The following is a 72,089-nucleotide window of genomic DNA, read 5'->3' as shown; positions in this document are numbered from 1 at the left end:
CCTTATTTTGACCCACCGAGTCATGTGAGGTCTTATTTTTTGCGGGACGATTTGACGTTTTTATTGGTACCATTTTCGGGCACGTGAAATTTTTTGATCGCTTTTTATTCCGATTTTTGGGACGCAGAATGAACAAAAACCAGCGTTTCATGAATTTCTTTTGGGGGGGGTGCGTTTACACCGTTCCGCGTGCAGTAAAATTGATAAAGCGGTTTTATTCTTCGGGTCAGTACGGTTACAGCGATACCTCATTTAGGTCTTTTTTTATGTTTTTGTCGGTTTTATGCAATGAAAACTATTTTATATAAAAAATAATTATTTTTGCATCGCTTTATTCTGCGAGTTATAACTTTTTTATTTTTTCGCTGATGATGCTGTGTGGTGGCTTGTTTTTTGTGGGACAAGATGACGTTTTCAGCGGTACCATGGATATTTATATGCGTCTTTTTGATCGCGCGTTATTGCACTTTTTGTTTGGCGGTATGATAATAAATCATTATTTTTTGCTTCGTTTTTTATTTTTATTTTTTAAGGGGTTCGCTAAAGGGGTTAACTAATGGGACAGTTTTATAGGGCAGGTCGTTACGGACGCGGCGATACCTAATATGTGTACTTTTATTGTTTTTTTTTTTTATTATTTTCAAAAAATGAATTTATTGGGGAATATTTTTTTTTTTTTTTACTAATTTATTTGGCGATTTTTTTAAATTTATTTTTACACTTTTTTTTAATTTTTTTTTTACTTTATTACATAGTCCCAGGTGGGACATCACTGTCCTGTGACAGATCGCTGATCTGTCACATCACAGATCACTGTGACAGATCAGCAATCTGTCACAGGCAGTGCACAAGGCTTCCTCATGCCTGCGCTTTGCAGGCACTGAGGAAGCCAGCTTCCCCAGGCCCCCGAAGGCCCCCGTCGCCATCTTGGATTCGGGGGCCTGGAGGAAAGGAGCCCCCCGCAGCAGCGCTGCACATTGCGCTGCCGTGGGGGGCTCAGGGAAGCACGGAGGGAGCCCCCTCCCTGCCGATGCTTCCCTTTAACCCCCGGTACACCGCGATCATGTTTGATCGCGGTGTGCAAGGGGTTAACGTGTCGGGGGCGGTCCGTGACCGCCCCTGACACGTAGTGCCGGGTGTCAGCTGTGATAATCAGCTGACACCCGGCCGCGATCAGCGGCGCTCACCACGTGGGCGCCGCTGATCGCGGTAGACGTACTATCCCGTCCCCGGTCATACGGGCCCAGGTACCGTGGACGGGATAGTACGTCTCATGTCAGGAAGGGGTTAAACCACAACGCGTTTTGACGGAGGATCCGTCTTGACCTTCAACCTGATGAAGACGGATCCTCCGTCAAAACGCGTTTCCGTTTCCTTTTTCTCAATGCTCCTATCCTCCATTGGAGGTTTTCAGCTGGAGCTGCGGTGGAGACCTGACATCTTTGTCTGCCCCTGGGTTGCTTCCTAAGCGCTCCTCTATGACCGCTTATCACTGACTCTTACTCACAATCAATAGCAATAGCATCATTAAGAAAGCTAGGAGAGCCCACCAAATCAGCATCTGTGTGATGTAATTGCAGGCTGCTAGTCATGGAAATCAGAGGTCAAATAATGACCCATGGATCTGCCAGATATGGTATCTTGTTAGACCATGCCAGGAAATGGTCTAAAAGGCTCCTGTCAGTGTCACACTGACAGATACAGTGGGGAAAATAAGTATTTGATACAGAGCAAGAATCTTTAAAAAAATCCAGAAAATTACATGGTGTGATTTTTCATTTCATTAATTTTCATTTTATTGCATGAAATACTGTAATTATTTGATACAATAGATAAACATAACTTAATATTTGGTACAGGAGCCTTTGCTTGCAATTACATAGATTAAACATTTCCTATATTTCTTGACGAAGTTTGCATACACTGCACCAAGGATATTGGCCCACTTTTCCATACAGATATTCTCCAGATCTTTCAGGTTTTGGGGCTGTCCCCAGGTAACATTGAGTTTCAGCTACCGCTAAAGATGTTTTGTTGGGTTCAGGTCTGGAGACTGGCAAGGTCACTCCAGGACCTTGAAATGCTTCTTACTGAGCCACTCCTTAGTTGTCGTGGCTTTGCAGAAAAGCATCACCAAAGTATGATATTTCCCTCATCATGCTTCACAGTTGAGACGGTGTTCTTGGGCTTGTACTTTTCCTTCTATTTCCTCCAAACATGGCGAGTGGAGTTTATACCAAAAAGTTCTATTTTGACCACAAGACTTCTCCTATGCCTCCTCTGGATCATTCAGATGGCTATTGGCAAAACTACAAGTTGGCCTGGTGTGAGCAGGGGGACCTAACGTGCATTGCAGGATTTTAATCCATGACTGTGTAGTGTGTTTCTAACTGTAATGTTTGATACTGTGGTCCCAGCTCTCTTCAGGTAATTGACTAGGTCCTCCCATGAAGTTCAGAGCTGATTCCTGACCTTTCTCAAAATCATCCTGACCGAATGAGATGAGATCTTGCATGGAGCCCCAGATTGAGGAAGAATGATAGTCATCTTGTGTTTCTTCATTTTTCTAATAATCGTGCCAACAGTTGTTGCCTTATCACCAAGCTGCTTGCCTATTGTCCTGTAGCCCATCCCAGCCTTGTCCAGGGCTACAATTTTGTCCCTGGTGTCCTTTGACAGCTCTTTGGTCTTGGCCATGATGGAGAGGTTGGAGTGTAATTGATTGAGTGTGTGGGTGGACAGGTGTCTTATATACAGGGAACGAGTTCAAACAGGTGCAATTAATACAGGAATGAGTGCAGAGTAGGGAGACTTCTTAAAGAAAACTAACAGGTCTGTGAGAGCTAGAATTCTTGCTGGTTGGTAGGTGATGAAATACTTATTTCATGCAATAAAATTCAATTTGATTATTTAAAAATCATACAATATGATTTTCAGTTTTTTTTATATTCTGTCTCTCACAGGTGAAGTGTACCCATGATAAAAACTACCGACCTCTCCATTCTTTGTAGATGGGAAAATTTGCAAAATCATCGGTGTATCAGATACTTATTTTCCCCACGTGGAATGCATTGTAGTACATGTGTATTGCAAGCATTATACCAGTGATCAGAGTAATAACATTTAGAGTTACTTGGAAGGACTAAGTAAAAAGGTAAAAAAAAATAATCAAACAAATTGTAAAAATATAAAGAAGTCACAAAATAAAGAACCCCCTAAATATCATAATCATTTAATTATAATAAATATGTATGTTTATGTAAAAACAATAATAAACAAAAAATGTACCGTATATACTCGAGTATAAGCCGACCTGAGTATAAGCCGACCCCCCTAATTTTGCCACAAAAAGCTGGGAAAACTTATTGACTCGAGTATAAGCCTAGGGTGGAAAATGCAGCAGCTACTGGTGAATTTAAAAAATAAAAATAGATACCAATAAAAGTAAAATTAATTGAGACATCAGTAGGTTAAATGTTTTTGAATATCCATATTGAATCAGGAGCCCCACATAATGCTCCATACAGTTCATGATAGCCCCATAAGATGCTCCATACAAAATACACCCCATATAATGCACAAAGGTTAATAATGGCCCCATAAGATGCTCCATAGAATAATATGCCCCATATGCTGCTCCATAAAGGTTATGGCCCCATAAGATGTTCCATAGATTATGCTCCATAGATTATGCCCCATATGCTGCCCCCATAAGATGCTCCATAGATTATGCCCCCATATGCTGCCCCCATAAGATGCTCCATAGATTATGCCCCCATATGCTGTCCCCATAAGATGCTCCATAGATTATGCCCCTATATGCTGCCCCATAAGATGCTCTATAGATTATGCCCCAATATGCTTCCCCCATAAGATGCTCCATAGATTTTACCCCCATATGCTGCCCCCATAAGATGCTCCATAGATTTTACCCCCATATGCTGCCCCCATAAGATGCCCCATAGATTTTACCCCCATATGCTGCCCCCATAAGATGCTCCATAGATTATGCCCCCATGTGCTGCCGCTGCTCCTGCATTTAAAAATAAAAAAGATTACATACTCACCTCTCCGTCACTGGGGGCCAGGTGCCGGTGTTACTGCTGGCACCTGAGATATTCACCTGTCCGGGGTCCATCGCTGATTGCTGCTGTCTGGCATGTCATTTGTTAGTGACGCTCAGACTGCAGGGGGCACGGCGTGCACTATCCACGTCACCGTCCCCTCTGCTGTCTGAACACCACTGATAGATGATGTACCAGACAGCAGCAAGCAACGATGGAATGGGGACAGGTGAATATCGCTATACTTACCCGTCCTGGCGCGGTCTCTGCAGCCTCGTTCTCCCATGGTTTCCCTTCCTGCCTTCAGCAGTCACGTGGTACCGCTCATTACGCTCATAAATATGCGCATATTCATGAATGTAATGAGCGGTACCATGTGACCGCTGAAGGAAGGAAGGGAGACCGCAGAGAAGCTGGGGGCTGCAGAGACCGCACCAGGACAGGTAAGTATGACCTGACACCCCCTTCCCCTTCCAACCCCCTGGTGTATATGATTCGAATATAAGCCGAGAGGGGGACTTTCAGCCCAAAAAAATGGGCTGAAAATCTCAGCTTATATTCGAGTATATATGGTACACATATTTGGCTTTGCCGCATCCAGAACTACCCGATCTATAAAATTGTCACACTATTTAACCCCTTCAGTGAACACCATAAAAAAGTGGTAAAACAGTATGCTTTTTCATCAGTTTGACAAAAAATGGAATAAAACGCAATAAAAAAGATGGACATAAATAAAAATGGTATTGCTCAAAATGTGATCTTGTCCTGCAAAAAACAAGCTGCCATACAGCTCCAGCAACAGAGAAATAACAAACTATAACTCTCTGAAAATGGTGGTGAAAAATAGTTTTTCTCTAAGATAGTTTTTATTGTGTAAAAGCAGCAAAATTTTTTTTAAAAATAATGTAAGTGTGGTGTAGCTGTAATTGTACTAACCCGAAGAATAAAGCTGCCTTACCACTTTTACCACATGGTGAACAGCATACAAGAAAAAAACAAAAATAAACATTTCCTGAATTGCTGGATTTTGTTCATTCTCCATCCCAAAAATCAGAATAGAAAGCGATCAAAAAATGTTATGAGCACAAAAATGATATGAATAAAAATGTAAACTCATCCCAAAAAAATAAGTCCTCACATGACTCTCTTGGCAGAGATATAGAAAAATATGGAGATGTAAAAACTTTAAAAAAAAACAAAACATTTTTTAGTGTGTGATAGTAGTCCAAGATAAAAAAAAACTATATAAATCTGATATTGCAGTAATCACACCAACCTAAAGAATAAAGCTGTTTAATCACTTATACCGCACGAGGAACAGCGTAAAAAATAAATAAAACCAATTCTTAACCTGCTGTTGATTTGTTTATTCTGTCTCCCAAAGATCGCAGTAAGGTTTGGCTCACATTTAATGTAATCTCTGAAATATGTGATTCAGAAGTAAACAAGGTAGAAGATTCCCTATAATGAGGCAGATGGAGGCCGTGTAGCCGCCTATGATCCGTCTATTTAAGCTTGCATAAAAGAGTGGTCAGCCACAGTTTTGTGCACTTCTGGAAATAAGGACAAAGCTGAACAGAGGCCAGACGGAGTACAGAGTAACTCTGCTGCCTCATTATAGTGAATGGATCCCTAAGGGGTTTCATCTGAATTGCATGTCATTCAGAGATTTAGATGGAAATCCCAAAGCAAGTGCACAGGATAATGATCCCAAATGTTATGTAAAATGTTCACAATAAAAGCTTCAACTCACTCCACAAAAAACAAATCCCCACTCAGGTCCGTCATCTGTCAATGGAAATATAGTGGGTTTCCATGTTACTGGCAGTACAAAAGCTCAGGAAAAGTGATATGGCGCCTAGCTCCAAAAAAGAAATCCAGTGAATTCTGCACTTCTAAATCCAAATGCCCCCCCTGCCATTCTGAGCCCCAATATACCTAAACCACATTTAGCATTCACAAATTTGGCTTTTTTGTAGCGATGAGAGTCCACTTATTTAACTGGATCCATGTCTCCAGAAGCATGAGCTGGGCTCAATGTATGGGCACTATCATAAAAGGGCACTTCAATGTACTGGTCACTACAATAGCAGATTTGCAAATTTCACTCGGCAACATCCATTGAGAACACACATGGAGTCAAAATCATCACTGCACCTGTAGATAATTCCCAGAGGGGTGTAATTTACAAAATGGGGTTCTTATATCTTTTCTTCTGGTTAATCTAAAATATGTACGTTTGCAAAAAATATAGGGGACAATTGCAAGAAAGTTTGAAACTGCAAGAGTGCATAATTACACCATGCCAAATGTGTTTGATGCCTGTTACCATGGAAATGCATATTCTGCATAAGAGCTGTAGACACAAAACGACTGGACACGTTTAACTAACATATATTGTAAAATTTCTTCCTTTTACATTTCAGGTTTTTTTGGACAATAAAAAGTTTGTTGCCAACGTGCACGCAACCTTTAAAGAAACAAAACTTTTGACTCTACAATTTTGACTTTTCATCTAATGTAAAATTGATGGATATTTTCCAGAGAGACTTCCGCTAGACTCAGTTCCTACCCTAATGATTATTCCCTGTCAAACATATCTGCTAAATAGGTGCTAAATGAAAAGGCTGCTGGTTTAAAAAAAAAAAAATGCACAGTGAATTTAAAATGTCTAATAAGATACTGAAAATTACCTCCAGCTTTCACATGTCAGATGCTGTAAAAATAAAGCCTAGAACTGAAATGCAGCACAGTCATAATTAACACTGTGATGTGTTCTCAGATAATCAAATATTACGCTCAGAGGAGTCTATTGAACAAGATTATTGCAAGTGATAGTTCACTAATCATAATGTGACAGCTATTTTTTTATGTCATTGATCCAGGCTGCCTTTGACTATTTGTCAATGTCACTTAGTCTACAGTATTTAATAGGTTTGAGATTTGCCCCCACATAGAGACAGCTCTTGTACGACTCCAATTTATGTCACCCTTTGCTCATAGGGATCATCTTTACAAAACCAGGATTAAAATTGGGATAAATACATCCTGATGGATCTACGATCAGATCCAAGACAGCTCTCTGGTATTTCTCATCTGTAAATTGGTCAATATAGACATTGGGGACAGAATGCGACAAATGTATTATAATAATTTCAGCAAGTCAGATGTAAAAATAGATCATTCATAACCTAATTGCTTGGTTATCTCGACTGTAGTGGGAAAAATGTGCTAAAAAAAGCTTACAGGTCTGCTAAATATTTAAAAAGAATCTGTGTAACGGGGTCTACCAAGCTGGGGTACCTCTTTCAATACCACCCGGTGTTTTTTGGGTTACATGGGCACATATAAAAGATCACTGCTTCTCCATGTATTTCCAGTCTGACAACACTTTACTTGCAGGACACAGAATATATCACACAGATACAGAGGGCAGGCCAATAGAAAAGCGGCAGGCCAGACATGCATTACAAAAGCCGCAGGTGGCCGGAGCCTGCCGATGTTTACTGCGGAAATTACAAAGATGGGGGGAGGGCGGACAAAAGGGGAATGCTGATGCATTAGGGACATGCATCTCACATAGAACCTATTATCCATACATATAACTGCACAACATATTCTGGGTGCTAAGTGGTTCTGTAACACGTAACACGGCTCCCCTTTTCAGCGACGCGATCGGCAAACACAGTCTGATCCTCAACGGATCGGTTTGGGGATGACCGAAGTTTATGGGGTTGGTACAAGTTCCGTTTGTCGACTTAGTCCATCAGCGTTACCATTTTGTTTGCCGGGTCTGTGGTGGATGGTGAAGTCCAGAGGTTGTAGGGATAAACTCCACCGCAGCAATCTGGCGTTGTCTCCGGAGACCCGATTAAGCCAGACTAGGGGATTATGGTCCGTTAGAAGGGAAAACTGTCGTCCATACAAATATGGTTGCAACTTCTTGACTGCCCATACTACCGCCAGGCACTCCTTCTCCATGGCCGCATAGCTTACTTCATGGGGCAGTAGTTTCCGACTCAGGTAAGCTACCGGGTGTTCTTGGCCGTCCGGCCCGACTTGACTCAGTACTGCCCCCAATCCAAACATAGAAGCATCTGTATGAACAAGGAAACGTTTAGTTGGATCGGGTGCGGCCAATACAGGGGTATTGGTGAGGGCGTCCTTTAGTTGGCGGAAGGCTTCCTCACACTCTGAGGTCCAGGTTACCTGGCGGGGTTGGTTCTTACGGGTCAAATCAGTGAGGGGCTTGGCTACGCTGCTGTAATTGGGAACGAATTTCCTGTAATACCCCGCTGTCCCTAGAAACGCCATGGCCTGGTTTTTAGTGCGTGGGATGGGCCATTTGGCTATGGCCTCATTCTTGGCTGGTTCTAGTCGCTGTTTCTCACTTCCCACCCAATGCCCTAAATACTGAACCTCTGCTTTGCCCACGTGACACTTGTTTGGGTTCAGGGTGATTCCGGCCTGGTGGATCCTTTGGAAGGTCGCCGGGGCATTCTTCATCCCGAATGGCATAACTCGAAACTGGAATAAGCCGAACGGGGTGACAAATGCCGACTTGGGAATAGCATCAGGACTAAGGGGAATCTGCCAGTAGCCTTTGCATAGATCGATGGTGGTCAAATACTTTGCCCCGCCAGCCGGTCTAACAACCCATCCACATGCGGCATGGGGTAGGCATCCGTCACTGTTTTCTCATTGAGCTTACGATAGTCTACACAAAACAGTGTAGGTCCCATCCTTCTTGGGCACTAACACTACGGGGGATGCCCAGGGACTATCTGACTCTTCAATGACCCCTAAATGCAACATCTCTTGTATCTCTTGTCGCATCCCCTCTCGTACAGACTCAGGGACGCGGAAGGGGTTTTGTCGCAGGGGGGCCTGATCCTGGGTCTCAACCTTGTGTTGTGCCAGGTGAGTGTACCCCGGTCTCTCTGAAAACATCCTCTGTCACAGCCTCAACAACGCCTCCACCTGCTGTCTCTCCCGGGGGCCTAGGTCTTCACCCAAGTGTACCTGGTCCCATGTTTTAGACTGAGTCCTTTCCCCTAAGACATTCGGCAAGGGAAGTCCGGCTAATTCCTCTGCTTCAGGTGCACAGATGGCCTCTAACTCTTCAGGGCGCTAACGGTAGGGCTTCAGCATATTCACATGGAACATGCGGATAACCCTGGGGTCGTCACAATCTGCGACATTATAGGTTGTGTCGGCTATTTTCCCCACTACCTGGTAGGGCCCCTGCCATGCAGCTTGAAACTTATTCTGCTTAGTGGGCTCTAACACCAGGACCATCTGTCCTATTTCCAAAGTGCGCTCTCTGGCCCTCCGATCGTACCATATGCGCTGGCGCCGCTGGGTCGCCTGCATGTTCTCACGTACAGCCTGAGTCAGCTCCTGTAGGCGGTCCCGGAATTCCAGCACAGAGGGTACAATAGGTACCCCTTCTATGAGGCCCTCTCCTTCCCAGTGTTCCAGCACTAAGTCTAGGGGTCCCCTTACCCGTCTCCCGTATACCAGCTCGAACGGGGAGAACCCCATGGATTCTTGGGGCACCTCCCGATAGGCAAACAGGAGGTGTGGCAAGAATTTTGCCCAGTCCCTGTAGGTCCTGGTAAAAGTCCCAATTGTCATGGTCCAGTCCGGAGTTTATCTTCTGCTGTCTTCACTCCGGACTGGTCATGCGGGGGTTAATCTCCTCAGCCTCGTTCAGGAGCTAGCTGGGCTATTTCAATCCCTCACAGCCTGCTGACCAGTGTTAGTGATAGCTCAAGCTTGTAGTTTAGAGCCGCTGACCCTTGTACCCTGGTGATCCTCCTGCCTGGACTGATATTCATGTGTATGACCCGGACTGATTTCTGACCCCGTCTCTTGGTATTCCTTTCTGCTGTTACGTTCCCTCTCTGGCATCTGACTCCCTGGTTTGTACCCCGACCACGTATTTCGTCTCACGTTTTGGACCCTGTGCTCATGTTCTGGCTTTCTGACTCTCGGCTTTGGTATTTTGACTACGTGTATTGCTGCTCCTTCTGGTACGTCTGCTCCTGTTAGTTTCTGACTCGGTTCGTCTGACTATTCTCTCTCGTTACCTGTGGCACCTGTGCTGTTGCTCAGGGTTGCTGCTCTTAGTGTATAACCTCTCTTCCCTCACCAGCTCCCCCTGGTGGAGGTTTCACTACATTATCACTAACCTCACATTTAAACGGGATTTTGCTTTTTTTTTTTTCTCTGGCCATGGATCTGCTGCATAACTTGGCAGATCAAGTGTCCAGTTTGACACAGATGGCGCAGGACTTTTCTGTGAATCATCAGTCCCTTGTCATGTCTCAGACCCACTTACAGAAAGAACTGACTGAGACTATTAAGACCATGCAGGGAAACACCTCTCATATTGTTTGTCCACCAGGTGACTCTGTAGATGTTATTTTGCACTCTCCTGAACCCTCAGTTAAACTTCCTGACACATTTTCTGGCGAAAAAGATAAATTTCATATATTCAAGGAGAGTTGTAAATTATGGTTTTCTCTTAGACCCCGATCGTCTGGGGATGAGACTCAGCAGGTGGGGATTGTTATCTCCTTACTTAGGGAGGGTCCCCAATCCTGGGCTTTTTCATTGCCCCCTACTGCCCCTGAACGGATGTCGGTAGATAGGTTCTTTGAGGCCCTAGGACTTATCTATGACGAACCGGACCGTGTTAGGGTGGCAGAGGACACTATTTTGGGTCTGGGGCAAGGGAAGCACTCAGCCGAATGGTACAGCTCCGAATTCCGTCGATGGTCCACTGAGGTGTCCTGGGACGACTCTGCACTGAGATGTCTGTTCAGGAAGGGACTGTCGGATTACTTGAATGACGCTCTGGCTCTCCATCCACCTCCCAGTTCATTGGAGGAGGCTATGACTCAGGCTATCCGTGTGGATCGGAGACTGCGGGAGAGAGGTGTTACTCAGCGAGGGGTTCCGTTTTTCCCTGCTAACCCTGATGTTTTGCTTCCATCTGAACCTATGGAGGTGGGAGCCACCAACCCCCAGGAGAAAGAGAGGAGACGGCGACGTGATGGAAAATTGTGTTTTTACTGCGGAGATCCCGGACATTGGAAAAAAGACTGCCCCTCCTGTCCTCCGACTAACAAGCGGCTGAGTCTGGGTGATAATCATGGAGGTCACCCAGACTCTCAGGTACCTTTTTCTTCCTTTTCAAGAGTACTGCTAAAGGTGGAACTTGGTGTTGAGAACGGCTTTTTCCATACTTCGGCTTTTGTAGACTGTGGGTCATCTCTGAGCCTGATTGACTCTAAGCTGGTTGCTCGCTGTAGATTAGGGACAGTTAGGTTGGAGACTCCCTTAAAAATTGTGGCTATTGATTCTACACCTCTCACTAAGGATGGTCTCCATTTCAGTTCTAAAGAATTTACCCTCAGGGTGGGGGCCCTACACCAGGAGCGCATGTCATGCTTTGTTTTGGATAACCTCCCTGCTGGCCTGGTGGTAGGGTTTCCCTGGTTGCAATGGCATAACCCAGTTATTGACTGGGGGTCCCGGGATATTGTTAAATGGGGACCTGGGTGTTCTGAAAATTGTCTTGCTACTGTGTCTATGTCATCCGTCAACCTGGAGGGTATTCTGGAGTACCTAAAGGGTTTTAAGGATGTGTTCTCCAAAAAAGAGGCTGAGGTTCTACCACCACACCGCCCATTCGATTGTGCCGTGGATCTTGTTCCCGGTGCCAAATTGCCCAAAGCCCGGCTGTACAATCTCTCCGGCCCTGAGCGGGCTGCTATGAAGGAGTATATCTCTGAGAGCCTCCGTAAAGGGCATATACGGCCATCTGTCTCTCCCGTGGCAGCGGGGTTCTTTTTTGTAAAAAAGAAGGATGGTGGTTTACGCCCATGCCTCGATTTTCGAGAACTGAATAAAATAACCATAAGAAACGCTTATCCTCTCCCACTGATACCTGATTTGTATAATCAATTGTCGGGGGCCAGGTGGTTCTCTAAGTTGGACCTCAGGGGAGCATACAATCTCATCCGTATGCGGGAGGGGGATGAATGGAAAACTGCGTTTCTCACCTCTGAGGGTCTGTTTGAAAATTTGGTTATGCCCTTCGGTTTGACTACCGCACCAGCAGTATTCCAGAATTTCATTAACCATGTTTTTTCTGATTTTATTGGACGTTTTTTAGTTGTTTATCTTGACGATATACTTATATATTCTTCTGATAGACAAAGTCATATGGGTCATCTTCCTGCGGTTCTCCAGAGGCTCAGGGAGAACTCACTCTTTGCCAAATTGGAGAAGTGTTCATTTTTTACTCAAGAAGTGTCCTTTCTATGGGTCATCCTGTCCGCTGAGGGGTTTCGTATGGACCCTAGGAAGGTACAGGCCATTGTGGATTGGGTGCAACCCAGAGATCTCAAGGGTCTTCAGCGATTTCTGGGTTTCGCAAATTATTACAGAAAATTCATCAAGGGGTTCTCTCAAGTGGTCAAACCCCTCACTGATCTCACCCAAAAGGGAGCGGATCTTAAAAACTGGTCAGCTCCAGCTGTGGCGGCGTTTTCTTTGTTAAAAGAACGTTTCATGACTGCTCCGGTACTGGTGCAACCTGACTTGTCTAAACCATTCATCGTAGAAGTGGATGCCTCTGAGGTGGGAGTGGGGGCTGTGTTGTCCAAGGGGCCCACCACATTAACTAACTTAAGACCCTGTGCCTTCTTTTCTAAAAAATTTTCCTCTGCTGAAAGGAATTATGATGTGGGTAACCGAGAGTTGTTGGCCATTAAATTGGCTTTTGAAGAAAGGAGGCATTTTTTGGAGGGGGCTGTCCATCGTATCACTGTCATTACAGATCACAAGAATCTGTCTTACATCGAATCCGCCAAATGTCTGACTCCGAGACAGGCAAGGTGGTCACTTTTTTTTTCCCGATTTCAGTTTTCCATCACTTTCAGACCAGGTTCCAAGAATGTGAAGGCGGATGCCTTGTCTCGCAGCCTAGATCCGGTATCGCCTCCGGAGCCTCCTTCCTCCATTCTTCAGCGCGGGGTGGTGGTGGCCTTGGTGTCCCAGAGATTGGAGCAGGAGATTCGTGAGGCCCAATCTCTAGCTCCCCCATCCATACCTGAAAATAAGCTCTTTGTGCCTGTCCAGTATCGGTTAAGGGTGCTTCAGGAGTTCCACGACTCGGCTCTGAGTGGGCATCCAGGAATCTCGGCCACTCGTAAAGCCATCACTAGGCTGTTCTGGTGGCCCTCGTTGACTTCTGACGTCACTGGTTTTGTGTCCTCCTGTGAAACTTGTGCCCGCGCTAAAGCCTCCCACAACCGGCCGGCCGGGGAATTGGTGCCACTGCCAATTCCGGATAGACCGTGGACTCACCTGTCCATGGATTTTATCACCGATCTCCCACCCTCTAATGGCAAAACCGTGATCTGGGTAGTTGTGGATAGGTTCAGTAAACAAGCACATTTTGTACCCTTAACGGGCCTTCCTAATGCTGAGACTCTATCTAAGCTATTCATTGAGCATGTGATTCGGTTGCATGGTGTGCCTGTCAGTGTGGTGTCTGATAGAGGGGTGCAATTCGTGTCAAAATTCTGGAGAGCTTTTTGTAAAAGGCTGGGCATCAGTCTGACCTTTTCATCGGCCTACCATGCCGAGACCAATGGTCAGACTGAAAGGACCAATCAGTCTTTAGAGCAGATCCTGCGGTGTCTTGTCACATCCAGACAGGATGATTGGTGCTCTATGATACCTATGGCGGAATTCGCCTTTAATAATCATGTCAATCAGTCTACTGGTACTTCTCCTTTCTTCTGCAACTATGGGTTTCAGCCTCATTTTGGTGAATTCTCCAGACTAGATTCGGAGTGTCCAGGGGCTGATTCAGCCTTTTTGCGGTTGGAGGAGGTTTGGAGGGAAGTTCAGAGAAACATTGGGGAGGCTCAGGGCAAATATAAGTTTTTTTGCAGATAAACGACGCTCGGTGGGGCCGACTTATCAGGTGGGGATAAGGTATGGTTATCCACCAAAAAACATAAGGCTGAGAATTCCCTCTGCTAAGTTGGGTCCCAAGTTTATTGGTCCGTATGAGATTTTAGAGGTGATTAATCCTGTGGTCTTTCGCCTGCGGTTGCCTCCGTCATTACGGATTCCTAATGTGTTCCATAAAGTGCTTCTGAAGCCATCGGTGCCTTCCTCTGATGAGTCTCCCTCGCACCCGCCGCCTGTTATGGTAGATGGGCAGACCGAGTATGAGGTGAAACAGGTGGTGGATTCTCGTATGCTCCGTCGTTCACTTCAGTACTTGGTCCATTGGAAAGGATACGGTCCTGAGGATCGGTCATGGGTGCCGGCGCGTTCGGTCCATGCGGATCGGTTGTTCCGGGCCTTTCACGCTCGTCATCCAGGGAAGCCTGGGGGTCCAGTGGCCCCCCATTGAGAGGGGGGTACTGTCATGGTCCAGTCCGGAGTTTATCTTCTGCTGTCTTCACTCCGGACTGGTCATGCGGGGGTTAATCTCCTCAGCCTCATTCTGGAGCTAGCTGGGCTATTTCAATCCCTCACAGCCTGCTGACCAGTGTTAGTGATATCTCAAGCTTGCAGTTTAGAGACGCTGACCCTTGTACCCTGGTGATCCTCCTGCCTTGGACTGATATTCACGTGTATGACCCGGACTGATTTCTGACCCCGTCTCTTGGTATTCCTTTCTGCTGTTACGTTCCCTCTCTGGCATCTGACTCCCTGGCTTGTACCCCGACCACGTAATTCGTCTCACGTTTTGGACCCTGTGCTCATGTTCTGGCTTTCTGACTCTCGGCTTTGGTATTTTGACTACGTGTATTGCTGCTCCTTCTGGTACGTCTGCTCCTGTTAGTTTCTGACTCGGTTCGTCTGACTATTCTCTCTCGTTACCTGTGGCACCTGTGCTGTAGCTCAGGGTTGCTGCTCTTAGTGTATAACTTCTCTTCCCTCACCAGCTCCCCCTGGTGGAGGTTTCACTACACCAATGAGCTGTTTTAATGTCCCGTTAAAGCATTCACACAACCCATTGGTTTGCGGGTGGTATGGGGCGCATCTAATGGACTTTACGCCGAACAGTTTCCACAGTTGGTTGGTCACCTCTGCTGTAAACTGGGTACCCTGGTCCAAGATAATCTCCCGGGGAAATCCAACCCGTGAGAAAACCTGGAGCAGGGCGGCCGCCACCGTCTCTGCCAGTATGTTAGGTAACGCAACCGCCTCTGGATACCGTGTGGCATAATCTACCACTGTCAATATATAGTTTTTCCCGGACGGACTGGGTTTGGCTAACGGCCCTGTCAGATCGACCGCAACTCGGCTAAATGGTTCCTCCACAATGGGGAGGGGGCGTAATTTGGCCTTGCATCGATCCCCCCTCCTTGCCAATGCGCTGACAACTGTCACAGGTCTGGCAGTACTGACGAACATCATAGGTTACCCCCGGCCAAAAGAAGTTTTGTGTCAGACGATGCCTGGTGCGACTGACACCGAAGTGCCCGGCCAAGGGTATATCATGAGAGATTCGCAGTAGCTCCTGCCTATACTTCTTGGGAACTACCAGCTGTTGTTTTATAGTGGGGCTCGTCCCTGTGTGGTGCTGCTCTGTGATCCGGTGGAGGAGTCCCTGCTTCCATACAAACTGTTCCCCTTCCAGTACTCCTCTCCCCTCCTGTGCCTTCCCACGATATCCCTCTAATGAAGGATCCTCAAGTAACTCCCTATTAAATTCATCTGGGGTGGCCCAAGAAATGTGTCTGGCTATGGGAATATGTGCAGGGCTGGGATGTCTTACCTGGGCCTCCTCTGAGGGTGATTCCGCCTCCGCAGCTCGAGCTTGTCTCCGGGTGGTCACAGGATAGGTCTCAGCCAGAGGGGCCACCGAGAATGCAGACAACATGGGCCCCAAGTCATTTCCCAGCAAGACGTCTGCAGGCAAATCCTCCATCAAGCCGACCTCAACAAGGCCATCCCCGACTCCCCAGTTCAGGTATATCCTGGCAGTGGGCAGTCGATGTATAGCTCCCCCTGCTACACGGACTGCCACTGTCCGGTCCGTCTTCTCTTGGTCCCGGACGAGATGAGTCTTCACAAGGGTCAAAGTTGCCCCGGAATCTCTTAGTCCCTGCATACGTTTCCCATTAACCCACACGACCTGTCGATGCTGTTGTCGATTATCTGCCCGGGCTGCCTGCACGGGGTCTACTTCATGCAGCACTTCCTCCATCTCTTCCACCCCTTGGTTAGTCATAGCCCCCAATGTTGGGTCAGCTTCGCCTTGGTAGCAGTGTACAGCAGCCCGGCTGAAGGTAGCTGTTCCCGCCTTTGGCCACTAGGTATGCGGAGTCCAGTTGGGGCATTGTCTTTGCAGGTGGCCCAGCTGACGACAGGTGTGGCATCGCGCCCCAGGGGGACTGTGGTAGGTCGGGTTTCTAGCTGGTCCCCCTACAATCTTCGGTGGTTTGGGGCCCTCCAGGTCCATGGGCGGGCCCCTAGTGACCACCTTTGATCCGGAGAACTGTGGCCTCCTGGCATCATGATGTTCATCGGCCAGACGAGCGGCTTCCTCAAGAGTCGTTGGCCACTTGTCCCGAAGCCATTCCTGTGTCTCGGGGTTTAGTCCATTAAAGAATTGTTCTAACCGGAAGAGCTGGAGGACGTCCTCCTTAGTGGATGCTTGGCTCCCTTGTACCCACTGTAGCAGTGACTGCCGTAATTTACAGGCCCATTCAGCGTGGGTATCGGTTACGCATTTTATATGTCCGCGGAACTTTTGGTGATAGGCCTCTGGTGTCAGCGCATACCGGGCCAAGATCACTTCTTTGATCCGCTCATAGTCCATACAGTCCTCATCAGGTACCGTGCGATAGGCGTCCGCTGCCCGGCCTGTCAGCTTGCTGGCCAGAATCTGAACCCGTTCCTCCGGCTTCACTTGATGAAGGGCACACTGCCGCTCAAAGTCCTGCAGAAAGCCATCAATGTCTTCCTCTGTCTCCCCCAACTGTCGGAAGGCATTATACTGGATCTTTTTGTGGCTTACTGTTGAAGGTACCTGGTCGAAGGCAAGAGCTCCCCCTGCTCGCTGGCTCTCCTCTCTCCGCTCTGCCATCTCCATCTTGGCCAGCTCCACTTTGGTCCGCTCTGCCATTTCCATCTTGGCTAGCTCTATCCTGGTCCGCTCGGCCATCTTTTCCTTCAGATCAGTACGCACATCAGCCATCACCTCTCGTATGATCTCTACTGCAGGGTTTAGGCCATAGAATGCCAGTCTGTTCTTTACCTCCCTCTGGAATTCGGTCTCCTCCACGTTCACATTGGGGGGCGCTGCACTGTCGTGTTCCATGATGGCGGCTATCAAATCCGCTTTTTTTTTGTTGCTGGCCATCAACCCTCGGGTTTCCACCAGATCTTTTAATGTAGTCCTCTTTAACTTCTGGTAGTTATTTTCCATTCATTCCTTTCCTCCTGTAGAAGGGGTATCAAATCCCGCTGTCTGCCAACAGTGTAACTGGGTCTACCAAGCTGGGGTACCTCTTTCAATACCACCCCGTGTTTTCGGAGGTCCGCTCTGCGTTGGCTGGAGTCTGAATGAATGACGCTGGCTGGAATCCCTGGGTTACATGGGCGCATATAAAAGATCACTGCTTCTCCATGTATTTCCAGTCTGACAACACTTTACTCCCAGGACACAGAATATATCACACAGATACAGAGGGCAGGCCAATAGAAAAGCAGCAGGCCAGACATGCATTACAAAAGCCGCAGGTGGCCGGAGCCTGCCGATGTTTACTGTGGAAATTACAAATATGGGGGGAGGGCGGACAAAAGGGGAATGCTGATGCATTAGGGACATGCATCTCACATAGAACCTATTATCCATACATGTAACTGCACAACATATTATGGGTGCTAAGTGGTTCTGTAACACGTAACAATCTGTCACCAGATATTTCCCAAAAAAATCTGAGAACAGCATAATATAAAGACAGAGACCCTGATTCCAACAATGTATCACTTACTGGGTTTCTTGCTGTAATTTTGGTAAAATCACTCTTTAATCAGTAGGAGATTATCATTTGAGGACTAGTAAAGCTACTGCCAGGTAGTCCTTCATATTCATGAGCTCTGTAAAACCCCCCCCATCACTGATTGGAAACTTTCTGTGTAGACTGTGCATAGGCAGACAGCTGCGAATCAGTGGTGTGGGCGGGGTTATATAGAGCTCAGAATTCAGGGAACAGGTAGATCTTCTGTAGAGAAATTGACAACAAGTAGTCCAGTAATTGACACACCACTGGAACCATAGAAATGAGCTGGCACATATCTTGGTATAAGTGCAGTGTGTAGGAACATTCACACTGTGGCCATTAACAACCACAATTTAAAATAAAAGCAATAAGAGCAAATACCCTTCCGTAAATAAATAAGTAAATTGTAATTGTACATGTAAATTACAAAAGGGAACTTAGCTAATGCTATTTTGTTCAAAATAGCATAAAAACCTATCAGTGCAACAAGGTGTACCCCAATCGGAAAAGTCCTATCTCTAGTAATAACCAAAAGAGAAGAAGTAAACTCACCACTTTAATTGCTGTGCACCTGTATGGGAATGGAGAAAAATAGAAATGCTTCAGAGATGAAAAGGAAAAACTTCACTTTTATTACAGTGATTTAACCCCTTCACAACATCTGCCATATATAAATGACACATGTCAGAAGTGGGTGAACGGTGTGGGCTCACACAGCAAGCCCGACCAATACGCGGCAGGTGATGACTGAGTATTACAGCCAGGACCTGCCGCTAACAATCGCGTGTGGAGTGGTGCTCAGCCCGCGCTTATTAACCTGTTAAATGCCGCTGTCAATCTTGGGTCACCGATGGGTTGTCATGAAAGCCGGGGGTCTGCTGATGATCCCCGTGCTTGTCATTACGTAACTCCTTTGAAACTCTGCCTGTGGAAGGGCTTCAATGGAAACTGATTTCTGCTTTGTGAAGGGATGCTGAGTCATCGCTGCATAGAGCACAAGCGATAGGATGATTGCATCTTCGAGTTCCTAAGGGGGCTAACAAGATCAGTAAAATGTAAAAAAAAGTATTAAAAAATATGAATAAAAAGTAATAAACAAAAGTTCAAATAACCACACTTTCCCCCATTGATATTAAAAAAAATGTAAAAAATACATGTGCGATATCGCAGAGTTCAGAAAAGTCCGCTCTATCACAGTATAAAAACAATTAACCCGATCAGCAAACACCATAAACAGAAAAAAAATCAAGATCAAGAACACCCAAATTAAGTTTTTTATTCTCTGCAGTTCCCCCAAAAAATGCTGTAGCAAGCGATCAAAAAGTCACATCTATGCCAAAATAGTACTAATAAAAATGTCGACTCGCCCCACAAAAAATAAGCTAGCACACAGCTCTATTGGACGAAATATAAAAATGCTCCAGGTCTCGGAAAATGGGTACACAACTCCACAAAGATTTTTTTTTTTGCAAACTTCAGATTTTTTTTACACCACAAAAATAATAAAAAAAAATGGATGGATTGATGAGGAGAATCATATTGCATGGTCAGTTTTACCACAAATTGTACATCATATTTGTATGTAACCCCTTCTCATGTACAGCACCATGGAATCAATGGTGCTATATAAATAAATAATAATAATAATAATAATAATAATAAAAACAGTTCCCAGGAAACAATGTCGGAATTGTTTTTTTTTCACAATTTCACTGCACTTGAAATTTTTTTTTCCCATTTTCGAGTACACTATGTGGTAAAATGAATGATGTAATTCAAAAGTACAACTTGTCCTGCAAAAAACAAGCCCTCATATGTTTATATGGACAGAAAATTAAAAGAGGTATGGGAAACGTAAAAACGGAAGTTAGCTGCGGAGTGAAGGGGTTAAAAAATTGTGATTCACATAACACAGAGGTTAGGGCATACCTACGCGTTTCGGTGTTCAAGCATAAAACTCTAAGCATGAGACTCTTTTACACCTCCTCGTGGAAAGATATTTAGACCAAAAAAGAGAGAGCCAATTCCTTGTATGTACAAAGTACAAAAAACTAAAGAAAAACAAAAAAAATGAGCTGGACCACATGTTGGTATAAGTGCAATGTGTAGGTGCATATTCCCACATTCACAAATATAACCTAGAATAAAAATAATGATTTTATTAAAAATTACAGCAAGAAGCCCAGTAAGTGATACTATATTGGAATCAGAGTATCTTTCTCTTTATCATGCTGCTCTCAAATTAGGTAGAAAAAACTTGGTGACAGATTCCCTTTAAAGAATTATTCCCATCTTAGGACTTTTCAGATACAGTCATGCTGAAAGTGTTGGTACCCTTGAAATTGTTCCAGAAAATTAAGTACTTCTACATGTTTGTAATAAACATGTTTATTTCCTTTGTGTGTATTGGAACAACTCAAAAAAACTGAGAAGAAAGGCAAATTGGACATAATTTCACACAAAAACCCCAAACTGGGCAGGACAAAATTGTTGCCACCCTCTACTTAAAATTTGGTTGAACACCCTTTGGAATAAATAACTGTAATCAATCTCTTCCTATAACTATCAACAAGCTTCTTACACCTGTCACCTGGAAGTTTTGACCACTCTTCTTTTGCAAACTGCTTCAGGTCTCTTATATTTGAAGGATGCCTTCTCCCAACAGCAATTTTAAGAGATCTCTCCACAGGTGTTCAACGGGATTTAGATTCAGACTCATTGCTGTCCACTTCAGAACCCACTAGCACTTTGTTTCCATCCATTTCTGGTTGCTTCTTGAAGTATTTTTGGGGTCTTTGTCTTGCTGGGGGACCCGTGACTTAGGAGGCAAACCCAGCTTTCTAATACTGAGCACTACATTGTGACCTATACTCTGTTGATAATCTTCAGATTTCAAGATGCTTTGCACACAGTTAAAGCACCCAATGCCAAAACAACCTCAAAACATCTTTGAAACTCCACCATATTTGACTTTAGGTACTGTGTTCTTTATAGGTCTCATTCTGTTTTCAGAAAAACAGTAAACTAAACAATAGAATGATGTGCTTTACCAAAAAGCTCTATCTTGGTCTCATCTGTCCCCAAGATGTTTTTCCAGAAGGATTTTGGCTTACTCACTTACATTTTGGCAAACTGCAGCCTAGCTTTTTATGTCTCTGAGTCAGTAACAGTGACCGCCTAGCATTTCATTTAATTCAAATGTCAATGGACATTTTGCTCTAACACTGATGCACCCTGAGCCCACAGCAAAGCTAAAGTTTCTTTGGAACTTGATTGGGGCTGCTTATCCGCCATCTGGACTATCCTGCATTGCAACCTTTCATCAATTTTTTCTGTCTTCCATGTCCAGGGAGATTGACTAGTGTCAGGTTGTAAACTTCTCGATTATATTACCTAATGGATCAACATAATTAATGGCTCTCCAATAATGATTACCAAAAAAAGAAATAGAAACACAGGAGTATTAGCTAAAAGTAAAAAACTAATTCTTTGTTGAACAAAGTTTCAAGCCTTGCTAAAAAAATCTAAAAGGAGTATGTCAGACATAGGCAAAGCCACACTTGATTATGTTGCACACCGAGGACAAAAGAACATTAAGATCTCTGGAGATGGACTCTTAACCTTGTGATTATTGATATTTTTCAACAATTTTGGTTGTCAAGTCCTCACACAGTTCCCTTCTCCTCTTTTTGTTCTCTAAGTTTAACGTGGCACACACAGACATACAAAACAAATATTGAGTCAAATTCTCCCCTTTTTATCTGGTTTCAGGTGTCATTTTCATATTGCTCACACCTTTTACTTGCCACAGTTGTTTGAACGAGCATCACATGCTTGAAACAAAGTAGTTTACTCATCAGGCCCATTTTTTGGGTTTAGTGTGAAATTATGTCCAATTTGCCTTTTTTCTCTGTGTTTTTGTTATTGGGATACACATGAAGGAAACACACGTGTATAACCAAACTTGTGTAATTGCAAAAATTTTCGATTAGAAATAGTTCATTATCTGGAACAATTTCAAGGGTTCAAACACTTTCGGCCATGACTGTATATACAAGCCCCAACTCTGCATCTATGCATGGTATAATTGTGCATGCCTAGATCGCCATATTTCTATGGAAGCTTATAAAACAGCAAAAAATGAAGACTGAATGGGCACACATTGTGCTGCAATGATTCACCAGTTTCTGAGCGGGGAACAGCGGTGGGGTATGCGACATGCATACTACCGAGCTGAAGCTGTCTAGTGGGCACAGCCTTGCTAAATACAATTTAGACTCAAACATAATGCTGGATACATGGATCTGTGCTGAGACATATTAAGGACTAAGAATAAAACTGAAATTCTATGGGATTTTCTGTGTGACATGGTAAAATCCAATTTTACTTAATGATTTAAGTATTTTTCTGGGAAATAAAAGCTGCCAGCAACCTTGCCTCCAACAGAAAAGTTTTAACTACCACTTTCACAAGGAAATCTTAACCTAAAATGTCTTGAAATCCATTTTTTAATTTTTGGTCATCCACTCTTTGATCCAGTTCTTTTCCCTGTTTAGGCGAGTTCCTAAATCATTCAAACGTTTAAAAAGTTTTTTTTTGATCTCTCCGAAAACTTGTCAGAAGTAATTCCTCTCTAGAGCGGCAATCAGTTAAACAGGATGAGCAATCAGCTCCAGTGATTAGACAGTGAAAATCATTTTGGGCATATTTCAGATTGTAAAGTTGTGTAGTTGTATATCGCTCTCAACAGGTATAGACATCTGCAGCAATCATTATTTGAATATCATTTTCATGATCGCATTGCTGTCTTGATGGAACATTTAGAAGCAAACAAGCTGATGGAGTGTGGGGATCTGCGGATTAACATCAGACATATGCAACTAGCAAAGTTGTTTCTTAGTTTTCAAAATATCTGCATACAATTTTATGGTAATTTTATCCAATTTGTAGACGAGTAAAAGTTGAATTCCTTATAGTTACTGTATATAAAGTTTGCCAGTTCTGCATTTGTAGTAGTTTGCTATCCAAATTAGTGGCACGCCATAGCTAAGTTCACATGGCCACATAATTTATTATTGAATCCGTCACGTCCAGAAATTTCGGAAGTGACTGGTTCTATGTGCAGTTCTGTGACTTGGCTAAAATCCCAAGTGATGTTTCAATGTTTTTCTACTGAACAGATTTCTGGAGGAGAGTTAAATTGCAACCTTTTTCCTATAAATACAGAAAAACATGGAGCGCATAGACCATAAAAAATTATGCAAAAATATAAATTTACTTTTAATCAATATTACATAGTGTACAAAACAATACATATTGCTAGGCATCGGGTTCCTGTCGCTGCACAGCAGGAATCCTGAGCCTTGCATTCGGTGGTCTCCCATTCCTTTTCGGCCACGGAGGAGGCTGCTCAGCAGACTCGTCCATCCTGGCGCTCTGCTCAGACCAGCTCTGTGGGTTTGGTTGCTGCTGCCACCTCTGGTCCAGCTATAGCAACGCATGGATATCTTGAAAAAGTTGTCTCAGTTCTTAATATGGGAGCTGCATAAAGATTGCTTATTTATTTGGGAACTGGTTTCCAAGAAGAGGAATTAATTGTGTCTATATCAAAATATGGGGGAAACAATAAATATTGTTAATAAAGCAAATGAGAAATTATGGATTGTATGGAAATTTTTATGAAACATATACTTTTATCGATTTTCTGTCTATCGTTTTGTACTCCATCTTCATTCAAGCTCTTTCTTATTTTACTAACCCTTATAACACCTGTAAGTTTAGGCACCCCCGATATTTTTTAACCACTTTTGTTTTCAAATATTTTTATTAGGTATTTTAGCAGAATTTACAAACTTGCTCTTTGTTTATGTAGTAATTCACATTGGTAAGTAGGGAAAGGAGGGAAGGAAAGGGATAGGAGTAGGGAAGGGAAAGAAAGGAGTTTTGATAGTAACATAGACAGAGCTGTACATATTTGTATATCTACTACAAAAAAATTTATCTGTCTTAGTAAGATAATCTTCTTTGAATTTCCATGTTCAAACTATGTACATCGAAAATAGCTGGAAAGCTACTTTTAGTTTAAGAGTAAGAAAAAAAAAACTTATTAACAAGAAAAGTCTTAGCTAAACTAAACTAAATCTTGGTATTTAGTGTTCCATATGTTCCATTTATTGTCATATTTATGCAAGCATTCATTTGCTATTGAGAATTTTAGGTCTAAGGTATTATGCGTCTTTAGTCTATCCACAATGTCAGAAAATCTTGGTATGTCAGTTCTTCTCCAGAAGGAGGCTATCATATTTTTAGTTATCAGTAAAAGGTGTATTATGACTTTTTTAGTTGAGTAATGTACCTCTTCCAAGCCCAAGGAAAAAAAAAGCTGTTTGAGGGGAAAGTGTAAAGTTCTTGTCGAGAAGTTCACCAATATATATGGAAATCTTATTCCATAATTCTGTGAGAGCTGGGCAGGTCCAGAAAATATGTTTCAGATCTCCCTTGAGCCCGCACCCCCTCCAACACAATGGGGATGAATCTGTTTTGAAATGTGATATTCTAGAAGGAGTTAGGTACCATCTTGTTAATATTTTGTAGTATGATTCGTGAAGTAGTATTGATATGTTGGAAGAGTATGAGTCCCTTATTGCCTTTTCCCATTGACCTTTTGTTGCGCAGAACTGGAAGTCTTTCTCCCACTTGAACATATATTTGTTTTTTGTGAAGACGCCGTCTTTATTGAGAGAGCTGCAAAGGAATTTAGTGCTCCAGAAAATTTTATGGTTTGGATTATTTAGAAGAAGGTGAACCACCTCTGTTTTCGGAGGGACCAAGCTGACAAATTTTTGTATATACTCCTTGATTATGCAACATTGCATAAAGTCTGAGAAGGGTAGGTTGAATTTGTTTCTAATCTCGGAAAAACTGAGTAATTTATCCATTGCAAGAACATCTCCCAACTTTCGAATGCCATTTTTTGACCATATTTCAGGCACAGTAAATCCGTAAATAGACGCGATCAGGGATATTGGGAAATTTTCTTTCAGTTTTGGCTTCTCAGCTTTGTTCGGTGAGGCCAAATGATCCCAAGCTTGGGTAATCGCCAGAAAAATTGGGTGATTTAGTCTATATCTTTTTATATGGAATATATGATTGAGGAGAAGATTTTTAAGTGGGTTTGAGGGACTATGGTCTCTCTCTAGCATCCTCCAAGATGGTTCGGCGGTCTCACTCATCCAATATTGGCTTTGTTTAATAAGAATGGCGTGGTAGTAAGTTAGAATGTTTGGAATCCCCATTCCTCCGTTATATTTATGTTTATAGAGAATTGTTCTGTCTACTCTAGCTCTCTTCTCTCCCCAGACAAAGGAGAAGATTTTTTTGTTGCAGCTAATAAAGAATGTTATTGGAAAGGAAAGAGGGAGAGCCCTAAAAATGTATAAAAGTTTCGGGAGTATCACTGTTTTTATTGCTAGCACTCTGCCCATCCACGACAGGCTTATGTTTTTCCAGGGTTGGAGGTCATTTGTGATAGTGGCTAGAAAAGTCTCGCAATTTGCTTTAACTGTATTGCGTAATGTTTTTTTGAACACAATCCCCAGGTGTGATATTTGGTCCTCCTCCCAACCAAACTCTGATATAATTTTAATAGAGTTTATTGTAGTATCTGAAAGGTAGAATTGCAAAATTTTCGATATACTATTGTTAATTTTAAAGTTTGATATTTGTGAAAATTCCTCTATTATCTCAAGCAGTGTTGCAATGGATTGTGTCGGGTTTGTGAGTGAGAGCAGCATATCGTCTGCAAACAGGCTTATTTTGAATTGTTTAGATGGAGTGTTGATCCCTGTGATTTTTTCGTTTATGCGAATTGCTTCAGCTAAAGGTTCTATCGCCAAGGCGAACAGCAGTGGCGAGAGGGGGCACCCTTGTCTTGTCCCATTATTTATATAAAATGATTTGGATAAGGTGTTATTTATGTAAATTTTGGCGCTTGGTTGGGAGTATAGGGTGAACACCATTTCTATCCATTTGTTGTTGAAACCAAAATTTAGGAGAACAGTTTTTAGGTATGACCAATTGACCCTGTCGAACGCCTTCTCAGCATCAAGTGTTAGGAGTATTGAAGGAGTTCGGGTAGAGTTAATTCTGTTAATAATGTTGACAAGTCTCCTAGTGCTATCAGAAGTTTGTCTGCCTTCAATGAAGCCTGATTGATCATCATTGATTAGTTTTGGTAGTATTCCCTTTAGTCTTGTAGCCAGTATTTTGGAAAAAATTTTTATATCTGAATTTATCAGGGAAATTGGGCGAAAATTTTTCACTTCTTCTAGGTTATTTAATGTTTTGGGTATCACAATGAGAATTGCCTCCAACATCTCCCCCGGAAAAGAGCCACCCTCCGAAACTTGATTGAAAACTTTAGCCATATAAGGGACGAGTACGTCTGCAAAGTTTTTGAAGTATTCGTTTGTTAGTCCGTCTGGGCCCGGTGATTTTTGTAGCTTTAGTGAGTTTACCGTTTCTATAATTTCTGAAATTGGTATAGGTGAGTTAAGTTGTGATAGGTCTGGAGGATTGATTTTAGGAAGTTGTAGTTTCTTAATAAACTCATTTATTTTTTGGGGGTCTGGTTGAGGGGTTACGTTCTTTAGGTTATATAGTTTCCCATAGTAAGATGCAAATTCCTCTACAATATCGGTTGGGTGATGTTTTATATCTCCGGCTGCATTTTTTATTTTGTATATTCTGCTACGGATTCTCTCACTCTTCAGTTTGGACATCATGAATCTCGTTGGCTTGTTCGTTTCAGAGTATACTTTAAATTTTGATATTTTAACGATTTTATCAAAGTCGTCAAGAATAGCCCTATTTAATTCTTGTCTCAAGTTAAGTATTTCCCTGTAAATTTGCTGAGATTTTATGTTAGTCTTAGAGAGATCATTTTCCTTTGAATTTATTTGTTTTTGTATAGTTTTAATTTTTTCTCTTTTTTTCGCATTATGTCTTGCTGTAATTTGGATCAGTTTCCCTCTTATTACCGCCTTATGTGCACACCAGACTGTAAGTGGATTCATTTCCCCTGTGTCGTTTTCTTTAAAGTAATGTTTTAATGTCGTGACAATTTCGTTTCTATATTCTGGAATATTCAGTAGAAAGTTATTGCACCTCCATACTGTGGAATTTTTAAAGAATGGGCCAACCCAAATTTCTGACAAAATGGGAGAGTGGTCCGAGATTGATCTGTCTAGTATGAATGAGTTTTTTATTTTAGTGAGAGTGAAAATGTCTGTGAGAAGTAAATCTATTCTCGCAGAAGTTTTATGTGCCGCTGAGAAGTGTGAATATTCTCTGGATGAGGAATTCAGACATCTGTATGTGTCATATAGCTCGTTATTTTGAATCCATTTACTGAGATTACCCGATAATTGGCGAGTTGAAGAAGTGGAGTCCAAATCTCCGTCAGGAACCATGTTAAAGTCTCCCAGAATGAACAAATTGCCCCTCTTTTTTAACTGGACTTTCCTCATCACTTTGTTGAGAAAACTCAGTTGTTTTGTATTAGGGCAGTACACATTAACAATTGTACATTGAGTCGAATTGATTTCGCACACCAAAACATGGTACCTGCCAGCGGGGTCCACCACCTCCTCTATAAGATGGAATGGCACTGTGTTTTTTATCAAAGTGATCACTCCTGCTTTTTTTTTGGGAGATGAGGCTGAGAAAGAATGTAGAAAGTCCCTGTGGGTGAAATTTGGATGGTTACCTTTTTTAAATTTCGATTCCTGGATGCAGACGACGTCTGCGTGTGAATTCTTAATTTCTTTCCACAGTGTGTATCTCTTCCATGGGCTATTAAGACCTCTGACATTGTAGGACATACATTTCAGCTGCATAATTCGAAGTGTTAAAGGAGCTAAAGGAACACCAAAAGAGAAACAGAGAAAATTTCAACAATCAGAAACAAACAGATTTATCAAATACAGTACAGTATGACTGGTAAGAGCAAGAAATTCAATTCTAGGTCTTTTCCCTGAGGAAGTCTCGACCTGTTGGGGGAAAAGTTCGTGAAAAAAAGAAGAAAGTTCTCCGTTTTTTACCCCATGGTTATTGAGACGATTGCTCTGACATTTCCAAGGTCTCTTTAATTCTTTAAAGTCAGATCAGGGATGAGATTTAAATAGAGCCATGCCTTCTTCCAAAGAATTAATCACTACGAATTTATCTCTATGGTTGAACATCAGTTTAGTAGGAAATCCCCATCTGTACTGGATGTTTTTGCCTCTTAAAATATCTGTTAAAGGCTTGAAGGATCTGCGGGAATCCAGAGTATGTTTTGAAAGATCTGTAAATATTTTTAGTTGGTGGTAAGGTTCCGGGAGCGAGCCCTTGGCTTTGACATAATTCTGTATCTTTTCCTTGGTGGTAAAGAAATGCAGACGAAGGATCGTATCCCTTGGTTTGTCTGCTGTGATGCCTTTGGGTTTAGGAAGTCTATGTATTCTGTCAATGCACAGGTCTAGAGTATTGAGGTTTGGTATTGTTTTTTTGAAAATAGTTTTGACAAATTCTGGTAGTTCTGATTGGCTTACTTCTTCGGGGATACCTCTGATTTTCAAATTATTTCTCCGACTCCTGTCCTCTAAGTCAGCCATTTTGGTTCTGATATCATTAACTTCTTTTTTTAGAACTATGTTTTGACTGATTAGTGATTCTGTCTTCTTTTCAAGGTCGATTATTTTGGATTCATAAATTTCTAGTTTTTGGGTAAAACCTCTGCAAACCTCCTCGAAAGCGGCGTTATGTTTAGCGAAGCCCGTATTTAGTTTTTCGTCAATTAGTGAAGTTATTTTTTGAAAGAATATCTCCTCGTGACTCATTTTTGGAGCCATTGGTTCAGATTCAGGTCGATCTTTTTTATTTTTATTTTCTGATTCCGAATTTCTCTCCTCTTCTGGAGCACTTCTCTTAGTCGAGACGGAAGTATCCATCAGCTGATTCGGTGCAGAGGAGGAAGTCATCGAAGAAGGAGGGTTTTTACTTCTAGTAACTGGAGTGGTATTTTGAAAGGTGGATTTAGCACCGTTTGATTGTGTTGTTATTTTATGAGTCTTATAGTCATCAGCTTTTTGGGGAGATCTAAGTTTAATTGGGCTCAGCTGGTTGGGAATATCTGTATTTGATCTGGAATAAGATGCGGAGGTTTTTCTTTGGCTTTGTAATGATTTTTTGTTATCAGACTTTTGTTCCATTTGGGAAATTTGGTGTATAAGCAAGCTATTTAAATTCGGTCTCCCAATTTCAGTAGACAGATTCCCGGCTTTAAATAACTAGAGCGACAGGATGGACACCCTCCGTGTAAGTCACATATAACTCAAGTTTGGAACTACCTCCTTAAATGCCAAAGCTAAGAATGAATAAAGCTATTATCCTCAAATTCTCAATTGTCACAGAGAAATATTTATTTATCCACTAGGTGGAGCAGTTGCGTTGAGAGGAGGTACTAGTCCAGACTTTATTATGGGTACTATATACCTTAGAGATTTATTATCAATCCACAGTGACTACTTTATATTCCACAGCGTTGCTCTCTGTCTCTCAATAAACGGCAATTTCACCTATAGCACCTCCCGTCCACTTTATGTAAAAATTGCGCTCTGCAGTCTATAATTCTATAATTTGACTCCCAGTCTCTTGGACCTTGAACTGTGTAAGTTACACTTTGTGATATTCCACAACATGCCCCTCGCTTAAGCAGTAATCCCGTCTCCCTCTCATATGTTAATGCTGGGGAAGTGATTTCCCGATTATAGTTTATATCAAACTCCACAGCAAAGTCACTCGCTGGCCAGTCCAGGGTACACCCCCTCTCTATATTTGCAGAGTGTTATAGTCCGTAGGGGAATCCCGTTGCCGGGCTTACCTTGTACCCCTATTTGTAGGGAGGGTGCTGACACTACTGTGTCGCTACTGTGCTTCAGATTGGTGACGCAGTTTCGGTGATCAGGAGCCGAGACTCCGGTCTCCGTCCCCCGACGCTGCAGGGGGCAGAAGTGTCCCACGTCTCCTCTCCACCGGCGCTTCCACGTGACCAGTCGCAGTGTCCTCCGGTGGGTCTGTCCTTCACAGCAGTTTCCTCAGCAGTGATCCGGGTAAGTCCCCGGAGCGATCGCTGTCAGACTCCGGTCCCTGCTCTGATTGCGATTGGCAGAGTACTGATGTGTAGATGCAGGAGCTCCGGCTGTGAAACTGGCGACGCATGAGACACCGCAACCTCCCCAGAAGACCGCTCCGCAGCTGCGGCCCCAAAATCCTAGGTCCCAACCGCTCTTCAGCTGACAGGCGAGGGACCTCCTGGTAGCCGGGGGAGAACAGACAGTTTCTTCCTCTGTTTTCTGCCGCAGGTCACAGTACAGCCGGGGTCTAAGATGGCGGCGTGACCATGAGGTCTCCCAGCTCAAAATGTTCAGATCTTCTTATCACAAGATCTTTTTAGCCTAGAGATCTGAATTTGGTCTCAGATTAAGCCCTGTGAGTTAGGCTTTAGGTAGAAGGTTAATCCTAGCCAGTAATAGGTCTCAGAGTCGCTTTTGACGCTTTTTAGTGGGGTTTCTGTGGGAGCTTAGGACTCTTGCTTCTTCATGTGGCAGAAGCCAGGCCACACCCCTTTTTTAACCACTTTTGGATGTGTTTTGACTCTTACAATCGTCATGTGTTGCGTACAATCACAATCCTGGAGTAGATGAGCATTTTCTATCTACAGTACATGGCAATATTAAGTTATTACAATTGGAAATCATTATTTTCACTTTATGCAATGTTTTGTTTAATTGTATTTCTAATAATGCATTTAAGCCTTTCTATCAAATCAGCTGTAGGATGTGCAGTTTGCAAATGATTGAGCTTAAAATAAGAATATTAAAATGACTTTAGCAGATATTTTTTGTGCCTCTGCAACCTTGCATTTCAACACTTCATTTACTAGCTTACTACACTTCAGTGGGAAAGGTAATTAGAGTCTAAATTAAACTCTGCAGACTGTGTCCCAATGTCTTTTTAGTGCAAAGCATGAAGAGAAGACCAATTTATGCATATTTCCTACTTGTTTAGAAGATTCATGTTTATCTAATATACAGTCAATATTATTGTCCTCTAAGAGTTTAGGGTATTGCTTACAATCTGTCACAAAGAAGTCTTTGATAGCGCTACAGCCAAGCTCTACTGATTCAGAAATCATTTAATGGGCTAGAAATCCTGATCAAGGCTCACATAATTAACTATGAACGTGGAAGAGCATTTACCATATGCTGAGGATCAATAAAAGTGTAGGATTCAGAAGTTATGAGCTTCATTTCCTCATTCATGTTTACTGAAGATGGTAGATGCATTTTCCCCCTTTATGTATCTCAGTATATTTTTGTTAAATATGAAAAATTATAACATTATTCCAATTTTAAACATTTATGGCATTTACTCAGGCAAATTCGAGCTCATTGCAGATATTATTATTATTTATTAAGAGAAGGCTGGTAGTGCAATAAGAGACTGCGCTGCTGTGGTAGAATTCAAGGTATCTTTATTGCTAACGTGTTTCCTGAGCCAGTCCCAGCTCACTTCATCAGGATGCCCTGATGAAGTGAGCTGGGACTGGCTCAGGAAACACAGCAATAAAGATACCTTGAATTCTACCACAGCAGCGCAGTCTCTTATTGCACTACCAGCCTTCTCTTTGTACCAAGTCCTTGGACCTTGTGCAGACTGCTGCAGCTGTTTTATGCGATTATAGGTGTTGTGACTCTCACAACCCTATCAGGTGAGCCTAACACTTGCTGTGCACTCATCTACTTTCCATACAGACCTACGCATTGGAAGCGCCCTGTCTCCCCCTTTTCTATTATTATTTATTGTTATAGCGCCATTTATTCCATGGCGCTTTACATGTAAATAGGGGTATATATAGTAAAAACAAGTACAATAATGTTAAACAATACAAGTCATAACTGGTACAGGAGGAGAGAGGACCCTGATAGGCAATACCCTCATATAGTCAGGCAACATGAAGAAATATGGAGCGTTTCAGTGATCACAGTAGAAGGCTAAAGGCTCAGAAGCATAGGTGTAGCTCGGGGTTCAGTTCAGGGAGGGGGTGAAGCATCTGAGTGTGCCCCTGTAGGGAGGAGGACTCCCGTAAGGTATCTGGGCCGGAGCCAAGGGGGCCGCCATCTGGGTTCCGGAAGAAACGGGACCCGGGGGACAATGAAGGAGAGCGGGCGACTGAAGGGGACAGAGCAGCAGGGGGCGGGGCAAGGATAAAAGGAGCAGGGAGCGCGCTGAGTTGGCAGTTGGCAAAAAGACTGACAGGAGACAGGAAGCCGTGGAAGGTAGAGAGTGCTGGTTTGACGGACGTTGATCCGTGGGAAGACCGCCAGGGGTCTGTGGAGGGTAAGCGATGAACACACCGGCAAAAGACTCGCGCTTTACCTCAATCCGGGGCCGCTCTCCACCTTCGGTCAGCTGCAGCGGTTACTGCTCCTTCTCGCGCTGGTGCGACTGGCCCGCGACCCCGAGTCTCCGCTGTGGTGAGACATTAGCCCTCTGTGGCGGCCTGTACACTGCCTCCCTGCCTCAGCCCGCGGCTGCGGCCCTTTCATCACTGGCTACAGTGGACGTCATCTCGCCACAGTCGTCAATCGAGGCCTACTCCCCACCTACCGAGGGACCCTGAGTGTTGGCCTGCCAACCGTCACTTCTGCAACTATGATGCATTCCCACTTTGGAGACGGGAGTCAGTTGAGACTTTCTGAGAGTCCGTCCCTGCTGAGTTTACAGGGGGTCATTTCCCAGAGGATTACCCCAGGGCCTGTTGTGCCCCAACAGCCAAGATACTTCAGGGCCTGTTGTGCCCCAACAGCCAAGATCCTCCAGGGCGTGCTGTGCCTGATCAGCCAAGATCCTTTAGGGCCTGTTGTGCCCCAACAGTCAAAATCCTTCAGGGCCTATTGTGCCCCAACAGCCAAGATCCTTCAGTGCCTGTTGTGCCCAACTTCTCCTGGGTGTTGAAACGCCCAGAAGACGCGGCCGTCCTTTTAGCAGCTGGACACAGCGGTTGCGACGTCAAAGCAGACACACCAGCGACGCCAAAGGACGTCTGGAAGGTAAGTTGACTTTAGGAGATAAGGGCCCATAGTTGGCCATTTCGAGGCCCATAATAGCCGGCTTTGCCGGGTTAGTCGCATTCTCGATAAGCAAAGTACTGTTATTGTTGTTGAGTCCCTGCGTGGACAATTGGTGTTATCCCTTTTTGGGTTGCTCAGCACAGCCCTACTGGTTCCAGTTCATAAAAGTTGCTTTACAAAACCACACGCAGTCTCGTGTCTCGTCACTGCATCCTGGGAACCTGCTGGTACCTACATTTGGCGTAGTCGGCAGGATGCAGTCTCCGAGCTCGGACGATGATGCCCGAGATCAGGGCAGGGCTATGAACTCTACAGATCATGAGGGCCCCTGTTCCAGCATTTCAATGGGGGCTATGTTGACTAACCTGCCTAGATTTTCCGACTCCAATACTATGCTGTGGAGCTGGACAGAGCAGATGCGGGGACTTTTTCGGATGCACCCAATGACTCCTGACCTGGAAGCTGAAGTATCCCTCATTGCATTAGATGGGGATGAAGGTCAGTGATGTTGAGACCCCCGGGACACCGTAACACTTTCGATAAGGTTTTACAGATAGTAGAACAGACCCATGGGGACCCAACTAATGTGGGAGAATTGAGGACCCGATTATTTAGTCTAAGGCAGGGAGAGGGAGAGACGATCACTCAGTATATGAATGTCTTCCAAGAATTGCATACGGCTATTGAAAGAAAGGACAGAGTAGGGGTAGGACTTATTGACATTACCCTACGCGACCTACTGGTGACTGGAATGCGAGATCCATTAATAAAACAAGCATTGTGGGAACAGATCAGAATGAATCCCCGTATAGGCTTTTCAGAGGTGGGAAGTCAAGCACGGGTTCGAGAGCAGGAGCAAGGGATGACGGTTCCCGTGGGGAAGGTCCGGGGTGTGGAGGCTTCCGTGAACGCAGTCGAGGAGCCTCAGTGGGTGAAAGAGATGAAGCAAGAGTTGAAGAACATTAAGGGTGAGTTGGCTGAAGTGAAGAGAACGACCTAGTTTTAACCCCGGTCCCTGGGGGTCACAATCTCCGCGGGGCGGTCGGTCTGCACAGGCCCGGTGTTTTGAGTACGGAGAACCAGGCCACTTTGCCCGAGAGTGTCCACAGCGTGGGAGATACCCACCCCGGCGGCCATTAAACTAGAGGGCTCCGGGCTGGGGGGACGCCGCTCGGAGCTGAAAACCACGATTAGGGGTGGTGGAAGTCCCAAAGATTTGGTCGCAAAATGTCCGGTGGTTTGGGCAGAAGTGGAGGGCCGGGCCGTCCGGTGCCTGGTGGACATGGGGTCACAAGTAACCACTATGCCCGCAACCTATTTTCAACAAAATTTCCCTGAGGCAGCAAGACTTCAGTGGGGGCCCATGATCCGACTAGTAGCCGCCAATCAACTACCGGTCCTGGTTGCCGGGGTGGTGTGGGTGCAGGTGACGTTGTGCGGTAAATCCCTTGGTCGCAGAGGGATGGTACTGACTCAAGGAGCAACTGATAAGCAGCATCCTGTCACCCTGGGCATGAACATACTACGGGAGTTCGGTAACCTACTTCTCAATGATCCTATGCATAAGGTCCTGAAGCAGTGGGGTTCTCGCACAGCTCAGGGACAGGTATTCCAGCAGCTGGTGTGGGAAGCGTGGGTACATCAGGACTGCCAGGAAGGCAAGGCTCTGGGCAAAGTCATCGTGCCAAAGGCTCCCCTGCTTGTGCTACCTCCGGGGCAGACTGTGGTGTCTCTGCCAATTCGAGCCTCGATACCCTTGGAGGGTGTGGAGATGCAGGTGGAGCCGTGCTACTCGGAGCGCTTGCCTCCTGGCATATTGGTGGCCCATTCCCTGGCTACCGTGCAAAAAGGAACCGTCCTGGTGCGCTGCGTCAACCTCGAAGACCGAGTCATCATTCTAAAAGCACGGACCGAACTGGCCAAGCTAGTAAGGCCTTTAGAGGAAGTGTTGCCAGCCCCAGCTATTCAATTGAGAGTACAATCTGAGGATCCTTGGGAAGTAACGATTCGAACTCTACAGGCCACTGAAGTCTCGGCTCAGGAGAAGGGTCAAAAGATCCTGGAGCAGATGCGGGCTGAGCTCTCTGGGTTAACCCCAGCCCAGCTCTCACAAATAAAAACATTACTCGGACAGTACCATGAAGTATTTGCTAGTCATGAGGAAGATTTTGGGTGTACCACCACCATCACTCATGAAATTCCCACAGCAGGAGCAGCCCCCATCTGGGAACGATATCGACAGATTCCTCCACAACTCTACCAAGAGGTGAAAACTTTGCTGGCCCAGATGTTGCCGAAAGGGGTGATACGGGAAAGCCAAAGCCCCTGGGCGGCCCCTATTGTGTTGGTCCGAAAAAAAGATGGTACATTACGATTCTGTGTGGATTATCGGAAGCTGAATGCTTGCACTATAAAAGACTCATACCCACGTCCCCGCATAGAAGAATCCTTGTCTGCCTTGGGAAAGGCGACGTATTTTTCGACTCTGGCCTTGGCCAGTGGGTACTGGCAGGTGCCCATGTGAGAAGAAGATAGAGCCAAGACGGCGTTCATATTGCCTATGGGACTATTTGAGTTCAATCGAATGCCGTTTGGAGTGGCCAACGCCCCGGGGACCTTTCAGCGGTTGATGGAACGGTGTCTAGGAGATCTCAATTTTGAGGCCACGTTGATCTACCTGGATGATATGATTGCCTATGCTGCCACATTCGAGGACCGCCTAAAGCGGTTGGGGCAGGTGCTCGGCCGGTTGCAAAAGTACGGGTTGAAGGTAAAACCTCAGAAATGCCATCTATTCCGCTCCCAGATCGAGTCTGGGTCATGTCGTCTCAGCAGAGGGTGTGAGGCCATCCCAGGAGAAGGTTGCTGCTGTTTAGGGGTGGCCTACCCCCAAGACGGTAAAAGACGTGCGGGCTTTTCTGGGGCTGGTCGGATATTACCGTCGTTTCGTAAAGAATTTTGCACGTCGAGCTCGAGCCCTGCACTACCTGCTAAAGGGGGCTCCCGCTGGGGCAAATGGACGAAGAATCCAGTGGCAACAACCTCAGGAAGAGGCCTTCCGAGACCTCAAGGCTGCACTCTCGGATGCCTCGGTGTTGGTCCATGTGGATTTCTCACAACCGTTCATCTTGCACACTGACTGGAGTCTTCACGGGCTGGGGGCTGTGTTGTCACAAGTTCAAGATGGCCGGGAGAGAGTGATCGCATATGAAAGTCGCTCACTCCATGACTCCGAGCGCAACCCTGACAATTACAGCTCCTTCAAGCTCGAGCTCCTCGCGGTGGTGTGGGCCATGATGGAGAGGTTCGTGGAGTATCTAGCGGGCTCCGAGGTAGTGGTGCGGACCGACAACAACCCGCTGGCTCATTTGGAAAATGCCAAATTGGGGGCTCTGGAACAACGATGGGTGGCCCGGATGGCGAAGTTCAACTATAATATTCTCTACAAAAGAGGGGCCGAGAATGTCCATGCTGACGCCCTCTCCAGGATTTGACATGCAACTCCAGGAAAGAATCGAGACGAAGAATTAGAAGGGGAGGAGATACCGTTCGCCCTCACCGCTGCCGTGCTCACAACTGCCAATCAAAAAGTATCTTCCCCGGAGACCCCAAGGGGCATGCTGGAACAATCTCGAGATAAGTGGATACAACAGCAACAAGAAGACGAAGAAGTTGGACTTCTCCGGACATGGGTCGCGCTGGCCACTTACCTAATGATTCACAACGACAAACTTTGACTCAAGACATGTAGCTGATGATGCGTCAATGGGAGAGACTGGTTTATTTGAAAGGGACTATTGTACCGTAAAATAACATTGCAGACAACCTTAACGACGGTGTGGCAGGTGGTTACGCCCGGAGCCCAACTCCACGAACTGGCTCGAGAGGCTCACGAAAAAGGGGCTCACTTCGGAGCTAAAAAGACCATGCAGTGGTTGCAACAAAAAGCTTACCACCCACGCTGCCAGCTGTTGTGGACGAAATTTGCCGGACCTGTCGCTCATGCGAGTTAGCCAAACCGCCCGCTCAACGAGCCTCAATACAGACAATTGTAACCTCAGCACCCCTTGAGCTCCTGACGATAGATTATCTGACCATTGGTCCCACATTCCAGGGATACGAACACTGCCTCGTCATGGTGGACCATTTCACCAAGTTCACTATGGTCACCCCCACTCGAGACCAGACTGCGGAGTTGGCCGCCTCCGCAATTTGCAGAAACTTCATACAAGTGTACGGCTGCCCCCAACAAATACATTCTGATCAGGGAGCCTGTTTTTTGGGAAAAGTTATGGAGGAACTACACAACCTCTATGGGATTGATAAATCCCGGACCACACCATATCACCCACAAGGAAACGGGGCTTGTGAACAGTTTAATTCAAATGTTGCGTACTCTGGAGAGTGACAAGAAGGCCAGAATATGTCCCTGAATTAGTATGGGTCTACAACAACCGGGTGCACCGAGTTACTGGCTATACCCCCTACTCTCTGTTGTTTGGACAAGAGGGTAAAGGGATCACGGAGGTGGAATTGGACCGCAAAGAGCCTCAGCCCTGGACCGGAGTGTCGTCTTGGGTCCGAAATCATCATCACCAGCTGCATACTCTTCATCGAATTGTACATACCAAACTCCGAGACTTGGAACACGCAGGGAAGACTACTACTCCACCTCCTCACCTTCAAAGTGGGGACCGTGTACTTGTACTAGATCAACAGCCCCAGAGCAAACTGGGGCCACACTGGGAAGAGAGTCCCTATCGGGTCCTACGCCGTATCAACCTTGAAAGACCTGTGTACGAGATACGACCTGAGGAAGATGAAACACTGCCTACCCGCATTGTGCATCGTAATATGCTACGCCCGTGTATTTCCACCAACCCAAAACAAACGGAACCTGCCCTTTCGACCTCTGAACCGGCACCCGTGTTTTGGGACCCGGACGACGACGAAGATTTTTCTCAAATATCCATAGGCCCTCCACTCAATAATTAGCCTACTGACACAATTAGCCCACCCGGACCAATTAATCCACCACTGGCCACCACCCTGGAAAATCTCACCCCAGTCGAACTAAGACGCTCCAAGTGGTCAACAGCCGGCAAACCCCCCAAACGATACGAACAAGATCTGTTCATATGGCAGCAAAAAGTGATACCCCTACAGACCAATCCAAATAGACTGGGACCCTCGCCCGAGGACTGGCGAGCTTACAGGGTGGGGGACTGCAGGGAGGACTCCCGTAAGGTGTCTGGGCCGGAACCAAGGGGGCCGCCATCTGGGTTCCGGAAGGAACGGGACCCAGGGGACAATGAAGGAGAGCGGGCGACTGAAGGGGACAGAGCAGCAGGGGGCGGGGCAAGGAAAAAAGGAGCAGGGAGTGCGCTGAGTTGGCAGAAAGACTGACAGGAGACAGGAAGCCATGGAAGGTAGAGAGTGCTGGTTTGACAGACGTTGATCCGTGGTAAGACAGTCAGGGGTCTGTGGAGGGTAAGCGACGAACACACCAGCAAAAGACTCGCGCTTTACCTCAATTCGGGGCCGCTCTCCACCTTCAGTCAGCTGCAGCGGTTACCGCTCCTTCTCGCACTGGTGCGACTGGCCCGTGACCCCGTCTCCGCTGTGATGAGACATCAGCCCTCTGCGGCGGCCTGTACACTGCCTCCCTGCCTCAGCCCGCGGCTGCGGCCCTTTCATCACTGGCTACAGTGGACGTCATCTCGCCACAGTCGTAATTCGAGGCCTACTCCCCGCCTACCGAGGGACCCTGAGTGTAGGCCTGCCAACTGTCACTTCTGCAACTGTGACGCATTCCCGCTTTGGAGACGGGAGTCGGTTGAGACTTTCTGAGAGTCCGTCCCTGCTGAGTTTACAGGGGGTCATTTCCCAGAGGGTTACCCCAGGGCCTGTTGTGCCCCAACAGCCAAGATCCTTTAGGGCCTTCTGTGCTCCAACAGCCAAGATCCTCCAGGGCCTGCTGTGCCCCATCAGCCAAGATCCTTCAGGGACTGTTGTGCCCCAACAGCCAAGATCCTTCAGTGCCTGTTGTGCCCAACTTCTCCTGGGTGTTGAAATGCCCAGAAGACGCCGCCATCCTTCAGCAGCTGGACTCAGCGGTGGCGACGTCAAAGCAGACACACCAGCGACGCCGAAGTACGTCTGGAAGATAATTTGACTTTAGGAGATAAGGGCCCATAGTTGGCCATTTCGAGGCCCATAATAGCCGGCTTTGCCGGGTTAGTCGCATTCTCGATAAGCAAAGTACTGTTATTGTTGTTGAGTCCCTGCGTGGACAATTGGTGTTATCCCTTTTTGGGTTGCTCAGCACAGCCCTACTGGTTCCAGTTCATAAAAGTTGCTTTACAAAAGCACACGCAGTCTCGTGTCTCGTCACTGCATCCTGGGAACCTGCTGGTACCTACACCCCGAGCAAGGTAACCCTCATTACAACTATGATGGCGAACCCTAATTAGGGGTATAGAAGAACCTCAGTAGATGACTATGCTGTTATCTAATATATAAAGCTCAAAGTGTGTATGTATGTGTGTATGTATGTATGTGTGTGTGTGTGGGTATGTCCGGGATAGGCATCCGCACCGTCGCAGCTACAGCCACAAAATTTGGCACAGTCACACGTCTGGACCCCGAGAGCGTCCTAAGCTATGTTGTGAGGTGAAATTTTAACCCCGCACGTTCCAATTCACCAAACAATTTTGCCCCTATCTTCATACTGGGGGAAAAAGTGTGTGCGTGTCAAGCCCCGCCCCTCATTATGATGTCATAATGCCCCTATTTGCATACTGGGGAAGCAGTGTGTGCGTATCAAGCCCCGCCCCTCATTATGATGTCACAATGGTTGCCATGGCGACGCTGATGTCATCATAGGTTGCAATCCCTGCCGCCGCTCATTATGATGTCATAATGGTTGACTATGGAATGGAGGATGTGTGATGGGTATATGGGCACCGGACTATGGGATGGAGGATATGTATGATGGGTATATGGGAACGGGACTATGGGATGGGGGATGTGTGATGGGTATATATGGACACTGGAATATGGGATGGCGGATATGTATATGGGCACGGGACTATGAGATGGAGGATGTGTGATGGGTATATGGGCACGGGACTATGGGATGGAGGAGGTGTGATGGGTATATGGGCACCGGACTATGGGATGGAGGATATGTATGACGGGTATATGGGCACGGGACTATGGGATGGCGGATATGTATATGGGCACAGGACTATGGGATGGAGGATGTGTGATGGGTATATGGGCACTGGACTATGGGATGGAGGATGTGTGATGGGTATATGGGCACTGGACTATGGGATGGAGGATATGTATGACGGTATATGGGCACGGGACTATGAGATAGCGGATATGTATGATGGGTATATGGGCACGGGACTATGGGATGGAGGATATGTATGATGGGTATATGGGCATGGGACTATGGGATGGAGAATATGTATGATGGGTATATGGGCACTCGACTATGGGATGGAGAATGTATGATGGGTATATGGGCACGGGACTATGGGATGGAGAATATGTATGATGGGTATATGGGCATGGGACTATGGGATGGAGAATATGTATGATGGGTATATGGGCACTCGACTATGGGATGGAGAATGTATGATGGGTATATGGGCACGGGACTATGGGATGGAGGATATGTATGATGGGTATATGGGCATGGGACTATGAGATGGAGAATATGTATGATGGGTATATGGACATGGGACTATGGGATGGAGGATGTGTGATGGGTATATGGGCACTCGACTATGGGATGGAGGATATGTATGATGGGTATATGGGCACGGGCCTATGGGATCGTGAATATGTATGATGGGTATATGGGCACGGGACTATGGGATGGAGGATAATTAAAATTTTCTATAACCACAGTTAATTACTATGCCCGGGCAGCGCCGGGCTCTTCAGCTAGTCTAAAATAAAACACCATACAAAGACCAACAGTGAAATTATTGCTATATGGTGACCATACAGTGGTAGATACCAGTCTATGTAAGAGATTAGAGGACAGTTACAGATAATGACTTACAGCTGTCGTTCTTTCTTATGGAGTCGTTAACCTTTCCCGTCTTTTCCATCAGGAGCAGACGGACATAACTTCTTCCAGTCACAACTCATCTGCAGAGAAACATTTAACTTCTCACATTTCAGCACCATCCCAGCATCTATTCCCAACCTACACAAACTCCTATTCCTGCTGTCAACCCAACACTGAGCCGCTGCCATATTTGTCCATTATTACTTCACCTACTGTTTGCCACAATAACAGCGCTCTTCTTGGTGCTCCACTCTGTACCACTTACAAAGTAAGATTATTCCTTTTTGCCATTTAGATGGTAAAATTGCTCCGTAAAAATATTAATGTATTAATGCCCTGTACAAGTGCCCTAGAAAACAGTGTCCACATTTTACCCCTAGAACGTAATAATGCTCCCTGTTCACCTTTGTCAGTCGCTTAACATTTAATACTTTCTCCTGAGTCTTCCCATACACAGCTCCCCTATACACAGTATGATGGGCCCACAGCTTCCTATACACATTATAATGGGACCACAGCTCCCCTACACACTGTAAGATAGGCCCCCAGCTCCCTTTTGCACAATATAATGTCACCACAGCTCCAATATAAGTAAGGGGTTGTAATGTTGATATCTGCCGTTAACCCCTTTAAGTATATTTGACATGCTGCTATATGTATATTTAATGTTACTGTTATTGTGTATTATGTCATGTTATATTTAGGGAGAGTGTATTACCCGGGTTGGCCACTAGATGGGGCACAGTGTAAAAGGGGAGCATTGCTTCAGATGGGCCACTAGATGGGGGAATTGTAGTATAGAGTTTAGAAATGGTTAATATAGGAGGGGCACGGTGGGATAAGGTGTAGGATACTTCTTGTAAGTAGTCAGTTGGGGCCAAGGCGCCCATAGCTCAGAAGGGCAGGCTAGCCCTGGGTAACACCGTGCCACGTAATGTTTGGCAAGCTCAGAACCCAGCATATATTTGTGACCGGGATCGTCACAGGAAGGAGTTACAGCAGCAGTGCTGGCAGTGCAGTTAAAGTGGGTCTGCAGTTGCTGGTGAAAACTAGGCAATATGGGCACAAGATTCAACATGTGGCAGCTTATCTCGTGGGCTGATGCCCTTGTTTCTGGGGTGAAACAGGCGAGGGAACACTCGACTGGAGTAAAGCTTGGCACTGAAGATGCTGTGGAACCATTCGGTATGGTCCATTCCAAAAGCGGGCCTGGTGGTGGAGAGAGGAGGAAATGGACAGAAGAGGAGTTGTATGCTGTGAACGCTGATGATGATGATGCTGGAAAGAATATGACTATGCTGTGCACCAGTCTCAGTAAAGTTGCTCTGTTTAAAATTGAACTGGACTGTGATCTACTGGAAGTAGATCCTGAAATCCTCCAAAAATGTTCAGAGGACCCTGATGGAGCTATGAAAGGCGCTGCAGGTATGCTGAATGATGGGCAGCGCATTTATGTGATGGAAGACCAGGGCACCCTGTTGCAGATGTTAGTGGCCACGACTACAGCCCTGGTCCTCCCTCACATATACACAGTATGATGGGCTCACAGCTCCTCTCTACACATTATAATGGACCCACAGCTCCCCTCCACACAGTATAATAGGCCCCCAGCTCCCCTATACACTATACAGCTCCATTATACACAGTATGATACACAGTATGATATCCCCATAGCTCTCCTTTACACAGTAAGGTGTCTATACAAGTACCCTATAGACAGTATGAAGTCGCCACAGCTTCACTATACACAGTATGATGTCCCTACAGCTCCTCTATAGATAGTATGATGTCCCCTTTGCTCTCCAAAATAAAGTATAATCATCACCCCAGTAGGCCTCACACTGGATCATCACTTCACAGTCTATAATAGCCCCCCCACAGTGTTTAATGGCACTCTCACAATATGAAAGTTCCACACAAATACACATATTGAATGAGGTCCCTCACTTTACGATGTTCCCACTGTCACACAATAAGTTTTAATTAGAATAAAAACAATCATATACTCACCTTATCTAGGATACTTCGAATTCACCAGCAAAACGTTGCACAGGGCATCAAAGTTTTTGCACAGTTTGTTGACATCAATGCGCCGGGCTGGTGCTTCGGCCAGTGTGGTGTACATGATGGAGAGATGTAATGCAGGGAGATCACGCTGATACAGTTAGGAGTGGTGGTAGCTCAGAGTAGGCCCCTCCAAGTGCGGGGCCCAGGGTGACCGCACCCTCTGCCCTCTGTTAGCTACACTACTGCTAAGAAGATTTTCACTTGTCATCCACTCTGATATTCACCACCACCCATCCGGACTTCGCCACATCTTCTAATCTCCCACATGATGTGCGCTATGACCTCCTGTTTGATCGAGAAGAATCCTCTCTAGTGTCCTGACACACAGATGTCTGGCACAGTTGCAAGAGGTCAAAAGATTCCAATTTGAGCAGCAGGAGATCAGAAGATGCCGGAGAGCTGAAAGGTGAGTTGAGTGTAACGATTTTTTTTTCCTTTTTATGGCCCTTTATGGTTTAGAAAAATGGGGGCAAGCTGATGCCATTTTGCTGAGTCTGTGCAGAAGTCAATTAGAAAGGATCTTCATTTTGGTGAATGTGGATTTTTATAAAATTTGAGTAGAATTAATTTCCAATCAAATTTGTTCCCTCATTTCTACTCCTAATTGTTCCAAAATGTCTCGTTATTGCTATATATGGAAATACCTGTGTTCTATTTTAAAGTACTTTTAATTTGTTGCTTGGTTTATGATAATGAGGCTTGACTAGTCCAGTAGGGCTTCACTTCACCTAGACTAGTCCTGCTTTGGATCTTCTAATGACAGCTCGCTCTAATGGGGGGGACCACCGGCACATCAGCGCATCCACAAGATTTCTTGTAGTGCTATCATGATGGTATTGTAAAAAGGATGTCAATTATTCACTTGAAAGGGCTACAATCGCAATGACTTTCTTTTGTACAGAATCCATTGCAGATATGAAGGATCTATTTTTACTTTTAACATATAACGAATCTGTCAAAAATCCATTATATTTAATACAACACTATTCTGACCTCAAAAAGCAATGGAAACCTGATAGAAAAAGTCTAACTCACAAACATCGTTACTTTCTTTTGCTTAATTTAGCATTGTCATTTGTCAACAAGGTTATCCAGCCCATATGTAATAGGCAAATTTATAAATCCAGGAGATTACATACAACACAAACCATTTTGCAATTGGGTTACGGAATTAAAATGACAGGAGGAATGAACATTTAAATAGCAAACATTTAATGTGCTGTGTGCACTGGTGATACATTTAGATTATACTAACACTACATTTTTATGCTCAGAGTAAATATTGAAGCACAGCCAAGACACAGCTGATCAAAGCTATTTGCCTGGCTCATCTGATTAAACCGAGCTAAGAAGCAAAACCTCTGCTAAATCTTTTAAACATAAAAATTTATCTCTGACGTTCACCTACTGGGAAGCTGGATGAGTGAGTGCTTTACATGGCATCTGTATAGACCTTTTATATTATATTGAACTTTATTTTCCTTAATTTTCTAACACAAATTATACTATAAATTATTATCAAAGATTTGCTATGGCACAACAGTACCAAGTTTTAACTTTGTAGATTTTGTTTTGTCGGCATCTACCTAGCATATACATGCAGATTGCCTCTTCAAAGAGGAAGAGGGCTTGAACTCTACTGCTATCATTTGGAAGTAGCAATCCTAAAAGTCAGTATCAACCCTTTTACGAGCCATGACACATGACTTAAGATAAAAGCTAAACCAGAATCTTTATTTGTAGACACGTGTTTCAGTTTTTTGCCCCTCCTCATTGCAAAGCAAGAGATCTGATTTGGCTCTGAAGAGGCTATTTGCATATTTAATTTCCAAGAGGAGCATTGCATGGCCTATAACTCTCCTAATACAGTCATGTCAAGTAAGTCACTCTTCACAAGGAGAAGTTACCTACCATAGAGACAGAAATAAGGTCATACAGTCATGGCCAAAAGTATTGACACCCCTGAAATTCTGTCAGATAATACTCAGTTTCTTCCTGAAAATGATTGCAAACACAAATTCTTTGGTATTATTATCTTCATTTAATTTGTCTTAAATGAAAAAACACAAAAAGAATTGTCCTAAAGCCAAATTGGATATAATTCCACACCAAACATAACAAAGAGGGTGAACAAAAGTATTGGCACTGTTCGAAAAATCATGTGATGCTTCTCTAATTTGTGTAATTAACAGCACCTATAACTTACCTGTGGCACCTAACAGGTGTTGGCAATAACTAAATCCCACTTGCAGCCAGTTGACATGGATTAAAGTTGACTCAACCTCTGTCTTGTGTCCTTGTGTGTACCACATTGAGCATGGAGAAAAGAAAGAAGACCAAAGAACTGTCTGAGGACTTGAGAAACCAAATTGTGAGGAAGCATGAGCAATCTCAAGGCTACAAGTCCATCTCCAAAGACCTGAATGTTCCTGTGTCTACCGTGCGCAGTGTCATCAAGAAGTTTAAAGCCCATGGCACTGTGGCTAACCTCCCTAGATGTGGCTGGAAAAGAAAAATTGACAAGAGATTTCAACGCAAGATTGTGCGGATGTTGGATAAAGAACCTCCACTAACATCCAAACAAGTTCAAGCTGCCCTGCAGTCTGAGGGTACAACGGTGTCAACCCGTACTATCCGTCGGCATCTGAATGAAAAGGGACTGTATGGTAGGAGACCCAGGAAGACTCCACTTCGTACCCCGAGACATAAAAAAGCCAGGCTGGAGTTTGCCAAAACTTACCTGAAAAAGCCTAAAACATTTTGGAAGAATGTTCTTTGGTCAGATGAGACAAAAGTAGAGCTTTTAGGGCAAAAGCATCAACATAGAGTTTACTGGAGAAAAAAGAGGCATTCAAAGAAAAGTACATGGTCCCTACAGTCAAACATGGCGGAGGTTCCCTGATGTTTTGGGGTTGCTTTGCTGCCTCTGGCACTGGACTGCTTGACCGTGTGCATGGCATTATGAAGTCAGAAAAGACTACCAACAAATTTTGCAGCATAATTTAGGGCCCAGTGTGAGAAAGCTGGGTCTACCTCAGAGGTCATGGGTCTTCCAGCAGGACAATAACCCAAAACACACTTCAAAAAGCACTAGAAAATGGTTTGAGAGAAAGCACTGGAGACTTCTAAGGTGGCCAGCAATGAGTCCAGACCTGAATCTCATAGAACACCTGTGGAGAGATCTAAAAATGGCAGCTTGGAGAGGGCACCCTTCAAATATCAGGGACCTGGAGTAGTTTGCCAAAGAAGAATGGTCTAAAATTCCAGCAGAGCATTGTAAGAAACTCATTGATGGTTACCGGAAGCGGTTGGTCGCAGTTATTTTGGCTAAAGGTTGTGCAACCAAGTATTAGGCTGAGGGTGCCAATACTTTTGTCCAGCCCATTTTTGGAGTTTTGTGTGAAGTGATCAATGTTTTGCTTTTTGCTTCATTCTCTTTTGCGTTTTTTCATTTAAGACAAATTAAATGAAGATAATAATACAAAAGAATTTGTGTTTGCAATCATTTTCAGGAAGAAACTGAATATTATCTGACAGAATTGCAGGGGTGTCAATACTTTTGGCCATGACTGTATATGTACAGTCCAAACATAATGGCATGCTTGCTTTGAGTGGTGGTGTCTTGCCACAAGTGTTAAATAATTATTGATTAACTAGCTAATCTTCAGCACTTTCAAATGAGTAATAAGTTCATAATTACAAAGTCATTCCCTGTAAAATTAGAAAAATGGAGGAAGAAATGATAAAAAGGATATATCTTACTAGTAGAACACAACAAACTAACATGAGAGTATATAAAACTGTATTGTATTGTTTATAGTTTTGAATTAGTACTTGTTAGTTATGGAAAAAGGAGAATGAAACCTTATTAGGCAAATTAATACATTGGAGGAAACATTTGTTAATCATGAAGGTGCCAGGATTGTGGCACAATTTTTGCCAAATATATGTCTTTCATGCCTAGAGCCAGATTTCACATTTATTTAAAGATGAGATATTTCTTCCCTTGGAGGAATTCCAAAAAGTTCGCAATGGAAGTGGCATTAGTGTTTGTTAGTAAAATCAGCTCTCCTCTATGCCTTTTGAACTCCAAATATCAAAGCATTTTTTTCAGCACTGGACTGGGGCTTCTAATCTAAGCTTCCAGTGTAATATTTTCCTGACTTCACCTTTTATTGGCGTCGCTTCGATCTCACGCTATTTTGTAACTGCAACTCTTGAATGGCCTGTGTTAGGCCGCAAAGTATGGAAGAAGAAATAAAGAAGGTAGTGTGGTGTGCATGGACAACGTCCATCACTAGAGCGTGGAGTCCATACACACAGTGCTGCCTTCTTTACTTCTTCGTCCACTCATGTGTATGATAAAGGTCTTCACTGACCGAAAAATCACGTATGATACACAATATCTATAAGGACAGCACGATGGCTCAGTGGTTAGCACTGCAGCCTTGCAGCACTGGGGTCCTGGGTTCAATCCCACCAAGGACAATATTTGCAAGGAGTATGTTTGTTCTCCCCATTTGTGTGGATTTCCTCCTGGTTCTCTGGTTTCCTCCCACATTACAAAGACATACTGATAGGGAATCTATATTGTGAGCCCCATTGGGGAGAGTGATGATAATGTTTGTAAAGCGCTCCGGAATATGATAGCGTTATACAAGAAAAGCATAAAAATAAGCTCCACTGTAATAAAAGTCTCATTTTTTTCACTAGCAGCAGCTATCTGAAAGTTAAACTGAAACACACTACCATCATCCAGCAGCATCCGCAGTATGAGTGCGGGACTGCCTGGAAAGAAAGGTAGAGGTAGTAAGAAAACAGAAAACAGTGCTCCTAAGAACTGATTGTTCGTTGTTTATAATAGTATAAAATATAGCATTTACATATAATTAACTGAATGTTACATTGTAAATAATACCAAGAAATACAGTGGGAAATAAAAGTATTTAGTCAGCCATCATTTATGCAAGTTCTTCCACTTAGGTGAGAGAGGCCTGTAACTGACATCATAGGTAGACCAGAACTATGAGAGTCAAAATGAGAAAACAAATCCAGAAAATAACTTTGTCTGATTTGGCAAGATTTATTTTACAAATTATTGTGGAAAATAACTATTTTGTCACCTAAAACATGCAAGATTTCTGGCTCTCACAGACCTGTAACTTCTTCTTTAAGAGGCTCCTCTGTCCTCCACTCACTACCTGTAGTAATGGCACCTGTTTGAACTTGTTATTAGTATAAAAGACACCTGTCCACTACCTCAAACAGTCACACTCCAAACTCTACTATGGTGAAGACCAAAGACCTGTTGAAGGACACCAGAAATAAAATTGTAGTCCTGCACCAGGCTGGGAAGTCTCAATCTGCAATAGGCAAGCAGCTTGGTGTGATGAAATCAACTGTGGGAGCAATAATAAGAAAATGGAAGACATACAAGACCACTGATAATCTCCCTCGATGTGGGGCTCCTCGCAAAATCTCCCCCCGTGGGGTCAAAATTATCACAAGAACGGTGAGCAAAAACCCCAGAACCACAAGAGGGGACTTAGTGAATGACCTGCATAGAGCTGGGACCACCATAGCAAAGTTTATTATCAGTAACACACTACGCCACCAGGGACCGCAGTGCCAGACATGTCCCCCTGCTTAAGCCAGTACATGTCTGGGCCCATCTGAAGTTTGCTAGAGCGCATTTGGATTATCCAGAAGAGTATTGGGAGAATGTCATATGGTCTGATCAAACCAAAGTAGAATTGTTTGGTAGAAATAAAACTCGCAGTTTTTGTAAGAGACAGAATGCTGAGTTGCATCAAAAGAACACCATACCTACTGTTAAGCATGAGGGTGGCAACATCATGTTTTGGGGCTGTTTCCCTGCAAAGGGACCAGAACATCTGATCCATGTACATGAAAGAATGAATGGGGTCATGTATTGTAAGATTTCGAGTGCAAACCCCCTTCCATCAGCAAGGGCATTGAAGATGAAACATGGATGGGTCTTTCAGCATGATAATGATCCCAAGCAAACCGCCAGGGCAATGAAGGAGTGGCTTCGTAAGAAGCATATGAAGGTCCTGGAATGGCGTAGCCAGTCTCCAGATCTCAACCCCATAGAAAACCTTTGGAGGGATTTGAAAGTCTGTATGGCCCAGCGACAGGCCCAAAGCATCACTGCTCTAGAGGACATCTGCATGGAGGAATGGGCCAACATGCCACTAACAGTGTGTGCCAACCTTGTGAAGACTTACTGAAAATGTTTGACCTCTGTCATTGCCAACAAAGGATATATAGCAAAATATTGAGATGAACTTTTGTTATTGACCAAATACTTATTTTCCACCATAATTTGCAAAATAAATCTTGCCAAATCAGAAAAGGTGATTTTTTGGATTTGTTTTCTCATTTTGACTCTCATAGTTGTGGTCTACCTATGATGTCAATTACAGGCCTCTCTCGTCTTTTTAAGTGGGAGAACTTGCACAATTGGTGGCTGACTGAATACTTTTTCCCCCACTGTATGACATAATTCTTTACCCAGGGCTTTAGAGTTAAATGTGACTGGAACGTCTGCATCTAGCGCAGTGCACACAAATTTACTGGAGCTATTATTTTTAGGTCACGCTCCAATGCGATTGGATGTGCTGTAAAACAGAAAAAACGAGACACATACAAACTACCAGCCTTCTATTTTACAATGTTGAAAGGCTGTTCTGGTAATTTGTATAACCTACAATTATCATTATAATTGTTCACCTGTAAAAGTCAATCTGCCATAGACAACCTATATTTATACTGTACTATGCAGACAAGGAAAAACAGAAGAGGATTAATTACAACATTGTACAAATGCAATGACATTTTTTTTTATCTAGATTAGAAAATGTGATCATGTTTGTAATTGAATCTCTATTGTACAATCTGTGTTCGGGATACTTAACATTGCAAAAGCAAAAAACACTGTAGATGCATCAAAGCTTAATTTTAAAAGGAAAGTGTTACTATAGCATGACCTATTGTTTTAAACACTTTTGTTTTGTTAAACATTTTTAAAACATTTTTGGTATTTTTAAAACATTTTTCATATTTCATATATAAAAAAAAGTAAAAAAAAACTTATTTTTTTTTCTGACAAATATCCTTAAAATTTAGGCTTATACTTCTGTAGTCTCTAATCTTTACAGCTTACATTCAGCAGTCATCTCATTATCATAACATCTGTATGTACAGTACGTAACACAGGGTCCATAGCAACTTAATAACTACAGATTTCATAATAAGTGAAGGTCACAGCTCAGCTCCTCAACCTCTCTGCACCAAGACCTCTGCACAGATCATAATGCAGTCAAAGCTTGTCTAGTCCTGTTTATAATCCATGTGGCTAATCATAAAAAAATGTACATCTACAACTGTAAAATTTCTAAAGATTTAAAAAAAAAACCGAATCAATATATACTGTATGTTTCAAAATTATGAAATAATATAGATGATACAGTCTCACAATTGATATTCGATGTTACAATAGGCAAAAGCTGTATGTTTATGGAAATATAAGTCTGAATGATTAACAATAGTAAGCTTAAGAATTACACATTCCTGGATAAAAAGTAGAGTTGATTTAAAATCTTTTGAAATTCAAATTCAACAGCTTTTTGAAATTTTCATAAATACTTGAATTGCAGCAAATCCATGAGCTGAGAATCTTAATAAGGTAAAGTGTCCAATTGGGAGAACATACAAACATGGGGAGAACATACAAATACCTTGCAGATGTCATTCTTGGTGGGATTTGAGCCCAAGACCCCAGCATTGCTATGCTGTAGGCATGAAGCACAGCTCAGCTCTGCTCGTGTCAGATCTGCAGTGACTAGGTAGTTCAAGTTCCATTTTTTTGAAAACACTGATGCAGATATGTTAATGTAGATGACAGAAGACTAAATTGAGCTGAAAGACTACTGTTTAAGGCAATACGCAGAAGAAGAGAGTAGAATACTCTCTATGTCAGTGATGGAGGCATTGAGCTATGCTCGATCAGGAGCAGTAAAGCTTCAGCAGAACGGAACCTAAAAGTAACTGAAAGCTAAGTAGAGTCTGGAAAGGGAATTCATAAGTAGGTGATATGAGCAAAACAGGGCAGATTTGACAATATTAGATTGGCTCAAATAATGAATTAAACATGTACACTATTATAAGACCACATTGTGATTTTGGAAATAACCTTTTGTAAGCTGCAAGAGCAAATAGATAAAAATAGAATTCCTTACCCCAATAGAAAATACATACTATCGATGTCATGTGAGTAAATTAATATATAGTTTTGCGAGAAAGCGCTCAGAGCAACCTGTGTGATCTTTCTAGTATTTTCAGTCCAGTGGGCGGTCCTATCAGTGAGTGACAGCTTTCTATGTATGAGTGTGCATACTGAGGCAGCTGTCAGTTACTGATAGGACCGCCGCCCAATGGGCTAAAAATATCAGAAAGAGCAAAAAATAAAAAAATTAAAAAACAGGTTATACTGAACATGTTCATTCAACATTATATATCAGTCTGCTGTGACCCCCCCACCTGGCTCTATAACATAATGCCTACAGATTGAATTTCATGGTGACAGATTCCTTTTACATGTCTTCTTGCTCAGGATGCTTTGTTGGCACCCTTCTCTCCTGCCATGAAGTGCCTGAATTGATCAGTTTCCAAATAGTAAAATATTCTATTGCATCCACTGTCCATCAATTATGAGAAACAGCTATTATTGAAATCTACAAATGTGATGCTGTCAGTGGTCTTACTAAATAAGCAAAAAAGAAGCTTTGTTTAACTTTTTTTTTCATTAAAAGCATTATTTGGTTTCACTAAGCATGCTTAATGTATATGTATGACTGGCTGGTATAAAAAAGTAAATACTAAGTTTGACCATCAGGCTTGGCCATCCATTCATTGTCTACTTGCACTGGAGCCAAAATTATTCAACGCTAATTTAAACGTAAAACTATTGTCATTTTCTTTCCGTGTTGTTTTGTTTTTAGATTCCTTACTTCCACTAAACAAATGTTGCTAAATAATTAAATCCCCACCATTTTAACGTTTATTGTTTTTTCTGTCGTTGTTCATACACAATTCAAGTCTATTCTTTGTTACAATGGAATACTGTAATTAAGTTTTACATCGGTTTAAGCACGTAGACCTGAAAAGTATGCTTCACCAACACGAAAATAATTAGAGGTTGGCACAGAGCGGTACAATGTCACGAAGCGATACAGTACACAGTGGAGAAAACGCAAAATCTTGTGTTCTTAACTGTACATGCGAATACTTTGTGTGGTTTTTGTTAAAGAGTATGAGTCACTATTCCTTCCAAAAATGTGCATTTTCATCCACAGATGAGATAATAAAATACTGCATAGGATATTGTGAAGTAGAACGAGGTCAGGAAAATGGCTCGTGCACAGTTTTTTTTTTTTATTTTGGTTGACAATGCATGGGTAACATTGAGGCAGATGTTGACTCTTGCGTAAATCTTGTGCAACATTTTTTAAGCCAAAATTCTATTGCTTATATAGAGAGGAAGTATTTAAAGCATAACCGTCGTTACAATTTTTATTTCAGAAATCAATGGTGCATAAGAAAATAAATAACTTTATGATATTATCTTATCAGAAAAATCGTCTTCTTTCTCTTTCTCCTAGACTGATCTTTTACTCTCAAGTCAGGGATAAATATCTGTGAATTCTTTATTCAGTGATGACAGATTTCCCAATTAGTGAGATAGGAGATGACAGTCAGTGTTTAACGCCTTAGTGACCAGGTTATATTGTGGAGAGTGACATACCAGCACTGGCTTGTCAAGGTAAGGAGGCTTATTCGCCATGCAATGCTCCTCTGAAAAATTTAATATGCAAATTGAAAGAGGACTTGAATTCTATAGCGCTACTGTCATTTTATTAAAATTATCTTTTTCCTATTTTCCTCCTCAAAATTTGGTGTGTGTCTTATGATCCAATGTATCTTATAATCCGCAAAATATGGAAATATTGGAACACCCCCAAGAAAGATACCATTTTAACCCATTTCCGACATTGGGCATAATAGTACGCCAATGTCGGACTCCCACCCTTTAATGTAGGCTCTGGCGGTGAGCCCACAACTTTCCCGGGACATGTCAGCTATTTTGAACAGCTGATATGTGCCCGCAATAGCGGCGGGTGGAATTGCGATCCACCTGCAGCTATTAACCCATTAAATGCCGTTGTCAAACTCTGATGACAGTGGCATTTAGCAAGCTCTTCCGGCAGTCGCGCCGGAAATGCGCTTACTGGTGACCCGCGTCATGTGATCATGGGTCACCAGTGTGTTGGAATGACAACTGGAGGTCTCCTGGAGACCTCTATGGTTGTCAGTGCAAGATTGCTGTGAGTGCCATCCAGTGATGGGCGCTCATAGCAAGTGAGTAAATCTGCTATATAGAGGCAAACTGGCCATCGTCTCTATGTAACACAGATGATCGGGTTGTGGCAGCTTCTAGTCTCCCATGGAGACTATTGAAGCATGCCAAAAGTAAAAAGAAAATGTTTTTAAAAATATAAAAAAATAAAAAAAATTACAAGTTCAAATCATACCTTTTTTGCCCCATTCAAAATAAACTAAAAATAAAATCAAACATGCACATATTTGGTATCGCCGCATTTAGAATCACCTGATCTATCAATAAAAAAGGATTAAACTGATCGCTAAATGGCGTACCGAGAAAACAAGTCAAAACGCTAGAATTACATTTTTTTGGTCACCATGACATTGCATTGAAATGTAATAACAGGCGATCAAAAGATCATATCTGTACCAAAATGGTATTATTAAAAACATCAGCTTGGCATGCAAATAATAAGCCCTCACCTAACCTGAGATCATGAAAAATGGAGACGCTACGAGTATCAGAAAATGGCGCAATTTTTTAAAATAAAGTTTGGAATTTTTTTCACCACTTAAATAGAAAAGAACCTAGACATGTTTGGTGTCTATGAACTTGTAATGACCTGGAGAATCATAATGGCAGGTCAGTTTTATCCTTTACTGAACCTAGTAAATAAGCCAAACAAAAAACAAGTGTGGAATTGCACTTTTTTTGCAATGTCATCACACTTGGTTTGAATTTTTTCCCATTTTCTAGTACATAACATGGTAAAACCAATGATGTTATTCAAAAACACGACTTGTTCCACAAAAAATAAGCCCCCATACGGCCATATTGACGGAAAAATAAAAAAGTTATGGCTCTGGGAAGGAGGGGAGCGAAAGACGAAAACACAAAACCAAAAAAAGATCCGGGGGTTAAAAACAGCATCCCTCAACAGATTCAAAACTGCTGTCAGATAATTTATTAACGTCATTTAAGTGCTTTTCAATAACTAATGAAAAGTGGCATGACAGGAATGTATATATATATATTGTGGTACAATAAAGGGTGTTTTACTGGATGGGAGATACATTTCTCCCAGCAGGTTAATGTTTGGCCGGGTTTTTCCATAAAGACAGGACCTGCGATGATGTCATGGTCACGTGATCAGCCCATGTGATGTCTACCTCACTTGTGGGAGGGGTTATGGGCTATGTAATGGAGGTTGGTGTTTGGCACATAGTGAGTGTGTGTCTGGAAGTTACAGGAACTTGGCTGGACTTAGCCTAAACTTGTATACAGGATCCCCGTGCTGCAAAGCTATAGCAGCAAGACTCTCAACAACCCTGGGAATGGCACCTGGCGGATGCCGCGGACCTGGCAGCTGCTTAGTTAAGCCCTTCCCGTGCAAGGGGTGAGTCTGGGACCAGTGGTTCTCCAAGCTGGAGTATATTTATGTTTTTCCTTACTTTCTGTTAATCTGCTGTTTGCAACGTGACATTAAACCGCTGAAATTGGACTTTAAGCCTGTGTGTTGCCTCGTTATTGCAGCCCTGCCATTACCTACCAGAGTGAATCCCTACAATATATATATTTCTACCATCTAAACGTTGCTAACTTCTGAACTACAGCTATAGCTGGAAGACATTAAGATCATTATTTGGCCATGAATTACAATGTCATCCATCAGGATGATACAATCATGCTGATGGGGTTAAAGAGGGAGCTCCCACATTCTATTAACCATCTAGATGCCATAGTCACTATTGAAAGCAGCATCTAAAGGGTTGAACAGCCATGATTGGTGCAAAAACTGATTGTGGCTAATGCAGCAGGGTACTGCATTTTCACCCACGGGGGATGCTATTCACTTATCTCAGGTCAGAAAAAAAGACATATTGGTGGTCACTAAGGGGTTAATAAAGTTTAGAGTCTTCCCTGAATACAGATTACTACTACAGGAAAGCTATATCTTTCCACCATTATAGCCAATAAAGAATAGAATTTTTTTAATTAAATTTGTGATAGCCTCCATGGCTGATATCTTTTAATGGCTAACTGAAAAGACATAGTATCCATAATAATAATCTTTATTTTTATATAGCGCTAACATATTCCACAGCGCTTTACAGTTTGCACACATTTTCATCACTGTCCCCGATGGGGGCTCACAATCTAAATTCCCTATCAGTATGTCTTTTGAAGTGTGGGAGGAAACCGGAGTACCCGGAGGAAACCCACGCAAACACGGGGAGAACATACAAACTCCTTGCAGATGTTGTCCTTGGTGGGATTCGAACCCAGGACCCCAGCGCTGCAAGGCTGCAGCGCTAACCACTGAGCCACCATGCTGCCCGTGAGCCACCATGCTGCCCGATGATGAAGACCTGAGTAGTCTTGAAAGCTACTATTTGCTACCTTCTTCTCAGTTAGCCAGAAGGTATCAACCACTGAGGACTCTCAAATATTTTTCCACAGATTTTACAGATTTCATCCCAGAATTAAGAATAAGGCTGGAGTCACACTAACCAGCGCAAAATACGGTCCGTAGTTTACATGCGTAATACGGATGAATGACCCCTAAATAGTGCTCCGTAGGTCATCCGTAAGCCCGGTGCGGTCGCGTATTTTGCGCATGTCTGCATCCGTATGTAATCCGTATGGCATCCGTATACAATCCATATGGCGAGATTTTCTCGCAGCCTTGCAAAATGGACATTTAACGGTTTTGAGGCCTGCTAACAATTTAAATCATTAGCCTGCACCCTATTTATACACTCAGAAACAGGTGGCTGCCTCCATTCTGTCCATTTGTCACCTTGCTTTCACGAGGTGTGTTGGTGTTCTTTGTGCAGCATGGCAGAGGGTCTGAGATTCAATACAACTGAGCAGGTTCTCTTTATCTGGCTTTTGTCACGGCGCTTTGGGCAACCATACCCAGTGATAGTGGATCCGCAGAGGAGGAGACGCATGTGGATCCATCCACTTTTGAGGCAACGACTCACAAGAGGTCATTTTCACCGCCTCTATTCTTCTCTGCGGGAGCATCCTGAGAAATTTTACCAGTACTGTCGCATGAGCATTTCCACATTTGATCGACTCTTGGAGACAGTGCACCCTGGGATCACCTTTCAGGACACAAGGATGCGCAAAGCGATATCTGCAGAGGAGCGACTTCTACTCACAATACGGTATGTACTACACAACCACATTCTCTATGTTCATAATGTGTGTGCTAAAGTATATTTTTTTGCCTTCTTGGACAAAGTTTTATGCCCTCATCTTACTCCAAATATGTTTCAACTTACACACCAGAATGTTAGCTCTAATATGTCCTGCATATTACTTAGTCATTGTGCAACCAAATATGTGTGTGTTATTCTATCTCAATTCCTACCATGTTTGGTCGGCATGTAGCTGATGTTTTTGGACTTTATTCATTCTAAACTTATCAATTTATGTTGTTCTACAGCTTCCTGTCCACTGGCTTGTCTTATGCCGCCCTCCACCATGAGTTTCTCATTGGAAGAGCAACCATTTCAGGCATAGTGAGGTCTACATGTACAGAAATCTGGACAAGACTCCATCAAGTGGTCATGCCCGAGCCCAGGATGGAGGACTGGTTGAGGATATCAAGGGACTTTGAGGAGGACTGCCAGTTTCCAAATTGTATTGGGGCCCTGGATGGCAAACATATCCGGGTGCGTAAGCCGCCGAACTCTGGCTCCCAATTCTTCAATTATAAACAATACTTTTCTGTTGTATTGTTGGCTCTGGTAGACCCTCAATACAAGTTTATAATTGTTGACATTGGGGCCTATGGAAGGACGGGAGACTCTAGAGTCTTCAATACTTCCATAATGACTCGGCAGCTACGCACCAACCAGTTGGATCTACCACCACCACGCCAGCTACCAGGCTCCCCTGAAGAATCAGTCCCTAAGGCTAGTTTCACACTTGCTTTTTTTTGCAGCGCGTTTTTCCCGCAAAAAAACGCATTGAAAAAACGCATACATAAGCATACAACTGCTGCGTTTTTTTCAAGCATTTTTATGAGCATGCATGAAAAAAACGCAGCGTTTTTATGCGTTTGTATGCGTTTTTAGTGCGTTTTTACCGCGTTTGCGTTTTTTTCCTACATTTTTAGGTGGCCCCTCACACTACCCAAACCATGACTTTACTAACCCTAACCCTGACCCTAACCCTAACCCTAACCCTGACCCTAACCCTTAACCAAATCATACTTAACCCTAACCCAAACCCTAAACCCTAACTAACCCTAACCCTGACCCTAACCCTAACCCTGACCCTGACCCTGACCCTAACCCTTAACAAAACCATACTTAACCCTAATCCTGACCCTAACCCTGACCCTAATCCTTAACAAAACCATACTTAACCCTAACCCTGACCCTAACCCTGACCCTAATCCTTAACAAAACCATACTTAACCCTAACCCTGACCCTAACCCTAACCCTAACCCTAACCCTGACCCTAACCCTAACCCTAACCCTTAACAAAACCATACTTAACCCTAATCCTGACCCTAACCCTGACCCTAACCCTTAACAAAACCATACTTAACCCTAACCCTGACCCTAACCCTAACCCTGACCCCAACCCTAACCCTAACCCTGACCCTAACCCTAACCCTAACCCTAACCCTGACCCTAACCCTTAACAAAACCATACTTAACCCTAATCCTGACCCTAACCCTGACCCTAACCCTTAACAAAACCATACTTAACCCTAACCCTGACCCTAACCCTAACCCTGACCCCAACCCTAACCCTAACCCTGACCCTAACCCTAACCCTAACCCTGACCCTAACCCTTAACAAAACCATACTTAACCCTAATCCTGACCCTAACCCTGACCCTAACCCTTAACCAAACCATACTTAACCCTAACCCTGACCCAAACCCCAACCCTAACCCTGACCCTGACCATAACCCTAACCCTAAACCCCCTTAACTAACCCTAACTCTGACCCAAACCCCTAAATTCCATGGTTAAAAAAAAAAACGCATATGCAAAAAAACGCATACATGAGCATGCCAGTGCGCACATATGCGCATCCATAGGCTATAATGGCCATTTTTAGCGCAAAACGTGCGCATATGTGCGCATGCGCTTTTTTGCAGGGCCAAAAAATGCAACATGCTGCGTCTGGAAAATACCAACGCACACCCCAAAAAAACGCAGCGCATGAAAATCGCATACATGCGCTTACAAGCGCGCAGGTATGCGCACCCATGTTAAATATAGGGGAAAAAACGCATGCGCAGGTATGCGTTTTTTTACAGCGCTAAAAAACGCAAATGTGAAACCAGCCTTATGTCCTTGTGGCAGATGAGGCGTTTCAGTTATCGCGCAATATCATGAGGCCATATCCCCAGCGCAACCTTGACCACAGGCGCAGAATTTTTAACTTGCACCTATCACGTGCTAGGCGACTGGTGGAGTGTTCCTTTGGGATTCTTTGTGTCAAATGGTGGGTACTCCAGTCTGCCATTCAGTTGAGTGAACAAAATGTGAATGAAGTTGTGAAAGCCTGTGTTGTTCTGCATAACTTTACCAGGATACATGATTGTTCCTCCTCTGATGGTGTTGTGCGTAGGCCGGACAATGTGCGCAGGGTGAGACCACCTATGAACCCTCAACGTAGACCGCTCTCTGGCCTCAAAGTGCGTGATATTTTCACTAATTACTTTATCTCACCTGAGGGGGCAACTTCTTGGCAAGAGCATGCTGTGTCTATGCTATAATTTGTTTCTTTAAGTGTGTCTAAATATATATTACTCAACCCCTTATGATTCTATGACTGTTTCATTGCATTGGTTAGTGTATGTTAGTATGTTGACAGGGTTTTTGAAAAATCACACAGAGACGTTAACTATAGTAGACAAATTTTTAGTTTTGCCTTTTTTTTTGGTTGCTTAAAGGCAAACATAATATTGCCATAAGAACATTTTGGCAATGGGCAAAATGACCCTTTGTGCCTTCTTAAACTTTTTTGAAAAGTAACATTACATAACATAACCCAAAAAAACATTAGGCAATAACAACATTGCTGCATGAGAATATTAAACTAGAAAGGAAAAAAATAGGTGAGCTCTATCAACAAAATTAATGCTAAAAGATAACACTCACATTTCTTCAGAATGTTTTCCAATCATAGAAATATTCCACCATGACAGGCAAGGCTACCTCACGGCTTACAGACAGATATTACCTGTCTGTAGAACAGAGAATATTTAACCATGCTATACTGAAAAGGATGAAAAAACAAAACTCACTTGTTAAGACATAGAGAGAGCGTGATATTCTGAAGGCTGGTCACCTTGATTTGTTTTACTATAGATTGCTAGCAAAAAATGTGACTACTTCACTAAGGCCAGCACGCCTTTCCTAGGCATTAGCAAGTGAGAAGTGTATTTTCATCCTTTGACTTTACAGTATAGTGCGTTTAAATATTCTCTTTTGTACACACATATAATATCTGTCTGAAAGGCATGAGGTAGCCTTGCCTGTCATGATGGATTCTTTAATATGATTGGAAAACATTGTGAAAAAATTAGAATGTTAAATTAGGTAACAAAGTTTGGTGATGGAGAACACCTGTTTTTTCCTTTGTATTTGGAGCACCAGTTAAACCGCACTGGACATCTACGGCCATCAGACTTATAAATCCTCATAGGTTGGGGAAGGGTAACGTGGAAGAGCAGCCTGTGGGTGCTGCTGGACACTGTGGCCAACATCGCCCTGTGTGGGGCCATACTGTTGCCCATGATGCTGGAATTGTCCTGCCTCCTGGGACTGTTGGGGATACTGGCCAGAGTAATGATGATGGTGAGGGGCATCTTGTTGGCTGTGGTAGGCACGTGGCTCATACCCACCAAGATAGCCAGATCATTCCCAACCAGGTTGGGACCAGCCTCCAACACTGGGTGGGTACAAGTGGCCATATTGGTGGGGTTGGCTAGAGGCTGACATTTGTTGCTGCTGAATAGAAGGTTGGGTAGTGGGAGGAAGGGGTTGAGGTGTAGGCCCACGTATTAGGGGATGTTCGGACCCTGCTTGAGCAAGCATCTGTGTGGATGGTCTCATGCACATTAGATTTTGGGGGGAGAGCTGCCACCTCTCCAGATATTCGAATAGCTCATATGGGGTATTGGGGGGTGCTTGCATCAAGCAGGATCTGAAAACATCCCCTAATACGGAGCCTGACCTCACGGGTAAGGGCACAGAGATAAAGGGTGAGGCTACGTGAGTAGGCCTCCTCCCCATCATCTGTAGTTACTCTTGATAAATAATTGAGCACCCCTGTGTCCACATTGGTCCTGCTCTCTTGAATAGTGACCTGGCGCCTTCTTCGTGTTCGCCGTGATGTAAGAGCAGCCTGTGGGGGCGCCCTGATCTGGCCAGTTGGGCTGCTGCTCAAGTTGCCCGGCTCTTCCAGGATGGGTGATGGGGCAGCAGCAGACCGTCCTGGTGGTGTTGTGTGTTGGGAAGCCATTGGGTTGTCCTGTGATGCCTCATCTTCTGCCATCCTTCTTGTAGGGGGAGAAGATGGGCCAGCCACCTCATCCCCTACAGGATCTATTATGGGCTCTGCCTCTGAGGCCGTTCCTCGATCCGTAAGGTTGGATTGAGTTCTGTTATGAAATAGAACAGAGGCAAAAATACATCAATATTTTTGGCCCTGTAAAGTATTTGTGTAATGTGGTGTGAGGTATCTACTTACGGTCTCAGATGCAGAATTGGGGCGAGGAAGGAGAGCCGGTCATAATAGATGTACTTCCTTTTAACATATCCAGCATCCCCACTCCTTGACCGCTGCTGGCGTTCCCGGCGGTACTGGTCCCGGATGCTTCGCCAGCGTTTCATCACATCTTCCACTGCAATGTGACAGGAAATATTGTCAAATTCACATATTTGAGAGGTCACATTTTCTACCAGTAGTCTAGGCATGGGGCCTTCTGGGGTGTGCTTTCTACTCATGGTGGCATATGCAATTGGGCAGATACACAGGGTCTCTTTAGCTACACTTAATAATTGTTTTGTCTAGGAGGATGAGGAGCTTGTGGCCTAACCCCAAATTATGGCTGTGTGAAGCCACGTGTCACATCCAAATCTAACGGCCTCATGAGGCAAAAAGTACATGCACAGGAAGGGGGGGTGCTGATTCTATATTCCTTTTTTGTTGCGCGCTAAGGTTACTCATGTTTTGCATTGTACTTACGAAATTTATGCTGCTCCTCACGTGGTCGGTCACAGAAGTCATGGTACATCTGGCGACAGTTGCGCCTCCATGACGCCTCCATGATGCCTCCTTGCCCGGTTTGCATAATTTGCATCGCGTTGGTCCCAGATTTCGGGAAGCTCCTGCACCAGGACAATGAGCATCTCCACATTTATGTACGTGGACGCCATGCTGCTGCTGTACTCCGTGGAGGCGTACTTCCTGGATGTGTGGAGCGCTTTTTGAGCTCATTTGCATGTCTAGGCTTCCTGATGATGGATTGGCCCATTTCCTGTCACCAGCCAAAAGACCTGCGTATTGCTCGCAGGTCACACGTCTGGTCCTTGTGTAATCCGTATTTTTTGCGCGCCCATAGACTTGCATTGGCGTACTACGGGCGTAGTACGCTGACAATTGCAGCATGCTGCGATTGGCACGGAGCGTAGGATATGGATGAGAAATATACGCCTGGTGCGAGTGACCCCATAGAGAATCATTTGTCCGTGTCTAATGCGTGCTTTTAGCGCCTCTCACTCGCCCGTATTCCTCGCCAGTGTGACCCCGGCCTAAAAGTTAAATTGAAGAGAAGATAAAAGCAAAGTTACTTATTTTAATGTGTACTTATGATTTCTGAAAGAAAAATGTATATGACGGTTACTCTTTAACCTTATGATCATTTATTCACAGTTTTATATGTTACTGCTGCGGTTTATTTTAATGCTTCAATTAAAACTTTACCCAAAAGCCTGCTAGATTAAGGTTCATATGATTCTTAATGAAAAGGGTTATTCTTATTTTCTTTGTTTAAGATTTGACAATGAATCTAAAAACAAACAATTTTACAACTTGCTTGTTATTAAAAAATCATCTATGTTGTAAGAATGGAGTGTTTGTTAATTTAATGATTTCAAGTTGGCAGGCCAAACATGCAGCTTCAGAGAATGCACAGTTCAGGGAATCGGTACCATGATGCTACCGCTCCAAACTGTCAAACAAGCAAGAGCACGCCTCCTCACTATGGATGAAGTCAGGAGACTGGGGAGATATCTGTTCTCAAAATAAAAGACATGACAAATTCAAGTGAAATTGAATTCTCCATATTTACAAATTCTTCGTTCACCAAAATGCATATTTTTTTGTAATTCACTTCCGTTTGACTCTACCAAAATAGTGGCTGCAGACCATAATTTTTCAGAACTGTAAAGAGTCATTAAAAGATTAAAAAAATCCTTATACCCACCTAACCGCTCACCTCTACAACCCCTCCACTACACGCCATCACCTGTAACTGTCCTTTGCATTTTCTGATCCCTGCAATGTGTGCTAAAATCCAAGGGCCTTTAATACTGAGCTCGGACACTGTGACCTTTCTCGCTCTTGCTCAGAACCCTCCTGGGTCTCATCAGAGCTGAATGTCTGGGGTCATTGTCAGAAACCCCGGGATCTCAGCGCAAGTGACAGGGACAGTGAGGAGCAGAGGAGCCGGAAAGGTGAGTGGTGAGGTGAGTATAAGGGTTTTTAAAAGTTTTTTCTCTTCATGAATCCAATTGCCCAGAAAAAATGCACAAACTGAAGCATTTGAACGTTCCTGGATTCACTCATCTCTACATGATGCTGATTGAAATGTTTCTTCAAGACTATTAATGCTTCCTTTCAAAAGCACTCTGCTCTGGCTAATGAAAAGGTGCTCCTTTGGGTATTGATGTCATCCATATGACCTTTTTGAGACCACCCGTTAAAGTGATCAGGACTAAAGATGTTAAAAACACCAGATAAGTCATACTTTTTGGTGATTTTATTTCTCCTGAATACAAGACCCACATGTACAGTATAAGGTATTCCTATATTAAGAGGATGGTGCCTTTTATTCTGTAGCCAAAAAGGTAGCTGAGAAAGCTTGATTTTTTAGTACTAAAAAGTATAACTTTCTTTTTACCACACTTTATAAAATCAGGAATTTATATAATACGTCTATAGTAACTAGTGATGAGTGAGTATACTCGTTGCTTGGATCTCCTCGAGCATGCTCAGGTGGTCTCCAAGTTTTTTTCTCGTGCTCGGAGATTTAGATTTCCTCGCCTCAGCTACATGATTTGCGACTGTTAGACAGCTTGAATACATGTGAGGATTGCCTGTTTGTTAGGGAATTCCCACATGTATTCAGCCTGTCTACAAGTCACAAATCATGCAGATGAGACCCCGAAAACTAAATCTCCGAGCATGCTCGGAGATCACCCGAGCATGCTCGGAGAGACCCGAGCAATGATGCTACTCGCCCATCGCTAAATTATTAACTAATTGTTCATAATCTCCTATTATTTAAAAGTGGTACTTTTACTACCATGTAAGTGAAGCTTCACTTAACAAATATCTCAGCGCCCAAAGAAGTTTTTGTTTCAGCTAGAACCATAATTTATTATAAACAATGGAAATCAGAAAGGCATAAAGTACATCATTCTGCTTGCAGGAAGAAAAAAAAAATGATAAAAGTTCTACATATCTTATCTCCAAAAGTTTTTTCTTTGTTCATTCGCTGCTATGCAACCCAAGATTAAATTTCTGTCTAATGATCTGTTGTCTATGTCTATGTGTGGGATACAGGTCATTGTAGGTTGCGTGTCAGAGAGTGAAACCATGGTTACACCTGCGAGTAGCAGCTGTCTGATATAGTCATTTACATCTCCATTATATTACATGGGATTTTCATTTTTTTGCTTTAGTATTTTTTGTTGTAACAGAATGGGAAATTCTTAAAATGTTTTTCAATTTTATTTAAGAGTAACTAATTCGGCAATTAGATATGATGGACTTGATTTGAGGCAAATTGAATTTTCTTAGAATTTCACAAAGAATTTGGGTTCTCTGAAACCAAAGTAAGCAAATGGTGGTGTGCTGACAGACAATTTGGGTGAATGTTTTTAGAGCCAGAAAGGGATTTAAAAGTTAAAAAAACACTTTATACTTACATTATAAATCAAAGGATTAAAACATATCATACTCACCTCACCCATTATCTGTCCTGGTGTTGCAGCTCACCTCCTAGTACTTTTCTGGTTTGTTTCCTCAAAAAAGATTTCATTTTTCTTTTTCTGCTTCGATTCCTAGCACCTCTGGTATTAATTGGGCCTAAAAAATACCTTATAACATCCCTGGGTGACATGTCTTAGTTTAGTTTGTTTAAAGCACCACTACAGTGTTTTTGTTTTTTTTACTTTATCACTGGAATGGTGCTACTAATCCAAGTTATCTGGCTCTAGTATCATACTCACTAGGCGCTGTCTTCATCTTTTATCGGCATTGTTCTGGTCATCTTCTGCAGGTTGTGACCTGCCTGATCACTCTTGTGTTTACTGTAACGAGCCGGAGGTAACTTTTCAATGGAAAAAGTGAGATGCAAATGTAGCCTGGAGATGGGCAGGGTCTTTTAATAATCATCGCAGGGTGCCGATCCAGGTGGTGAAGGCAGCCACAATGAGGAAGGAGGCAGGTTTTACTGTAATTTTAATTGAGATATCTACAGATCTACTTAAGAGAAAATCTGAAAATATTAACCCTCAACTGGTGAGGTTGGGTTTGCCGCACCCCAGGGAATTTTTGTTCGGCTGCCATTCATTGAAAAATGCTGATATGATACGTGTCTCACTAGCTTCCATCCATTTCCTTGTCAACAGGATGTCGTCAAGGCCTCTCTCTTCTGGCCATGCATAACCGAGGTAGCTGTCGCTAAGTGCTATCTTTGCCTTGCTGAACCACTCATGTAATTCTTTTTTACACATTTTCATATTTTGAAAACTTATTTATTTTTTGCACAAATTTATAACTGAGTTTCTGTTTGTTCGTGCACTTGCTCTCAGGCAAAAAAAGTCAAACGTGATCTTTGCATTATCTTTGCATTTTCTGTAAAAATAAGAGATTTCTAAACACTGGGGTATAGGAAACCCCACATCACTAGTTGTGTGACAATAACCCCACCTCACCAGTTGAGGGTTAAAAAAGTAATCACAAACAAATAAACCAAGAGCCTAAATCTACCTGGATATACATTGTCATCAACACAAAAAAAATGGAATGTCTTGATTTGTTCTACAATTAACAAAACAGCTGTGAAAAACATAAATCCTAAATACAAGTTACCCTATTTTAGCCAGTATGCCACTTCAAGCAGCCAATAAGAGGTTAACAGTTTTTATTTTCTATATCTGCTGGTAACCTTTAAAGAAACACAGTTCAAATTTGATAGACTTCAAAAAAGTCTTATCACTAGTAATTTAGAAAATTGCAGTTGCCATAGAAATCGCAGTGTACTCTTCTGCTCTTCGCCAAAAGCTGAAATCACAAATCTTAGGAAAATTTATAAAATACTATTTTTCAAAATAGCCTGAAAGTTTTATATATAAATGCACTTTTTTTTTTTGTCTAGTTGTGCATTAGCATTATGTGTTTTATTTGTTTTCTTTCATGCGCATTGCAAATGCTAAAATGTGCCTCCTGTTCTGGCTTATAATTATTTGATATATGAAATACCACATTATTTATATTTTAATAGCTTTATCAATTTTGTATCAATGAACTTTTCTATGGTCTTTAGGCTATTCGGGCACATTTGAATATGAAAGATTATTTTACACGCTGCTGCATATTTTCCTTTAAAATTATGCCGTGGCATTAAATGCTCTTTCGATGCTTTGCTGGTTAGATATTTTGTTCTATAAATGCAATTTCTATTGAAATTACTGTACATATTATTTGTGTAATATGGAAAATAACATTTACCTCCTAATCATTAGTAAGTTGACCAGTATTAAATGAAATGTTTGCAGTACATTATACTCTGTGTCTCTTTAATTGTGATAAATGCTTATAAAGTTATTAGACTTTCAATGAATTGTGAATTTATATACAGTGCCTTGCGAAAGTATTCGGCCCCCTGGAACTTTTCAACCTTTTCCCACATATCATGCTTCAAACATAAAGATACCAAATGTAAATTTTTGGTGAAGAATCAACAACAAGTGCGACACAGTTGTGAAGTTGAACGAAATTTAACATGTCATCCCCTGAGGAAGAAGTATTATGAACTTCGAAACACGTTGGGAATAAAGGGTTAATTCATCAACCTGATTTGGATATGAAATTTGTCTGGCAGCGCACTTAAAGTCCAAGAAATTTATTCCAAAGAATTTATGTGGCGGTCACCGCATTGTGGACCGTTGGATGTGCAGCAGGCTGACATATTGATTCTACGTGCTTGACTCTCTCCTGGGAAGGGTGAGTATAAACTCTAATAATCCTTATAAGATTGCCCGGATAAGACCCTATTGCGCTCTTGTCTTACCTATAGTGTGAACAATTGTGCATGAAAGGCATACAGCCAGACTTGGATCTCAATAGCAATAGCTATATTGATACTGCAGTCTTATACATCTGAGGTCGGCCTATACTGCTGGCATTGTAATACTGCAATTTTTTTGAGCAGTATAATTGTATACGGCATTTATCGTGCTACAGTTCAGCCTCAAACACCCCCCAAAAAAAGATATTACTAAAAAAATTACATTGCTATATTTATACTGCAGTCTCATACATCCATCTGAGGTGTGCAAATTTCTCTGGCACTGTAAGGCTACTTTCACACTTCCGGCTTTCTGAATCCGGCGCTCTGCGGCGAAAATTTGCAAAACCGGATCTGGCGATATGTGGCGCCAGATCTGGTTTTTCTCTGTTGACGTACATTGCTGCCGCATTGCACCGCCTGAATAGCCGGCGCGTTCGGCTTTTGCTGGATATGGTAAAAAGTGACGGTGCGGCGTAAGGAAAAACGTTACATGTAACGTTTTTTTCTGTGCTGGACCGCTTTTTTAAACAGCGCATGCCTGGAAGATTTCCTCTGGTATGAATGTTAACCCTTGAACCTGCGAAAAATCTCTCTCTCGCTCTCTCTCTCCTGGCTCGCTGTTCGTTTAAATTTCTGGTGCACAGTATCCGTCCACAAAACGAATCCGGTTGCATCAGGTTGTTGCAGAACGGAACGGATACATTTTTCACACTCTGCCGGATTGCAACTGACGGCATAAAGCTGAAGTGCGAAAGTAGCCTATTACAGCCGTTTTTTGAGCTGTGAATTTTTTTGCCGCATTTATCGTTCTATAGTTGGGTCTCAAACTACCCCAAAGAGAAATTGGTGACATTATCACTATAATGTCTTTCTTACTTTTTGAGTTTGTCTGAGGCAATGGATTCCTTTCTTCTTAGATGGCATCATGTGTTTCCAGTATCTGTCGATATATGCAATTCCTTAAGCTCACTTTGCATAATTTCTTGGAATTGATGGATTCTATCCTGGATTGTATCGGATAGGAACCCGGATTGCTGACCTTAAAGGTGTGGGATAAGTTCACAGAGGATTCACTTTGGATGTCAGTTTGTTGTAATTCTTGTAAGTTTAGTTCAGCTAATTGCTCTTGAAAATTGAATTGATAATGTTCATTAGAGTTGAGCGACTTTTGGTTTTTTAGGGTCGCGTTTCGTTTCGTGAAACCCGACTTTTCCAAAAGTCGGGTCGAGCAAGATCGTCCGATTATAGGGAAAAGTCGGGATCGTCCCGAAACACGAAACCCAATGTAAGTCAATGGGGAATAAAAGTCGGCAGTGAGAGGAGGACAGGAAACACCTACAGTGCCCATTTGAATGCCAAAAGCATCAATTCTTCTTACTTAAGCTTGTCAACCTTAATTAGCTTCATAATACAAGTTACGCACTGAAAAATGGGGGTTATTTGGCTAAATTTGTGGGGGGGGAGGGCTGGCTGCAGGTTTTCATGTGCCCTGGGCGAAAGAGCGCCCCTTTAACACATACCACAACTCATCATGCTCCGATACGGCAGAGAAATAGTGGTATAGTACAATGAAAAATACCTCACTTTTTACATCTCATGACGAGGCCCATCTATTTCTCCATACAAAATCATTGGTCCCATATAATGTTTGAAACAGTATATGATGAGCTCCACATAATGCTACAGTATATGTTGGTCCCCATGGATGAAGCTCCTCTGTCTTATGGGCCCAAATAATGCTCCAAACATAATGGGCCCCATTTCTAATGCTCTAGTGTATAATGGGCCCTGTAAATGCTGCTCCAGTGTCTGATGTCCACCTTTGGAATGTTCCAGTGTATGGTGGGCCCCATCTATCATTCTCCAGAGTATAGTGCTCCCCAAAAATTGCTGTCCCAACATTGAAAACAATCAAATAAGTCTCCTCGCTAGGGAATCCCTGTACTTGTCTGGACAGGTGCTGTAGCTTGCTTAACAGCTCGCCAGCCGTTCTCACGCCCAGTATGGATTGCACGTGATTGCACAAAGGTTAGAAAGGGTACCGTATCCCTGGATAACATGTATGGATAGCGTACACATTCAAAATATATGTCTATACAGCATGAGGCAGGCTCAGACGGTGTTAGGCCCAGTATGGATTGCACGTCATTGCACAAAGGTTAGAAAGGGTACCGTATCCCCGGATAACATGTATGGATAGCGTACACATTCAAAATATATGTCTATACAGCATGAGGCAGGCTCAGACGGTGTTAGGCCCAGTATGGATTGCACGTCATTGCACAAAGGTTAGAAAGGGTACCGTGTCCCCGGATAACATGTATGGATAGCGTACACATTCAAAATATATGTCTATACAGCATGAGGCAGGCTCAGACGGTGTTAGGCCCAGTATGGATTGCACGTCATTGCACAAAGGTTAGAAAGGGTACCGTATCCCCGGATAACATGTATGGATAGCGTACACATTCAAAATATATGTCTATACAGCATGAGGCAGGCTCAGACGGTGTTAGGCCCAGTATGGATTGCACGTCATTGCACAAAGGTTAGAAGGGGTACCGTATCCCCGGATAACATGTATGGATAGCGTACACATTCAAAATATATGTCTATACAGCATGAGGCAGGCTCAGACGGTGTTAGGCCCAGTATGGATTGCACGTCATTGCACAAAGGTTAGAAAGGGTACCGTATCCCCGGATAACATGTATGGATAGCGTACACATTCAAAATATATGTCTATACAGCATGAGGCAGGCTCAGACGGTGTTAGGCCCAGTATGGATTGCACGTCATTGCACAAAGGTTAGAAAGGGTACCGTATCCCCGGATAACATGTATGGATAGCGTACACATTCAAAATATATGTCTATACAGCATGAGGCAGGCTCAGACGGTGTTAGGCCCAGTATGGATTGCACGTCATTGCACAAAGGTTAGAAGGGGTACCGTATCCCCGGATAACATGTATGGATAGCGTACACATTCAAAATATATGTCTATACAGCATGAGGCAGGCTCAGACGGTGTTAGGCCCAGTATGGATTGCACGTCATTGCACAAAGGTTAGAAGGGGTACCGTATCCCCGGATAACATGTATGGATAGCGTACACATTCAAAATATATGTCTATACAGCATGAGGCAGGCTCAGACGGTGTTAGGCCCAGTATGGATTGCACGTCATTGCACAAAGGTTAGAAAGGGTACCGTATCCCTGGATAACATGTATGGATAGCGTACACATTCAAAATATATGTCTCAGGAGGCAGGCTCAGACGGTGTCAGGCACAGTATGGATTTGACGGCCCAGATTACACAGCGGAGGAGCAGGGAGAGGTAAAGATTGCAAATGATGGGGCCCTGGCCAAGCAAGGGGGGCCCACTCGTGGGCGTCGGTACTGGCACTGGGCCCCTCATAGTACAGCGGTGTGTCTGACGGCGGGTGTGCACCACCACCGTCAGAGACACTTGATTGCACTATGAGGGACCCTGTGCCAGTGCCCGCGCCCAAGAGTCGGCCTACCCACCTGTCCAGGGCAACGGCACTCGCACGGTGTCGTGCGGTAGGTGGTGACCCCGGCCATGGGGGGGGAGGCAGCACAGTTATGGAGTTTTAGAAAGTGGCATATGTTGATGTTGGACATTCAGCTGATGCAAAAGGCGAAATAGGTGAAGTACCAGGAAGAGGTGGACCAAAGCAAGCCATTTTTCTGTCACCCTATGTGTCATCAGGGGAAGGTGGGACAAAATCCTTGGAAACCCATGCATGGTTCATTTTAATGAAGGTTAGATCATCCACATTTTGGGTTGACAGACGGGTCCTTTTTTCTGTCAGGATTGATCCAGCTGCACTGAAGACTCTTTCCGATAACACACTTGCAGCTGGGCAAGCGAGCTCCTGTAAGGCATATTGGGCCAATTCAGGCCAGGTGTCCAGTTTAGCGGCCCAATAGTCAAAGGGGAATGACCTGTGTGGGAGAACATCGATATGGGAGGAAAAGTAGTTTGTAACCATAGTTGACAACTGCTGTCTCCTGTCACTTTCCATCGATGCAGTATTACCAGTTGTGTGAGCGGTATTTGAAAAATCAGTCCACAACATTGTCATGAAACCCCTGTCTCCAACGCCACTTCTGCTGTGTGCACCACGAACACCTCTGCCAAGCTGCCCCCGGCCCGTACGGCTCTTGTGAGAACCATCACCGCTGCTGTGTGCTGGGAATGCCTCAAGCAACCGATTTACCAGAGTTGCTTGTTTATTAGCCAATATTAGGTCAAGGTTCTCCTGTGGCATGATGTTTTGTAATTTGCCTTTATAGCGTGGATCCAGGATGCTGGCCAACCAGTAGTCGTCATCGTTCATCATTTTGGCAATGCGGGGGTCCCTTTTTAGGATCCGCAAGGCATAATCTGACATGTGGGCCAATGTTCCCGGTGTCAATGATGCACTGCGAGTGCTGGGTGGAGGAGCACTTTCTGGCAAATCCACATCCCTCCAGTCACGCACAAACCCTGTACCAGACCTTGCCACGCCAACATTTTCACTTGCCCCACGAGATGCATCCTCCTCCCCTAAGTAATCATCCCCATCATCCTCCTCCTCCTCTTCTTCCTCCACCTCGTCCAGGAGAGGTCCCTGAGCAGACAATGGCTGAATGTCATCA

This window comes from Dendrobates tinctorius, unplaced genomic scaffold (genome assembly GCF_039654945.1).
Source record: "Dendrobates tinctorius isolate UK_male_01 unplaced genomic scaffold, ASM3965494v1 ptg000070l, whole genome shotgun sequence".
Lineage (NCBI taxonomy): Eukaryota > Metazoa > Chordata > Amphibia > Anura > Dendrobatidae > Dendrobates > Dendrobates tinctorius.
This window is presented reverse-complemented; position numbering follows the sequence as displayed.